The sequence below is a fragment of the Triturus cristatus genome, chromosome 3_1 (assembly GCF_964204655.1).
Source record: "Triturus cristatus chromosome 3_1, aTriCri1.1, whole genome shotgun sequence".
Classification (NCBI taxonomy): domain Eukaryota; kingdom Metazoa; phylum Chordata; class Amphibia; order Caudata; family Salamandridae; genus Triturus; species Triturus cristatus.
In genome coordinates this window covers 1,136,579,060-1,136,651,148 of record NC_140583.1, presented here as the reverse complement: position 1 = coordinate 1,136,651,148, position 72,089 = coordinate 1,136,579,060, and the positions used below count along the sequence as shown (strand labels likewise).

Sequence of the window (72,089 nt, the reverse complement as noted above, 5' to 3'; positions counted from 1 at the left end):
TGGTTTTTTCAGTGAATATATATATACACACACACACACACACATACATACATATGGCATCACTGATGATATCTCAAATGACATCACTGATGACACCATCCAGAGAACCAATAATACACCCACTCATACCCCATAGAACCTCTCACACAGCCACTCCAACACAACCCCTCACATACCTATTCAAAGACCCATACCAGTACTCACACAACCAATCACTCATGCATAGAGCTACTCACATATACACTCACTCATACTGCCATTCACACACCCACTAATTTACCTATACAGCCACTCAAGCACCCGTTCACTCACTAATACAGCCATGCGCATATCCAGTCATACAGTCATGTACATACCCACTCATACACCCTTACAACCACTCACACATCCACTCAATCACCCATATAGAAACTCACACAGCCACACACTCACCAACATAGACATTCACACTATCACTCACTCACCAATACAGCTACTCACACAACCACTCACTTACCCACATAGCCACTGAAACAGCCAATACCTATATTCTGAGGGAATCACCTAGGCACTAGCTATGTACCGATCCAATCATCCTGGGAGTATTGTTGCACTCAATGACAAACACATGTATTTACAAATTTTAGTGAGGAATATGTACTCTTTTAGAACCATCTGGTGAATTATATATGCAATCTGTCACACACTGTCTGCATGTCCTCGGAAGAATTAGAGAGCTAGCATGCTGTGATATAGATTAATGTGCAGATTCTGATGTGCAGTGTTTCTCAAAATTTAAATCGGACATCTAAGTAGAAAAGTATTGTAAAAGAATGTATTGAGTAGTTAGTTAAAACCATTACAATTTTAGCATAAAATCATCAAGTGTAACAACATTCCTATTTACATAATGAATTGTGCAAAGTTGAGAGTTCATTCGATCTTCTTGAAAAGAGATGTTGAGCATAATGCATCTAAAATCAAGTCAGCACATATATGTCCAGAATGTAGAAATGTCTACTGACTACTTCACAGGGATTGTAAGGAAGTTCTAAGCGATATGTTTTTTATATCTGCCGCTAGGCTAGTACAGATGTTTCCCTTACCATTGTAAAAAAGAAAGTCCCTCCTAATAATTAGTTTCAATTCTTAGCACAAGTCCAAAAAAGTTGGCGATATGCATCTAAAACAGGACAAAAGTGAGCTATGTGCAAGTTGATACAAGATGACAGTTGTCCTCCATTACGATTTTATGTACATCTGTACAGTGCCCCTTTTAGCTGCCAAGTGATTAGAGTTTGTGTGCAAAAAAGCGAATCGAAGGAGCGAGAATATATTAAATGGTGCAATCTTGAACAGTTGGGCATAGAGTACATCTAAAACAGGAAACAAATGAGCTATGTGCAAGTTGATACCAGATGACAAATTTCCTCCATTAAAAATTTATGTGAAACTGCACTGTTCCCTTTGTAGCTGCCACGTGATTAAAGTATGTGTGTAAAAATGAGAATCGATGTAACAAACACATAATACATTGTGCAATCTTAAACAGTTGGGAATAGAGTGTGTTTCCATCTGATCCAATGGGGTTGGATCTGTGTGAGGATCATATTGAGTGGCCACTTTGCAAACGTACTGAAACACTAAATCTACCAGTGACACAGTGGTAGAGAGGCACACAATTGCTCTTATGTTGTGTTTTCGGATTTACAGTATTGAGACACTGTGTATACATTTACACTTTGGTTGATGTTTATTTTAAGAAGATTCCAAAACTAACTCTTGACATATTTAAAAAGTGAAAAAGTAAATAATAATAATTGGCAAAAGTTACCTATGTATTTGTTTGTAGAGGAATGCTTCGACTTGTCCAAATGGCACATTATATGTAAGCAGTGTTACAATAAATTAGAAGATAATAAAATGAAAACCACATAGATATTAGGTACCCATTGTGTAGGATAATAAATTGCCTAAACACTACTTACATATTACTTGTCGTTTGGCCAAGTCAAAACATTCCTCTACAAATAAATACACAGCTAACTTTTGCCAGTTATCATTATTTACATTTTCACGTTTTAAGTACAAGTCAACATTCTGTGTTTGAATCTTCTAGTGACTGCCTTGACAACATATACAAACATACTTCAGTTTTTGAAGCATCACTGTGTTAAATGTTGTAATTTCTTTTTCAAAACTATCAATTATAATATCTGTGTCCTGTTCTGCAGCTCCTCTTCTTCACAACTCTTAATTTTCCCAAGAATCCTGTTCAGGACCAAAGAAACAAAACTGCACATCATCACAAACCTTTTCTACGTCTGCCACAGTACCATGCAAAAGTATATTTTTAAGAAATGACTTTCAGGCACATGCATCATCATAGGGTTTTGCGATTCCTTAATTGAGATTATTAAGGAATCGCAATTAAGGAATAGCAAAACCCTATGCATGTAGGGATCGCTAAATAAATAGCGATTCCCACAAATTCCTTAATTGCGACTAGCAAATTGCGAGTCGCAATTAAAGAATGTCTTCCCATTCATTCCTATGGGCCTCCAGGCCCATAGGAATGAATTGGAGATTGCGGGAGCAATTTGCGAGTACCAGTAGGTACTCGCAAATTGCCCCCGCAATTTCGATGGTGCAAGGGTGTCAAAATGACACCCCATTGCACCCATGTATGTTAACTCTGCACATATGTTGCATACACACATGCTCTAAGGGCATGTGTGTGTGCAACATGAAACTTAGAAAAATGCAAATAAGTGCATTTTTCTAAGTTTTCGCAAATTACCATGAAGTCCAGCTTCATGGTAATTTGCTCACGCTAATAGCGAAATTGCTATTTTTAAAACTGTAATGCATTGCATTTAAGGAATCTCAATTAGGGATTCCTTAAATGCAATCGCTATTTAAGGAATCGCTATTTTGAGATTCCTTAAATAGCGATTTGTGCATTTGGGATGATGCATCCCAAATGCAAAAATACCGGTCGCAAAGGGGCAGATTCTGAGAATCTGCCCGTTTGCGACCGGTTTTGTGCTTGATGCATGTGCCTGTTTGTCCTCTTACCAATAGCTCTTTTTTCGTTCACCACTATTTTTGCCCTTTTTGAGTCTCAGTTCTGCATAGATACTGTAGTTGCTTCTGTTCCTTTTTCCTCCGAGTTTTTGTAGGCATTCTGTAACTATGCAGATATTGTTCTGTAAAAACAAAATAACGGGGCGTGGCCAAGATGGCGGCGGAGTAGCACCGACTCTTTGGGGCTCCGCTCGCCGAGACCGTTAAAACTAGGCATCCATCAGCAGCTTAGTGACCTGTGTGATGCTGCAAAGTGAACCTACCGTGTCGGCAGCAAAGGAGGACTGTCCAGTCCTGAGGGCGGGTGTCGTCCTTGGCGATACGCGGCAGCAAAGTCATCTGGAGGTCCGCGGCTGCTGGGACGGGGCTTCGGAGGAGGCTGCCATGTGGGGAAGGCCGTTGGAGGAGGGGCACTGTGTGGCAGTCACCTGCCCGCGCAGTTGTGGTGAGCTCCGAGTGAAGAGCGGCACCTCAGAGGGGCGCTGGGCCCGCTGAGTCCAGACTTCCCGAGGAACCTGCACCAGAGTCCAAGATCACGAGGCAGTGGAGGAACAGCGGTGAGGCCTGGTGATGGCGCTGAGGGGTGAGGCACTGCCACGAGTGCGCAGACAGCCTAGGCTCCTGAGATCGGGGGTCCCGAACACCCAGGAGTGCGACGGAGCAGAGCAGCGGTGACACTTAGCCCCCGGGGTAGAGATTGTGGCGGGCCTCGTGAACTGAGGTACAGGACCTGAAGAGGTGCGGCTTGGAGGGGGCCCAGTGAACTGGTGCGGTCAGTCTCGTGTAGAATGAACACGGGGCCACCAAAGCAGACATGGTGAGTGGCGTGAGGCAGAGGTCTTGCAGGCTCTGGAGGAACTTAGACCCCAGGCGCTCGCCTAACGCCCCCGTCGGCCTCAGCAGTGTCAAGCTCGCGCAGCAGCCAGAGAGTGTGGTACAAGGCACGGGCCTGGTGCTTCCCTGCTGCCGGCGGCTGTCCCCTGCTGCCCCTGCCCCAGCGCTTTCCTGCTGTCGCGCCTGACCAGAAGGTGAGCGGGGAGCTGCATTGGAGAGGCCCCCATTGTGGCGGTCGGCCTGGCCCTGGGGACTTGGGATCCAGCGTTGGGGAGTGCAGCTGCAAGCTTGCGGCCTTGGTCTGCCGTGGGGCTGGGTCGAGAGGGAGGAGCGCCTGTCCTGGGATTCGTGAGGTAGAACCCAAAGACGGGGCCTGGTGGCCTGCAACTAGAATTGGAGTCACGGACGCCTGGAGGCGCTTAGAGCATGGAGGTGATATCAGGCTCCCACATGTAGCAGTATCACCAGTGTGAGAAGCTACTCGCAACCAGGGTGGAGGGTGCAAATTGGGAATCCCGTGGGGACTACACCTCCTGCCCCACCAAGGTACAAAGGGACTTGGGAACCACATAATGGCGGTGTGGCTTGGTCGGTGAGCATCTGGGGCACTGTCCTTCTGGGCCGGCCTGCTGACCCAGCTCTGAGTCCCGACACCTCGGGTGCTTAGTGGCGCACTCCCTCGGAGCGAGGGTCAGCTGGTGAGACTGCGCCAGCGACAGTCTCAGTATAAAGGTGTGGCCCCAGGGTTCGCAGCGTTCTTCACTCCCTCCCAGCGAAAGATTGCTGTATCCCTAGGGACCGGATTTATTGGCAGCTGCAGGAGCTCTTGTCCCCCGTCTGCGGCTCCGTGAGGTGTGACTCTCATGGCTCCGTGCCCCACCAACCACGGCTATGGCCTCACAAAGAGCCAAGAAGGACACCATGAGCAAGGAAACTTCCATCAAGGACCTATTCCAGAAACTGGGCGGGAAGAAGGCCGGGGGCCCTGGCACCGACCCCCAAGGGTCCCTGTCCAGTGATACAGGGATCGACTCAGCTACAGGGCACGCTGACGACCCGGTCATGAAGGGGTTCATGGAACAATTATTTAGTTCCCTACGGCATGACTTTGCCGGTCTGTGCCAAAAGATGGCCTCCAATATCAAGCAGATCAGGACAGAACTCGTGAGGTGGGTGACAGAGTGGATGCCCTGGAGCGCAATGGGGACTGACGAGAGGAAGAGCTTACTGAGCAGACCCGGGAACTAATTGACCTCCGCGAATGAAATGAGGAGTTATACTTTAAACTGGAAGACCTAGAAAATCGTTCGAGGCACTCTAACATTCGCATCAAAGGCGTGCCACTCCAAGCAGATGGTGGCAAGCTGGAGGACTGGGTTTTTGGCCTTTTTTTAATGTATGGCCCCTAAGTTGAGGTACAAGTAAGTCACATTGGCTCACACCCATCACGCTGGGCGGCCCGCCTCAGGTTCCGGCCAACCACAGGATATCTTAACTTGTTTGCACTCCTATTGGCAGAAGGAGCTTATTATGGCCGCCACACATGACCAACAGTGGAATTTGAGGGCCTCCAGGTGGAGGTTTTCCAGGATCTCTCACCCCTCACCCTTCAAAGGCGCAAAGAGCTACGACCAGTCACGGCCTTCCTCCGCGAGCAGGGAATTCGCTACAGGTGGGAGCATCCGTTCCACCTGACCTTTGTCTGGAATAAAGAAACACATGGGGGGCGGAATCTACAGGAAGCAAGGACTATATTTGGTAGCACCCTGACAATGGCTGACGACTCAGAGGCAAAGGAGGGAGGGCCATCATCGGGAAGGCTGTTGAGAGCGGGCAGGAGACGTGGCCCTAGGAGGGGTGCCCAGATGAAGCCAACGGAGCAGAAATGCCAACAAGAACTGGAAGCTCTGCTGCGACACCTGCAGGTCCGGGAGGGTTCCAGCGACCAAAGTCACTGAAGAGTCCTAGTGGTCATTGCCCGTCAACCTGGAGGTAGACCGAATGGTCCAAGCCGAGCGATTTGAGACATCGATCTCGGTAGGGAGCCCCACCTTCGGAGTGGTGATGACCGACCATCAGGCACATGGACCCTTGCACGTCAGTGCGAATTGTTCCTCCTGGAAGACATCATTGATGTTTCCTTGTGTTTCTCATATCTTTTTTCTTCCCCTTCCTTTTCTCTCCTTTTCCTCTCCTTGCTCCTCTACCCACGAGAGATCAGCAGTCCTCCCACAGACAGGTAGGGTGAAACTTTGATATTGGTGTTTCGGGGCAGTGGGCAGGGGCAGAGGATATAGGCTCTTACAGGGTGGGACCATAAGGCCAAGAGGGGGGAATTGGAAGACCAAATTAAAGAGCTGGAGGGGATTCATCGTCGTACTGGGCGGTCCAAACACAGCGGTTACTCACACAGGCGAGGAAGCAGCTGAGGGTGCTTGACCTCGACTGCACTGAGTATGCTCTACTCCACACTAATCAGTGCTACTACAAGGGGGGGAATAAGACTGGGAGACTTCTGACACATGCTCTTCGGGCTGAAAGGGCGACACGTTGGGTTGCGGAAATTAAGAATGGCCAAGGGGAGATCCGGCGGGCAGACGGAGACATTGCGGCTGAATTTGAGACCTTTTGTACCGCTCTCTACTCAGCGGAATGCTTGGACCCTACAGCGGCCAAGGTGTACAAGTGGGCTGCACCGGTGTCTTCTCTACGGGAAGCTGTTGCGGCCGGGTTAATGGAGTGGTTTCCGATCGTTTTCAGATCAGACGAGGCACAAGGCAGGGATGACCCCTATCCTGTTCACGCTCTATATGGAGCTGTTTGCTGACAGGGGTCACTAGCTCCCCACAGTCACCGAGATCCGGATGGGTGATAGGGAGCACAAGATTTCATTGTATGCGGATGACGTGCTTCTTTTTTTAACACGCCCGATGCTGTCTCTCCCCCGTTTGTTGGCGGAGGTCGAGGCCTTTAGCGCGGTATCTGGATTCAAGATTAACCTGGGATAGTGTCAGGCTCTTAGCCTCACGCTGCCTGACGTGGATCAGCACCAGCTAAAAATGCACTTTCCATTCACATGGGCCACTAGCGACATCACGTACCTCGGCCTCCGGGTTTTCTCGACCACGGAGAAGATTGCCCAGATGAATTACTCGGAGATATTGGCCAAGGTTCACCAAGAACTAAACAGTTGGAAGAAGCATGCCCTTTCATGGATGGGCTAGATAGCCGCCATTGAAATGACAATTTTGCCCCATATTCTCTACATAATGCAGACACTCCCCTTGTGTCCGCTGCCCACGATACTGGCTTAACTGCAGCAATTACTTGATTGCTTCATTTGGGGGGGGAGAAGGCGCGCATGGCATGCCATCTCACATACCTGAGCCAGGAGGAGGGGTGTCTTAGGGTCCCACACCGTGGGTGCAACTATGAGGTGGCGCAACTGCTCTGGATGATAGAATGGTACCAACTAGAGTCAGAAAAACACTGGTGCTTCATTAATAGGGGTGTGGGTGGGATTCACATCTGGAGGTTCCCTGGCTCCCCAAACACTATCACCCGCAGAGCGTGTACATCTCTACGGTTTTGCGGGCAACCATGAAGGTATGGGACAAGGTGCAGGAGAAATGCCAACTCTCTATGGCCGTGTCGCCCTTGACCCCATTCATCATGAACCCAGACTTTCCCCCGGCTATTGTAGGGAACGCATACCTGAAATGGCAAGAAGCAAACTTTAAATGCCTAGGTGACCTTTTCGATCTGCAGTGAATCATAGACATTCCCCAACTGGTATCTAGTTATGGGATCCCCAAGGAGGTGTACTGGCGAACTTGCGCTGCGCCACTGGGTCACACAGCCCCAAGTCCGGTCACATGCAGGTCGGCTCCTTTTGAAATTTGAGCTTTTGTATGTCACCCGCACCTTAAATAAACACCTCCTGTCTGATATTTATGGTTTTCTCAACAGGGCTAAGAACCAAACTAAGGGCCTCATTTATGAAAAGTGACGCATCACTGCGTGAAAACAGTGATGCGTCACTTTTCACTGCGCCCTCCCTGCGACTCCAGTGATGCGTCTTTTTTACAGTATGACGCATCATGTCGCAAGGAGTCACAGATACGTCAGTATTTCTGACGTATCTGTAGGCGCAAAAGTGACGCATTGCTGGAGTGTGTTACAAAAGTGACGCAACTCCAGCAATGTGTCCTTTCACATGGGGCAAGCCCCATGTGATAGGGCCTGCGTCAGTCTTACGCCTGCTGTGAGGCAGGCGTAAGATATTGACGCATTTGCACCCTAGAAGTGGCGCAGTGAAATCTCGTAGATTTCACTGCGTCACTTCTACGATGCTTACTTACGTGGGAACGCCCACCCTGCATACATTATACCTGACGCAGGTATAATGTAGCGCAGGGGTTTGCAAAGTGACGCATCTAGGTAGATGCGTCACTTTGTAAATATGGTGCATCATGGCGCATGTTTTACGCCACTGGTGCGTCACAAAAAGTGACGCACCGGTGGCGCAAAAGTGACGCAGGGGCTCATAAATGAGCCCCTAAGTCTCCAGTGCAGCGCAGGTGGCAATCGGAGCTGGGTAGAGATGTTTCCTTAAAAGTGTGGGCGTACATCATTCACAGGGCCCGGGCCTCATCGTGCAGTACCTCAGGGAAGGAGATGCTCTTGAAAATTGCGCTTTATTGGTATTATACCCGGCGTGTATCGCCCAGTGGAAACAATGCAGAAGCGATCCCTGCTGGCTCAAGTGCGGACAGGCAGGCACACTATCCCACATTCTATGTCACTACCCTAAGATACAGGCCTATTGGGACTCCATACTGCCTTTGGTTGACCACATATCCCAAACAGAGCTCCCCAGATTCCCTAGCTACATTTTGCTAAGTCTTCCCAACCCTCTCACATACCCTCTCAGGTCTTGCAGGAGAAGGGAGCTCAACCTAGCTCTGGGGGCGGCTAAGCAGGCCCTCCTGGAAAAATGGGGAACGGGGGACGGGGGACGTCCCGTCTAAAGAAGACTGGTTACACAGCTTATGGGAAATGGTGGGGATGGAAAGGATCACCGCGTAGATTAATCGCACGTTGCCTAAATTTGATAAGACCTGGGGGTTCACTGTGGCATACCTATCCTCCGAGTTCGTCGAGCTTACCTGCCCTCGGTACTTAAGGGGTCCTGCTATTTCCCACTGCTCCTTCTCCAGACGCGCAGCCCCCCTCGGAGGGGATTCAGTCCTAGATCCCTATCAAGTCGTACTTTGGGCTGTGGGTGGAGTCCTGTTTCTTTTTTCCCTAGCTCTTCTCAATTACTTCTTTGCTCTCTTTCACCCTCCCTTGACTCTCACTTCCATTTAAAACATTAATGTTGCCTATATGGTTCCCCACCAGCCGGTGGTTGTTGGTGGAAGTAATGTTATCACTTGCAACAAATTAAATTCAATAAAAACGATTTAAACCATAAAAAAGAAATAACTATATTAACTATATTTAAATTTCTTTCTAGCCAATGTACCAACTGCTTTACTACTGCCTTACACACAACAAAAACAGTTTTTGTGGCAATGTTGCAGTTTAAAATATACAAATGACCCTGACTATATAACTACAATCACTTACTGCAATAAACCAAACCCAAGCCAAAGCACAAAACGTAATTTATTAGTTACCTTTTAATATTATAGCATTCTCTCCTACAACACACCTGCACCATATCTCAGTTCTCACTTATACATGATAAAAGACCACTTTATCCCTTAAATACTAAATTTTTAAAATAAACATAAGATTTAAATTTTGAGAAACACTGCATAGAAAAAACTGCACATCAATCTGTATCACAGCATATAGCTCACTAATTCTTCTGAGTACATGCAAACAGTGTGTGACAGGATACATATATAATTTACCTGATGGTTCTAAAAGAGTACATATTCCTCACTAAAACTTGTAAATACATGTCTTTCTGGTTGAGTACAACAATACTCCCTGGATGATTGGATGAGTTCATAAATAGTGCCTAGGTGATTCTCTCTGAATATCGGTAGTGCCTTCATGACTCCCTGAGTATGTGAGAACTAAATTGATTGTTCCATATCTGTATACTTGGTGTCTGTGTATTCACATGACTTTATTGCTAGTATCTGGATAATTGGATGAATACATGGGTGTTGCCTATGTAGTTTAATGAGTATATAATGAATGCCTGCTTGATTGGAAGAGTACATGTAGGGTGCCTGGGTGATTGTATAATTCTAGATATCACACTGGATGTATAATTGCACACATTGCTCACTAAGAGCATACATTGCTCTGTTACTCAGTGTGCACATGTATCAATAAGTTTCCAAAACTGAAAACAACAATTTCACTTTCTAAAAGCACAAACCCTTTTCTTAATGGCATACCTACATCATTTCGGAAGTATTTCTTGTGTTTTTACAACATATATTCAGCATTTCTCAAAGAAAAGTTAAACACAAAGTGAAGCTAGCACTTGAACTCTCAAAAGCATTCTGCACTATTAACCCTTCTCAATTGTAAACATGGCGGGGCAGATTTATGAGCCCCTTGCGCCACTTTTGCGTCACTTTTCCCATGTTAAAAGTGACGCAAAAGTGGCGCAAGGGGCTCATAAATCTGCCCCGGCATGTTTAAAGGAATACAACACCCTCACCATATACATGAACTTTTCAACAACCTTAAAGAAGATAGATCACCATATAAAAATATATGTGATTTCGTAATAGATGTACACCTTCAGGCCATCTTTCCAAAAATATATCGTTCTCTGCATCTTTAATTAAAGAGTTTCACCTTACAGATAGTTATCTGCAACCAGAAAAACACAAATCTAAACATATGCAAACCGGTCATATAAGTTAAAAACCACATTGACTAACACTTCCCATTATATAACTAACAAGTATTACTATTTTATAATTAATATACAGGCACAGCACATTTTCTTATGTTTTATTCATGGTTACACTACTCCTATTTAATAATGTGACTACAAGTGCAACAGTTCCCAGAATACAAATGCCATGGATCTGTCTGTTCGGCATATGATGCCTAGACATATAAAACATTGTCATTTTTAAAGGCATTAATCATGTTACCTTTCACCAGTACTAACATCTTAAACACATACCCTCTGCCAGATACAGTTCATCTAATATATTTTTTTCACTTCACTGTGAAACTCCTTTTAATCAAACTCCTGTATACCCCTTCATTTCTAATGTACATTTTTTAAATGATTAAAAAGTTATATACTTGCCAATGAATTGAGATCGTAGATAGTATTGTTGTTTTAGCTCTTTCTGGGCAGCGATGACACTGTAAAAATCTTTCAAAACTAAGCACAAGAATGGTACACCACTCTCATAGAAAGCAACTATAAAATGGCAACCTCTTCAACTTTCCACCCCATGATCATGAGAAACGTGGTTAATGAAATCATGTCTTTCATTTTAGACTACTTTATCTCCACTTGTGAATGGTTAGCATCTGTTAACCCTTTCCCTCCGTTTCAAAACTAAGTTCCTGTTTTTGCATATTCTCAATGTTTTCGTGATGATTGTCAAATAATCGGAAAAAAACGGTAGTACAAACTGATATTTAGCTTACATTTTTTTTTAATTTACATAATGCACAACAGTTTATTACATAGTCCTAGGATGGAAATTAAAGTTTGCCATTACTTAAATTGCTGTCTCTTTAACAACCTCTCCCCCCCAATTCACTCTTAGCTCAGTGTACCTAGCAACCCAGTGGAACCAGTAGGTCACAAGTTCACAGCACGTTCTAGAAGGAACATGCTACTTCCAAATGAGATACAGCAGGTGTGGTTTACTCCACAGATTCAAAAGCAAATCCATATCTGTATTACATTTCTTTTTTTAAACAACAGTCAATGATAGAACTTCTTGCAAATGCATCCAACACACTACCTAATTTTATTCACTAATTTTGTTCACTTTCATGCTGAAGGCATCCAATTAAATATATCTTTAAAAAAACACCTCCATCTTAACTGCTTTTTAATTGGAAAACTACCTCATTTAGCTCCAGCCTTCTCTTGACTGCTATTGCTCCTTCACTTCAAAATGCTTATCGTGTGGATAGTGGGCCACCGCTATGTCTATTGGGCTACAGAGGCTAGAAAAAAAGAGAGGTATTGACAGGGACTTGAGTTTGCCAAATGCCGAGATTACTTGATTTGGCCAGAGAGGGATAAAGGTTCACCATTTGCTGGATGTGGTTAAGTCCATTGTGGTTTCTGGAGCTCCTCACCTCATGATTGTGCACTGTGGTGGCAATGACCTAGGCTCATTGACTGGGGTAGGGATGGAAATCCTAATGAAAGAAAACTATGCAGAACCAATGACACTTTTCCCACACACTGTCTTGGTGTACTCTAATTAATATATGCCAAAGACAAAAACGATAGTGGTCAAATCAATTCTGTCCACAGATTAACAAAGCTGGGAAACATGTTAATAAAAGTGTTTCAGCATTCCTCAGTGACCATTGCATGGGCTGTATCTATAACAACAATCTGCGTTTTGACATGCATGGCATTTATAGGAATGATGAAGTACACTTTACAAATGAAGGCAACAGGGCGTTTCTAAGTAACCTGAAACCCTGCATCCAGTCTTATGTGTAGCTCCCATATACACACAATCAACATAAAGAATCTTGTAAGAGCCACCCTAGTAATCGAAATATTGTTAATTTTCTTTAAAAATATCCCCTTTTTTAGTTTTTGGGAATCTTCATGATGACGTAGCGATGGTCGCAGAGATGTTACAAGAATGGAAAATAAAAGCAGACATTCAGATCAGATCAGAAAAACATTATTCGATCATTATCAAATAAGAGCATAAAAGTACAAAGAAATTACAGATAAAATCTAAAAATTACACCGGTAGCCAGGGTACTATGACATTACAGAGGTTCCAGGAATACCAAAGAATTATTAAAAGAATAATAAAATCATTATGGAATTCAATGTGTACATTCACAGATGCCAGGTTAAAATACAAGTTAAAATGGATTATAGTAAAACAGTAGAAATAATCCTAGAACGGTAAACACCAAGGCCTATTATGGTCTCAGGCACTCTCTTGTTGTCAAACAGGCCCATAAAAAAGACGCTACTGTAAAACAAACCAGTGGGTGGAGAAGTGATTTTAAAAAATACAATGCCAACCTGCATTGTTTAAAATTTTGGGGCTTTAAAATTGGTAAGATGTATTTTTTCCTTTCTCTTTGGTAAAATCCACAGAACAATATTAAACGGAGGTCAGATTGGGGTGAATTCCTGTCACAGGGACAGAGGGACAGCTCTGAATGCTTAAACTTTTTTGCTGGGAACCCAAGCAGCAGAGATATCATATGTAGGCAAAATCACAATAATATGAATTTATGTTGTAGTTTGGGAACATCCTCTAAGTAGAAGTAACCTCCCTCTAAGATGGAAGGAACTAGCTGGTAGGCGAGGACTGACTTTTTACTGTAGTTCTTCTCCCTACGGTTATATTTAGCCTTTAATATGAATGTGTCCACTACCCTTTCTATAGAAATCAGTCTACAAACTGCTGGGTCCTTGAACAGGTCTGTCATCCCCATCGCGTTCAGTTCTACTTCAACGCAGTTTAACCATTTAATCCTTTCATAGTTTTCTAATCAAAGGCAGTCCCTTATTAAATTTTGGGTTAAGGATACTGTGTCCCTGCGCCAGATGGAATGTCACAGCAAGATAGGGGCTAGTCTAATTGCATCTATGATACAGGATAAACCCAACTCCATATGTAATATATAATCTGTACAGGATTGTGGAAGAGACACCATTGACTTAAAAAAACTGTTTTCGATAGATTGAAGACAGTCCACATAGGCCATACCCAAAACACCAGCCTCATAAGTGGCCGTGGACTTGGTTTTAGGGTAGTAAATCTGAGAAATAGCGGATAATGCTTTTGTACCCATCCTGGATATGAATGCTTTTATTGCCGCTAGGCTCCTTTTCATTCCCAGGGCCCTACCCTTAATTAGCCAAGACCATGTTTGTTTATTATCAAATAATACCCCTTGGTAACGGAAGGAGTCAAACACCCTTTATTTTCCCTGATTCCGTGTAAAGATAAGGCAATTTATCGTGAGCCCCCCAGCTATAATTGCAAATGCCTCTGTTTGGTTGACCTTTAAGTCCATGGTACTCATGAAGGTCACATAGGCAGTGATAAGGTGTTGGAGCCCTATTCCTGTCCTGGCGATCAAAACCGCATCGTCAGCATAAGCGAGAATTGGCAGCTGCGAGGAGCTGGATACGGGGAGGTTTGGGGTTGCACCAAGCAGGGTCCTCTCCACACCATTTGTGTAAATGGAAAAAAGGAACGGTGCGAGGACACAGCTCTTTCTGACCCACCTCAAGATTTTAAATGGTCGGGTGCATTCACCATTTTTCCCATATCTGACCGATGCAGTGGCATCGGTGTATAGCTGGCGGATGAAGTCGATTATGGGCTGATCAATCCCCAGCCCTTCCATGGTATGCCACAGCTTAGGATGGGAAACGCAGTCAAAAGCTGCTGAAAGATCCATAAACGCAAGATACATTTTCCCACCCTTAGCCATGCCATACTTGTCCATAATCCGTGACAGGTTAAGACACTGATCCACAGTACCTTTTTCCTCGCCGGATCCCATATTGGGGTTGCATAAGTATTTCCTTATTCAGTGCCCATGCCTCAAGCCTTGATAAGAGGAGCCGGCCCATAAGTTTAGCTGTTGTGTCTAAAAGAGATATGGGTCTACCTTGATCTCCTTTTTTATGAATAGGAACGATTACGCTAGTTTTCCATGAAGGGGGGGGTCCTACTACAGCTATATTATTAAAAGCATTGGTCAGTAGGGGGATGAACAGATCATCATAATTGCCCTGGAAAAAGTCTATTGTGACCCCATCAGGTACAGCGGCCTTTCCTGCACTGCATGAGAGTTTTTCACTTCAATAAGTGAAACTGATAAGGAATCCTGGATTCTTGGGGGAGCTAAAACAGGTGGTTGGACAGTAGCGGTAACGGGCGAAAAAATATTAACAAAGTGTTCCACCCATTCCTCTTCAGCTACGTTTGTATCTAGTGTGGGGTCCTTCTGAGTTTTAAAAAATGGTGAATTAATTATACTCCAGAATTCTCGACTATTGTTTGAGGAAGTTGCGTGACCAAGCTTTTCCTAGATCTCCTCCCTCAAAGTCTTCTCCTTGTCCTTTCTCGACAATTTGTATTGAGTACGGAGTAACGCTATCTGGGTTTGATTTCTTAGTTGGGATTTAATGGCAGTGTTAAGGGCCTTCCTGGTCCTTGAACAGTTGGAGTCAAACTAACCTTTGCCTTTTGTGTATTTATCTGTTCTCTTTCGAGTCAGTGCCATCCTAATGTGTTCCAATAAATCCATAAAGGAAGAAACCTGGGCAATTGAGTTGGTTCCTACATCTAGACAAGTACTACGGCTAATCTGTGCAGATTTTATTACTTCCGGGACCACCTTGTGTTTATCTGTTTGAGCCCATTTAAGTTGGTAGCCATTTTTCCTAGCCAGTATTGGAAGGTCTACAATCTGGTGTCTGCTCTTTACCCTACTGGTCAGGGTAAGTTCACAAGTTAAATTGCATGGTCACTAAAACGCGTGAATTTAGCATCTGTGATTCTAAAATTGTCATAAAAAGGCTTAGAAACCATTATGAAGTCAATTGTTGATTCCTGGGCTTCTTGGTGAAAAGTTTTCTTAGGGAGGTCCTCCAAATTGTTTCAGATGTTGACTATGGCCATATTCCTGCTGGACAAAGTCTTGTTAAGACTATTTCCATAATTACTGTGATGGAAATGGAGGACAGTGTTTCCCATCAGGCCAGCCAATCGACAGACGGTATGATGGTTATGTTTACATGGGTGTATGTTAAAATCAACCACCCATTTTATTGTTGGTACCTCAGTTTCATATTAAGAGCTAATGCCTCATCAATCCCCATATTCACCTCATCTATAACGCTATGCATATTTGGGCCAAAATTATTATTATAGAAATGTAATAAGACCCAAGTACCTTCATTTGGAAACTAAAAAGTAAGGAGGTGAAAGAAGGGGCTACTATCATCAAACATCCTGACTTTTAGTTTCAGTGTGTTTGGGATTAACAATAAGAGACTGCCCTTTGATCACCTTGCAGCTGACGGGATTGCCTTAGTCTGGAAGGACCTGAAACCATTGATGAAGATAGGTTCCACAGCCCATGTCTCCTGGAAACAGGAGATGTAATTTTCCTGCCAGAGTTTTCGCCATTGATCATTATCCAGTTTGGTGGTTATGCCTGCCACATTCCAGGATATTATTTTAAATAGGCTGGTTTTCCCTTCTGCAGTTCTGTTAAATTTAGTGATAACTGGGGTGACAAGGGATACAGGTTTTCTGTGGCAATCTTTTCAGTTAGCCGAGAGGATAGTCAGTCGCATGGGTCCAGGTCAGAGAGTGGTGCAACTCTATTCTTAGTAGAAACCCCCACCCCCACAGCTTCTAGCCCACCCTCCAGTATGGCCCTCGATGTGCCACCTGTTGCATTCTCTCGTGGTACCGGTGGCAAGGTCTTTGGTGGTCTATAAAGATAATCAAGGGGTAGCCCTACAATCTTTGTGCCTTTTGGGGGGTTTCTATACAGATGGACAAGGACGGTTCGTAAAACTAGGTGTTTATTAAAGTTTATCACTATGCATTCACCATCCATTGTTTTCCTCGATAGGCCCTACCCAGCCTACCCTTCTGGACATAATGATTTGACCCGCCAGCGAGGGATCCCCTATAGCCATGATGGATGTGTGGCATGACAACCAATGTAATAATTTGTCCATCAGTTGGGGAATAGACTTGCGCTAGCCCACCCTAAGAGACGGAACATGACCCAAAACCAAGACAAGGGGGGAAGATGCCGGAGGGAGAAGTAACGTCTGATTACAGGAAGAATCTTGCAAACCCATGTTTGACCCCTCATTCGATCATTGGTTTCTTTGTGGGTTAGGTGTTCTCCTGACCCCTAAAGGGTTTGATTCTGCATTATTTATGCATCTTGGAGGAATATTTCTATATTCTGACGGCAACTATGTTTCTTCCCTCTGGCTGGCAAAATTGGTGGAGTTAGTGGAATTACTATGATGATTATTAGTTAGTGAGGAAGGGGCCTGTTGTGGGTTAAAATTGGGGGCAAATACGTCATTACATAAATGGTTACCCATATGGGTTGGACCCTCCCTAGTTCCCAACCTAGCCTCTAACCTTGCCCCTTTTTCCTCAGGTGTAACATTTTCCTGCTTGGCCCCTTAAGGAGAGTTAGATGTATTAAGGTCGTCAATATTCTTTAATCTCTCCTCAATGCATGATAGTTTAATAATAGGGGGTTCAGGAGGACAGACACCAAAGTCTCAAGTCTTTTCCATGTATTGTCGTCAGTCACCCTTGACACCAATGATCATGTTAGATCAGTGGATGAGGTTGAGGTGGAGCCTTGTCCCAGCCCAGCTTCTCTGTTTCCTCCTAGTTTACAGGGATGAGCATTTTTCAGAGGTTTTTGTGGACCACGCGCTCTTCTGCTTTTGACTGGTGGCTCGCTGTTGTTGTCACCCTGGGCTTTTGCTGTCTGGCCCCAGGTAATTATCTTAGGGGGTGTCACTTCCCGGACAAAAAAGGGAGAAGAGGGGGACAAATCATATGCGGGGGCCAGAGGGGCAGTAGGTGGTGTTTCCACAGGTTGCGGTGTATTTGGTGTAATGCCATACATGCCATCCATGGGATTGCCACCCACGGAAGATAGCTTCTGTGAAATCAAAGACCCCAGGGAGAGCTGTTGTTCCATTAACTGTATCTCATGAGTGAGTATAGTCTCAGCCCCCGCTAGGAAAGCATCCATGGTCCCTGCTATGCCACCCCTGATTGTTTACTGGGGCCTTTACATTTACCCATTGTTGATATCGTGTCAGGGTAATGGGTTAATAAAACAGAATTTTGGTAGGTACACAGGACCTTATTTCCTTAAGGTGAAGAAAGGAGCCTCCTCCGGGCTCTGATGGCCATGGACGGGCCCGCCCTTGGCCCGGGCTTTGCACGGACGCGGCCTGGGTGCGTCCCCGCCTGCATCCCACACCACAAGCTGGTGCTGGTGTAATATGCGCAGCCATGCGCAGGGAGAGCTGGTAAGTGTAGTGCCTCTCGGGGACACTCCAGTACGTTCTCCCGTGTCCGCGGAAAGTAAAAGCATGAATTCAAGAGGCACCACCACATTCAAAATGTATAACTAGATAATAAATTCTTACCACCACACTAGATAACTCACTATCTAAAAAACTCTACAAAAACATTGATCAGAATCTCAATGTCTCTATAACAGTGCGTATTATTAATTCACAGATTTTGTTTTATATTTCCAACAATATTCCCAATGACGTCATGGTTGCCAATGCTCCCCTAACGGTACATGGGGGGTCACACTGCCAGTGGCGGCATTGTTTTGAACACATAACCTGTGTCACTAACACAGCCATTTCTCAAACATGAGGTCAGAGTGTCTTCACACTGACCACTTATGTTAACTGAGTATTTGCAAAGTGCGAACTAATCACCTCTAAGGGTCATAAGGCACTGGGGGTCGTCTGGAACATTAAGCAAGCAAATGCCCAGACTTACATGTCGCTTGGCTGAGCTGCTGCTGGGGGTCGAACCGTGAGCCCCGTGCTCTGGAGCCAGCTGCACTGGCCTCTGTGCCACACCTCTCCCTTAGCTTTCACACAAATTTACAGACCCGGGAACTGTTTCTGGATGATAAAATGGTGGCCACAACTTTCAGCTCAGGTTGCATTCAGCCAATCAGAGCATTCCCGTTGGTGTGTGCATTCGCGATTCATCCTGAATCCTTTGCAAAATATCGGCAGCCACAGATATATCTATAATTTTCAGCCTAAGTTTGTCAAAAACTGCTGAACGGATTTACACCAAATAACAAAAAGCACAATCTGCGTAGCAACATCTACCATTCTGCCAAATTTGGTGTAATTCCATCTAGCGGTTCGGGCTGTAGGTTTGACAATGCATTCCTGTGTGAATTATCATTACAAACGCACCCTTTTTTTGGACCCCTATTTCTCGGTCCCCCTATTTCTTGGTCACCACTGCATGGATCACTCCCAAACTTTCCATGACACACAGAATGTACTTTGAAACTTTTGGGGGAAAATTTCATGAAGAATGGTCAAACTACGCCAAAGTGATAGGCAAGTAAAAAAGGCTTTTCCTATCGAAACTAGGTCCTAACTGTTACTACCTACTGGCAATATATAAAATCAATCATCTTTGTCCAAAAATTGCCAATATTTCAACAAATGTATATTTTAGTAATTCACGCAATGAAATGTTTAATAATAGTAATTATTATAAAAATATTTATAAAAGTTTTAATTAAAAAAACATAAAATCAACATGTCTGTTAACATACTTTTTATGATTGCATTTTGTGGGATTAAAAATGTTAGAAAAAAGAGTTAGAATTTTTTTTAAACATGTCTGTGTCATAAAAAGATGAGGGCACTGTACTCCTAATAAAAATCATATAGTTCCTGCTAGGATTGATTTTTAAAATAACATGGTAAGTTCTCCTCTGGTATGGGATATAATGACCCAGGAGACTTACTGGTTTTTTTTAATGTTGCCCTGAGGCTTCTGCACTCTTTGCAGTCCCAACAGGATTTAAAAAGCTAAGTGTTGCCCCTGCAACTTCTATAGATATCACCATGCTAAAATAAAAATGTGAATATCTCTTGCAGCGCATTATGTGGGAATCTTCCAAGGAGCAGTGAATAATAAATGAGTGTCTTCTATTGTTCATTTATTATTCACTTTTTTATCATTTTTGTAGATGTCCTAGTGCCCACCAGGGACACCCACAAGTTTAATTTTATTTAGGGGCTTCCGGGGGGGGCACCAGGCCTCCACGGACCCAGCCAGCTCCCCAGCCTGCACATATCATGTGTACCTGTTGGAGCCAGCATATTTTTTGTTAGGTGGTTGCCCTGGTACTATCCTTGGGCACCCAAAGCTCCATTTTTATTTGGGGGCTGCGGAAGAACCCCAGGGTCCATGTGGCCCCACCCGGCTCCACTTGCTGGAGCCTGACACTTTTTTTGTAGGTTAGTAACCTGGTGCCCATCAGGTCCATCCAAAATGGAGAGGCTGTTGGAGCCTGTGGGTGGAGCCCCAGGGCCCAAAGGACCCCAGCTGACTCCCGTTGCGGAAGCCAGACACTTAGTTTTGTAGGTGGGTTTGCTGCTGCTCAACTGGGGCACCCACACTGCTGGGTTCATTGGGGGTTTTGGGGAAAGTCCCAAGGCCCCTGCAACCTCAGTTGGCTTACTAGCAATCACTATACTGGATGTTGGTTGAAGCCAACACTTTATTTTTGATCTTTTGCATTTTGAACTGCTCTCACCGGGTGGGAGCAAATTTGAGTTATCTGTCTGGGTGTGCCCGTACTCTCCCAGGCATGGAACCGCAATGTCTAGAGAGTGGGTTCCCTGTGACACTGTTCAGTATCATGCCATGGAGGTTGATGTTCCCTAATCCATGAGTGGCTCAGCAGGGGGGCTGTGAACCTCCTCCACTTTTTTCAAATCAGGCTGGGGAATAGGGTCCCTAGGACCAAAGAGTGGCTCAGGTCGGGAATAGCGTGCCCCCTCTCCTTTGTTTCCTATGTGGACCTGGAGAAAGGGGGACCTGAGGACTGAGCAGGCTCAAGAAGGGAGTTCACATGTCCCCTTCCTTTTCTTTACAATTCAGCCCTGGGGGTTAGGGTCCTAAGGATTCAGAAAGGCTTGAGCCATGCACCATAAAAATTGTTTCTTGTGAGAAAATTTGAGGAAGGCACTTATCGCAAAATAAACCAGCAGAGAATTCAACATTTGTAAGTACATCAAGGCTTGTCAATACTTTTTAAATCCTGTGCCCCTTACGAATGGCAATAAAAATGTCATAATTGGTGTCTATACAATTTACAAAAGAATGAAAAATAGAGCAAACTATGTGGAGACACCTCTTCACAGGGGCATGAATGGATGGAGGCAGGGTTATATTGTCCCAGTTGGAAACATATCTAAGATCTAATAGTTCCCAGTCTAAATCTGATCAATAACATTTTTTCCCAAATGTTCAAGACTAATCCCAGATATGGGTCCAAGTAAGCTGTTCTCTGGATCAAAACATACTGTTGGACTTGGGTTTAATTAACTCCATCTCCTCCCTTTCGCTCTGTTAAAGATCCAAAAAATACTTACCAGCCTAAGACTCATCCAGTTTGGTTAGATTGGATCTAATAAAGAACATGAACGGTCTGCCTAAAATCTTACACATATTTTTAATATAGCATAGCACTGTCACAAGAAAGAAAGTCATCAATGATATCTCTATTTAAAGATGTAAGAGGATTGGTCCAAACTATACACTACAACAAAAGGGCCAAGTTAATCATGTTCACCACATAGTCCAGACCTTGCTTTTGACACAGGGTAAGTAGAATGATTAGTTGGGAGACCAAGCATACGCCTATAAAGTCTGGTTTCATGATCCAAATTCACAGCTACTGTCTGCTGTGATCTCCAGCAAGTGTATTGAGAGCAATTAATAATGGGTTGTGATCACTGAAAATGCTAGGTTTATAAAAATATATTTATTAAAAAAAAAGTTAAAGGAATGTCATAGTTTGGTGACAATGTCAGTTAACACATACCATTTTAAGCCTACTCCCAGGGAGATGTTTCACATCCACACCAATTACGCTGAAAACTTGGTAGATAAGGGTGTTTTCAGTATAAAAATTTTTTAATTATGTCTACTACAACACTCATGTTTTCCTGTAGAAATTAAAAAATGCATTAGAGTGTACTTTTTCACATCTCTATCAATATGCACCCGAAGATCCTCACATTTCTTGCCATTGGAATCAACACTAAGCAAAAATCCTGCAAATGGTTGCCATATTAATAAAAATAGCATTCATGGCCTCTAGAACTGAGAACCACTGGCTAAGTGACACAGTTGGTATGAATTTTTTTTCAAAATTAGAAATATTTTGTTTTAGTTCCAGTGCATAATGAAATAGTGCACCAGAATGGACAGAAAGACAATGGCATTCTTCATTAACTCTGAAGATTGTAAATATGCTTTCAGCATACCCTATAGCAAGTGACAAGGATCTCTTACAGGAAAGTATTTCAACACAGTTATCAATTTTGACAGGTCATCACACAACTTTTTTTATACATTGCTGAATCACTGAAAATACAAATAATATAACTCCAATATATGTTGAATTTGGCAAGAACTTTTTCAGCAGCATTCTAAATGACACTGTGGGCCATGTTTTTCAAATGTTTGGTGCCATGTTTTTACCACTATGCTAGATGCTTGGTGACAGCACTCTTTTCATGTTTACCTGTCACTGCACCTTGTATTGAATGTTTTAAACCAAGTGTGTTTGGCACTTCACCTGCTATCAATACTGAGTTACTAGAAAAGGGGGCTGATGTATCAAAGGGTTTTAGCCATTCTGTGTTTTTGGGTAAATGTGACGGCACATATTTTAAATATTCTTATGAAACCACCCATTTTACGAATCAGTGAAAAGATTAAATGTAGGCAAAATATAAAAAATGATTTTGATATTTCCTGATTTTCTACAGTATATACAATAATCAAATATGACCTAAAACTTGCTTGTAACCCCTGCAACTGTAGACCAAAGATCACAGAACTGACAAAAGCAAATATGACCTCCCTAAAAAGAAAAACTCAAGCAGAATAATGTTAGCCTAGTCTTTCTTGCTGCTACCTTGTATAACAAAGATACATTGTATTTGCCCCTTCAGGAAGAAATAAAAATTACTTGTTTACTCTCCTTTTACATTCTTTGAATTGTGCAGTTTGTGTTTCTGAAGGTGTTTTTCAGTGTTTATATGTTTACACTGGTGAGCGCCATTTCCCTTTCAGTGGGATTTTATCAGTTATTATAGGTTTAAACCTAAAACAAGATAGCCTAGTTATAGGTACCTCAAGTAACTATAACTCCTGCACTAAAGTAAGTGTAACTCGCGTCCACACCATGCACAGTGTTGTCATCAATGATTTAATTTGCAGTCATGTTATCAATGATGCCAGTGAAGGTCATGAGTGATTCAAATGTAATTAGCAGTACACATTAAGGGTGCAAGGTTTAGTTACTTTAGGGCCAAAATGCAAGCATTTCTGTCAATTTGGGCAGCCGTTAAAGCTGTTCAACACTTCATAACATTATTGTTTTAAATTGTATTGCTAACAAATCTCTACAGCATAAAGAAATTATATGACTGCTTTATCAATTATTCAACAGCCCTTGATAGAGTCAACAGATATACCATTTGGGAGAAATTACTTACCTGGAGAATCAACCCAACTCTTCTTCTGCCTATAGTGGAACTACTGTTAGACCTGACACACTTAGATGGTAGTCCCACAATAATTTTGCTGGAAGTGAAAAACTCCTAAAGTCATTTTTCACTGTGGTAAGTTTCATTTCTCCCATTGACTTACCTATTTAATTTAATAAGTGCTAACTTTAGACTGGGAGTAGATAGGTATAAGCTGTTTAAACTCAAATTAATTGTAATGTAAAATACTCTTTAAAGGTAAAGTCGGATATTAAGTTGCAATTCTGATAGTGCCATTTTCTTTACCTAATCATCATGTGCCTTCTGCCAGTATCCAGGGTCATATATAAGTCATGCAGTCAAGAAACTTTATTCGTCAATTTGACCATCAAAGTGCAAAAGATACATGGGTCATATGATTGTGAAGGGCTCAGCCGTTGGTTTTGCATATTTCTCCCAGACAGTGAAACAAAGTGGACTAGGTGTGGGCAGAACTAATCATCCTACCAGGATGGCTGGTGCAGAGCTGTACCCTGCCCCACTTACACTTTCAAGTGTTTGCCTCAGCACAGACAAAGGAACCTGACACCAGCCTTTTGTCACCCCAGACAGTTTGCAGCCTTGATAGAGGAAGGGAAGTAGGACATGATGCCCCCCACAAAGGCTTGTAACAGGTACAAATACAGGCCCACTAGAACCACTCTTCAGTACGCTCCTGGACCTGTATAAGATTTAGAAGAAGGACTGAGCTGCTGTCCTGCTGTCACAAGCACTGCTCTGAAGCCCTGCTACTGCAAAGACTGTCTTGATGTCCTGCTGTCTGAAGAAGTACAGGACCTGCTCCTTGAAAACAGGATCATCAGAGGGATTCCAGGGGCTAGTTTGCTGGTATCCTGAATAACATAATTAGCTCCTGAGACCTCCAATACTTCTTCTGGCCTTTGGTGGAGTGAGTCCTAAGACCCCTTTTGGTGCACCCCCAGGTCCTTGATACTTAGTGTGATGCTGGAGATGCCTCCCCTATGAGAATCCAAAACTGTTTTCAAGAACCAACAGAAATGTGGGACCTACCTGCCATCCGATTCCCCTAAGACGCAACTCCAGTTGGACAGACTTTGTGGTAACTCCCACTACGTTCTTCTCTGCAGCAGCAAATCCTCCTCAGCTGGAACACCCAGCAATGGTAAACAGTCTCATGGAGTCCTCTTCGGCTAAGACTGCAGCCTTGTCCTGTTAGGTGAATCCGAGCTCCAGAAAATGTTCTAAGTCTGAAAGGTAAATACTACCTCCGGCTTGATAAATACCGGCACCACATTAAAAACTACGCCTCCTCAGCCTTGGAATCAGTCTCCTCCCATTCTGACCATTACCAAGACCTTCTCCAGAGGCTCCCCATCATCAGTGATGCATCCTTGACCTACTGAGACTTTATGTTCTCAGAATGTTTTGTAGCATTTCTTCTGTATGAAGGTAAGCTTAGACAGAGCCAAATCGACCCCTTGTATCCAACCCATAGCCCATCGCAGTTGGCCATAACTTTTGACTTTGCTCCAGTCTTTTGTGACCAGATACCAGTGGGTGGCAGTTTGAACTTTTAGGTGCTATTTTTACCTAAAAATTGTAATAATTAAAAACTGGTTTTAGTGATTAGATTTTTGTCATTTTTGTATCAATGTATTCAATAAATTTTCTCTATTGATCTAAATTAGTTTGGGATTTTTCTTGTGCTATGTCTTTCACTTTATTATTGTTTGTGTGCTGCAAAAATGCTTTACACATTGCCTCCAATTTGCTTTTGTGCCACGCTACAAAAGGGTTAAGCACACATTAATTTAGTGACTTTTTGTTATTCACCCTAATGAGGACTGTGCTTGTCAGCTGAGTGGGACTTCTACCCCTCTCAACAAGTAACATAATTTCTTAGAACTACACGCCGATTCTTGAGGTACAAATTAATCTTTGTCATGGATGGGGTTTAACTTCCAGAATTAAACCGAACAATGACTAAGGCACTTATATGTTGCAGATCTCTTTGAAGTCCTAGAACAAAAATACATTGATGTGCCAAAGGTCAGCTCTCTTTCTGTACACCATTTACTCTAGTTGATGCCCTGCTCTTTCTATCACATTCCAATGGAGTTTAACATCAGTTAACTCGATTTAAAAACTATATTAAGCATATCAAATTACCAATCAACTTTGAAAAAACAAAACTTGTATGTTTCAGGAATTGTACAACAAACTACATCTGGTGATTAGATCATAAAAGACTTGAGAGTGTAATCAACTATCCATATCTTGGATTAGAAATACATCAGCGGTTCAACTGGTCCAAAAATGTAATCAATCTTACCAACAAAAGCTATGCCATTGTCAAAGCAGAAAATTGCTTTCCTGCGAAAAAGGGCGTTATAGCCATTGGTCCAACCATCCCTAGATAAACTACTTATAAACTGCATCCACACAGTTTTTGATCATAACCACATTACAGATAAAGGCTAGGGCCAAATTCCCTCTTGATCAATACAAACACCATCAACCTTCTGAACTACTTTGGGGGCGTGGCTAAGCAGGCTAACATGGTGGTCGCAGCCGGCTAGAGCTCCGCGATCGGGCCGAACGAGTGGCAGTTTCCAGACGTTGTTTCTGCCAGCAGTTACAGCTCCAGACACCGGAGCGGGGCTGGACTTCACCGCTGCCAGGATCCGGCACCTAACACGGGAGCAGAGCTGCCGCGGCGATAGAAGCACCGGGCCGGGGCTCGCAGCCGCAAGATGGCGGCGACAGGTTCCGAGGCTCCGCGCTAGGGGAAGCGGACAGGAGCACGGACACTGGCATCATCAGCGATCTGCCGCAAGAAGTGCACTGCAAGCGCTAGCACCATCGGCGCGGACCCTTGCGGGGGCAGTACCTGGCACAATTCCGGAACGCGAGTCCCTCACCACACAGGGATCGGCACGCAGACGACAGGTAGCCATCTTGGATGCGGTGCGGACCTAGCGCTGGAACAGGCTCCGCGATTGAGAAAGCGCTGCAGCGCTGAGGGGAGATGACGCCTTCCCAGGGTGACATATGACAACCACGGCATCGGTGGTGAGTGTGAGACCGGTGGAGGACCCTGGTGACTCCCGGTGTCTGGTCGGGGTGCCTGACCTCAAGATGGCACCCGACTCGAGTTTACAACACACGGAGTAAGAGCCTGGGGGAGAACTGCGAGTACTCGAGTGGAATGAGTTGGGCTCCCCTGTCCCCGGACCTGTGAGGAATAATTCAGCGGAAGGACACAGGACTGGGCAGCGCTCTGCAACACAGCTGGTGGTAGGACCCCTGCAGTTACGGACGACAGCCTCCCCGTGGGGTGGGGGAGAGAGGAGTGCAGCAGGGAGCCTAGAGGAGTGGGGGTGCTCGCATGAAGTGGAGGACGTCGGTCACTGGGGGCGACAGGACCGTCGACGGAGTGGCCCCCCATCTCCGAGAGAGGACGTTACCCCGGATAATCGGTGGACAAGCCCGGCTCACCGCGTTACCCCGACAGCAGCTATGGGGAAGCCTAGAGGGACCCAGCAATCGGCGGTCCCCGAGACGGCTCCTGAGACGATGCCTAAATCCCGGATGTGGGTGAACGCAGCGGAACCACCGTCTGATCCCTCAATCTCCACCAAGTTGGACCAGGTACTCGCCGCCATTGAACTCTCCAGAGTGTCTATGGAAGAGCGGCTCGGGACACTAGCAATAGACATTAGTCTTCTCCGGGATGACCACCGGAAACTGGTGGATAGAGTGAAGGAAGGAGAGAAGAAGATGGCGGACATGCAGCCGACGATCGGAACGCACCAGAAGACGATGCAGGCGATTGTACAAAGACTCACCACCCTGAAGGAGCACACAGACGACTTGGAAGGACGCTCGAGACGCTGTAACATACGCGTACTGGGTTTACCCGAAGGAATTGAAGGTACGGACCCTCTGCAATACCTGGAAACATGGGTGAAATCCTTCACCCCAGAAAAGGACCGCTCAAAATTCTTTTCCATGGAACGGGTCCACAGGGTTCCGGCCCGCAGACCACCGCCGGGGGCGCCCCCAAGGCCGATGTTGGCGAAGTTTCCGCACTTCAGGGACAGAGACGCTGTGCTGCGTGCGGCACGAATAGCTGGCACCCTACAGGTCGACAATCAGCGGATCATGGTGTTCCAGGACTATGCAAGAGCGGTACAACAACAATGGTCCTCATTCCTGACCGTGAAACGTCGACTCCGTGAGAACAACATCCAATATTCGCTGCTCTTTCCGGCTCGCCTCAGGGTCATCTATGCTGGTTCCACTGTGTTCTTCACTAGTGCCTCGGAGGCGCAGGATTGGGCGGACCGGCACTGCACACGACAGTCCAGGACAGAAGCCGCAAGAGACCTGAACCCTAAGTTGTCACAGCCCAGGAGGCGCTCTCAGAGGCGCCCAAGCAGAGGTGCGAGTGGCGGGTCCCGTTCACGTACCCAGGACTCCCCTGACTTGGAGCAGATCGTGAAAGAACGGAGGGAGGCCCTACAAGCAGTGATCGATCTGCGAGCGCCTCCTCAGATAGACGACATCGACCGGCCTCCACATGTCTTTACCTCCGAGGGGGAGAATGACAGCGATGGAACAGGGTCAGGGGAAGAGTCTGTGACACCCCCCCTGGTCACTCCTCAGACGGCAGACCTCATCCTTGATGAACAATCCAGATCTCATGTGAAATGAGAAGGGACACTCGGGACTAACATTGAGATAAGTATGCTCCAGCCCCTCGCATTAGCTATAGCCATTCCGATTAACATCTGACACAGTACGAGCAACGTCCATTGATCCTCCTACTGGCCCGACTCGCGTCTGGCCCGGCCTGCACACGCCACCGCCCCATCATACATTGTTACACCCCCCGTACGAGGGTAAGCAGGTTTGGATGCATCGTTGTTTGACGATGGGTCCTTGGCATTGGGAATGTTTCCCGTACCTGATTGTTCAGTTGAGTTTCCCAGTTCCGCAATATCCCGACTCCCTGCATGGAATACCCGAGACCCAACCACACACTACACATAGCCGAACAGCGTCGTGGGGTGTGGGCACCTTCATTCTGCTAGACCGACTGAGTTTAAAGCACCCCAACAAGCACAATCCCCACTTCTTGCGCGCAGATGCCGAGACATGGCACCGAATACGCCACACACAGATGTTACCATCCTCACCCTAAATGTTAGGGGGCTTCACACACCACGCAAGCGATATGCAGTGTACTCATATGCGAAACGTCACAATGCCCCGATTGCTTTCCTACAGGAGACGCATCTCATTGCAAAAGAGGTGGGGATACTAGAGGCAAAGTGGCGGGGTGTCATATGCGCCACAAATTACTCTGCGTTCGCCCGGGGGGGGGGAAATCTGGGTGCGACCGGGAATCCCATTCCAGGAACTCCGGAGGGTAGTGGATAGAGACGGCAGATATGCACTAATGGAGGGCCTCTTAGACGGGCAGGCGGTACTTCTTGGTAGCATTTACGCCCCCAATGTAGAACAAGACAAATTTTGGGATCACCTCACCGGGATTCTTGCCCCATTTGCCTCAATCCCCTGGATCCTGGGAGGAGACTATAATTGCACGCTTGATCTACACCTGGACCGCTCGCACCCTCCCACGGCGTACTCACCGGCACACAGGCAGACGGCTCGATTTCGGGCGTGGATTGCACATTGGTCCCTGACCGACGCGTGGCGACTACGCCACCCCCAGACCAGACTGTACTCCTTCCATTCCATCCCACATAATTTACGTGTACTTCTTGACCGATTATTATGCTCCGCAGCCATACTGCCCAAAATTGCCCACACAGACTATATGGGCAGTGTCATTGCCTAAACAACTCCACTGCAATACCTATTCTAACAGGCTCAAGAATTACAACAGATCTCATTCCATGTTAAATCAATTAACCCTGGGCGTAGGACTACGCTACGCTCGTGTAGTTTGCGCAACTACACGGTACGCAAATTGCACGTAGCACAGTGCAAAAATGCGTAGCGTAGCGGGCATTGTTTGCTTGCTCGCGGTCCTCAACGTCAAGTTGGAAACCGCGAGCGAGCAAAATGACATCCCGATGAGACTTTTTCCTTGATTGCGATCAGCAACATCAAGTTGCCGCTCGCGAGCATGGAAAATAAACCTCCCGGCGAGATTCTCAATGTGGGGAGGTCAGGTTTCTCATTGCGAGTGGTTGCGTATGCTCGCGACCACTCGCGTCCGCTCGCGTCCGCTCGTGATGAGAAATTACCAGTCCGCGTTGAGAAAACTGCCGCTCGAGTACAAATCTAGTCGAGCGGCAGAAAACAACCGTCAATTGCTTGCACTGTGCAAGATGCGGTTTGCAATGATTGCACAGTGCGGACAAGCATCTGGCACTGGGCTATCAATGTGAACAGCATTTTCCCTACCGCACTACGCAGCTTGCGTAGCTACGCGTAGCTTGCGTAGTTCGAAGTGCACTTCGCGTAGCGTAGTGCTACTACGCAAACTATGCCTAGGGTTACAATCAATCAGAATTTTTAAATTGTGGATAATCACCCAAGAGAGTATCCAGGTGCTTGCAGGTCCCAGAGGCGCATTCGAACTGCCAGTCCCTGCGAGCCCTTTGGAATTTTGTAAGTGAGGTGATGGTTCAGAGTTGCTTTTGGTGGCTGTTTCAGGTCTTTGCTGCAATGTGGGAGAAAGGAACGCCCTCCACTTCTGCTTCGAGTAGAGTATGGCACAGCAAATGGAAGAAGGAGTATAGTCTACTCGCCAGTTGGTGGAAGTTGGGGGAGTGGTTATGGTAGGCAGGTCCTTTGCTGCGCAGAGATTTGTTTGCATGGGTCAGCAGCTTGATTTGGCATCTTTTCTGTATGTGCAGCCAGTGGAGCTGCCTAAGGAGGAGTGTGATGTGTGTTTGTTGTGAGAGGTTGAAAAGAGACTGGCAGCAGCCATCTGTATGGTTTGAAGTCTCTGTAGGAGATGTGCTATGTACAGAGCATTGCCACAGTCCAGTTGGCTGGTGACGAGGGCTTGTGGCACGGTGCATCTTGTGTGCAGTGGGAGCCACTTGACGATCTTACATAGCACATGAAGAGTGAGGAATCAGCCAGAGGAGATGGCGTTGATCTGTGATTTCATGGCTAGCTTGTTGTCATTGATGATTTTGAGGTTCCTGGTATGGTCGGAGTGTGTGGGTGGGGGCCCTAAGTCTGATGGCCATCAGGAGTCATTCCATGTTGGTGAAGATTCGTACTTCTGTCATTTCTGTGTTCAGCTACAGGCAGTTGTTCTTCAACCAGTCAGTGACGCTTGTTATACAACTGTGGAAATTGGGCCTGGTGGTGGTGGGTCATCAGTGAGTGTGAAGATGAGTTGGGTGTTGTTTGCATTTGCAGACAGGATGATCTGATGATGTTGGCCAGCGAGGTCATGTATGCATTGAAGAGTGTGGGATGAAGCATGAGCTCTGGGGGATGCTGCAGGTGATATTCTTGGGTTTGCAGGTGAAGGGTGAGAGGTGGATCCTCTGTGTGGTGGGATATGGTGTCGAAGGCTACTGAGAGGATGAGGAGAATCAGAACTGCCGTCTCTCCTAGGTCGAGAAGGGTTAGGAGGATGTCGGTGGCTGTGATCAGGTTGGTCTTGGTGCTGTGATTGCTGTGGAAGCTGGATTGCGCGGCGCCGAGTAGCTGGTTCTGCTCCAGGTGTGTCATGAGTTGATGTTTGAAATTAAACATCTTGCAGCATGGCAGCATGAATGTTCTCAAATGTTAGACCTGTCAGTTCCAAAGAGTCGGTCCATATAGCTGCCAGGCAGAGAAATGTTTAAAAAATAACACTGACATTTTTGTCCAAGTTTTGCTATAAACATTGTGGTGATAATAGGCAAAATAATACATGACTGGTGATAGAATATTGGCCATAGGTATAGAGTGTTGAATAAACTCAAAACCACAACCGCCACCTTCCCCATATGTTGCTGCCAAAATGACTCAATGAGATCATCAGTGATGTCATCAATATTGGCAAGAATAAGGTTTTTAACTGCTGATAAAGGCTTTTAAAATCATCAAAAAAGGTCCTTGTTTGAATCACGTTTCTTGGTTAAAAAATACAGAAAATATATGTTGTTTGTGTCTTAATGGTAAACTGAGTTAGTATATTTTAATAAGCAAATGTAATATTCTTTGGGACAATCTTATACAACATACACACATAAAAATTTACTTACACTTTGCAGAGCTTCCACCTGTGCGGAGCAGTGAGGTTGGCTGCCATTGTCTATCCATGACTGCGCAAGGCCTTCAGCCGTGCGCAGTGAGAGGATTGGCTGTACAGCCTGCATTCAACCCTGCAGTGGCTGTTAAACTCCAGTTAAAACCCAGTTGCCCATCCCCCATTGCACACGGTGTTCAACCATGCACAGCAGAAGGTTGACTACTACGGTCTGTGCCCAGCCCCACTGTAGTCATCACACCCCAAGTTGTCCATGGCCTTTGGCCATGAACAATGAGGGTTTGGCTGTAGGGCCTATGAACAACCACACCTCCTGCTCTGCACAGTCAAATGCCATTCACAGTGAGAATTGGCAACAGAGACTGTATTTGTGGGCACCCAACCCCCTATTGTGCATGGCCAGACCCTGATCCCAACCCAATTTTAGCCATGCACAGCATGCAGTGGCTGCCATGCCTAGCTTCTGGCCTGGCCCAGTGCTCCACCGTCAGCAGGCGCTTAAACAGTGGGGGTTGTCCTCAGGGCCTGGCTTCTATTCTCCTACTGCAATCAACTGAAAGCTGTGGACAGCAGGGGAGTGCCCAAAGGGCCTGTCCTTCAGTTGGACCCTGTGCCCAACCCTCTTGCATGTCCAACTACCTGCTGTGCATGGCCTCCAGTCAAAATCCTGCACCCAACCCCTGTGAGTCCCGATACCTGTTATGAATGGCAAGACCTAGCGCTCATCCCTGATATGTGCGCCTAACCTCTGCACAGTTCACATGTCTTGCCAAGTCCTGCACCCAGTCCTCCCTGAGCAACTAACCTATATTCTGTATTCTCTTATGATAAAATTGTTCCTTGTATGATGTTACACCAATGGTACCCTCCATGAATACTTCAACCCAAGTACTGCATGTCTGTGCATGTTCAGGGAAGCTTGTACCGTACTGTATTGCAATACCATTTGAGTGTGTGTGTTGGGTTTATGGCAAAAGTGATACTCTGAGTCCCCCTTTTGTTTTTTTTGTGCGGCCTATGACTCTTCTTAATACACTCATCATGAAGCCTACTTTCCTTCTGTCCATCTCCTCGACTCTAAAATATAGTTTCTATTTTACAATTCGCAGGCCTTCTTCTAGTCTTCTTCATGAATGAAAGGTGAAAGATAGCTGAGCTCAACAACACTCCTGCTTACCTACTAGACCAGTTTGGACAGGCAGCAAATAGTGGACATTCCCAAGGAAAATGCAGAAGCACCACCCAATTTTGCAATACAGTATCATTTGTCTATTAACAATCATATTAAGTAAGAGAAGTGGGTAATTGGGTTAACTCCCTAACTTAGAAGACAGAACATTTAGATATATGATAAATTAGGTCTCAGGTGCAGAAGGACTGTTTGCAATACATGCATCTGTAATCTGTCATACCCATTCCTTTGCTTCCTTCTAACAACAGATTGATGGCGAATGATGTGCTGCTGCTGATTGCCCAAATGAATGTTGGCCTTGTATTGTAGTGTTTGTCCTTGTCAAACCTTTCCCAAAATCCCATTACCGATCCAATCATCTAACCCCTTATCCCCCTCACCGGAGCTGTGTGATTTATTGAGGTGTGGCTTGAATTGCACCATCAATGGATCATACACTTGGTGGGGCGGATGTAGTGAAAACAACACCAATTTCCTGTAGAATTTTCAAAGCAGTAGCCCACACCAGCCCCGTACCAACCCTCGCATTAAAAATCATCCATATTTTTTTAGATATAGAAAGAAGAACATCAGTTGTCAGCATCCTCATCATTCAGGCCTTATGGTGCCTAACCGTAAATGCCTAACCTAAGCTTGCCAACCCCAGACTTTGAGTCCATTTTTCTATGACTTGAGGATTTCACAAATAATACTGGTAGCTCCACATTAGCCAAAACACATTAGTTTTCCTAATTTTTCTATTTTAGCACAATCAGGCATTCTAATTGTGGCATCACTTATTACTCAGGTGGTGTCAATTCTTTGTAAATCCTTGATAAATATATAATCCACTTACTCAGTCTTTCTACTTCCATTTAGTTGTCTATGATGGATAATCAGTCAATCAATCCTACAATTGGAGCTCACCTGGGTGGAACTGGAAGTGGGACCTCGCTTGGGAAGTTGTGATAGCTCCCCTGTTATTGCTGCATGTATATTCAGGTGAGACAGCTAGTATGGATGTAATTTAACTTAGTAGTAAGAAATAAATTAACTGCTACTGTTTTTTATCGAGATAGTTCAGAACTTCGACACAATATAGGTCACCATGGCAGCATTCCACACAATGGTCAAGATAGTTAGAGGAGTATAAGCCTAGACTCTATAACTAAGTGATACACTCTCTCTTAAATTACAAGCACATAAACAGGCTGCACATAGCTACCTGAAGGCAGCACTTCAAAGTAAAAGTAAACTAAACTATTTTAGGCATAAATTTCCATTAGAAAAAATTGTTTCCCCCTTTATTAATTCAGTCAGTCAGTCAGTCAGAAAACTTTATTTCGGCTATCAGCCATAAAAGTTCATAAAACACAATAAAACATCAACAATAAATATGAAGAAAAGATACAAAAAAGTAAAAATAAGAACCTTAAAAATAAGCACATAACAAGGAGCACTATATTAAGGGTGGATAGTGCTACAAGATTTATCTTAATGTAATAGCAATCGTCTTCTGATTAGCCACATTGAAAATAAAAATTTGGCAATCACCGTGACAAATAAGGGAGAAGGATCATACTTCAACAACCTAAACAGGTCTCTATAGTTCCTAGCCCCCAAGTTTTTTGCGAGCTGGATAATCCATTTTCGACGGGGGGGTTTATAGGCTGCACAAAAGAAAATAACATGAACCTCTGATTCTTCAGAGACACCACACCCAGGACAGGGTTGTCTAATAAAACCAGCCCACTTATTCATTCTCGAGAAGAGAGGAAGAGAACCATGCCTAAATTGTAAAAATAGTTTCTTGGCAATAACCGGGTGGATCAAATCTAATGCAGGCTCAAAACTATACCCATTTTTTACCTCGAGAAATACCGAGGTCAGGTTAGGGCTATTCACTGATCGAAAAACCTGGGTCAGATTATATTCCTCCAGGGTTTTCGCCAGAGATTTTTTTGAAAGAAGAGGGAATGACTCCTCAGGTGTGAGCCAAAGATCTTCTCTCCCAATTGCCTTCAGCGATATTTTTACGAATGCTAACCAGGGAATGGCACCTGCCTTTGGAATCAACAAGATAGATTTCAATTCCTCCCGAAAATTAGCAAGTTCGGGAGTACTCCATAGTCGGCGCCAATACATTACCGGTCTTGAGGAGACCAGATCCGCAATGGGTTGCATGCCCAGGTCCATCCTGAGCGGCTGCATAGGAGTGCTCATAGGAAGTGCCAGTAATTGTCTAATAAATTGGTTTTCTGACTTAGTTATTAATTACAAAGCAATCAACCCTCCCTACCCCAAAAAAATGCCCACCCCTCTCCCAAACAAAACTGACGCAAGCCTCGGAACTCAACATTTCCAAGAAAGTCTCTCCAGTCCTAAATCCCTTCCCACCCAGCCCCAACAAACAACAAATCCCTCACACCAAAACAATTTTTTTTAAAGGGCTAAAAGAGGGCATTATGAATGTCGTTCCAGAGATGGTCTATCCTCTGCTCCTTTGAGGTGAGCCGGCCCTCAATGGTGTCTAGCTGCTTCAGGATACGGCGCAGAAATGGCCTGTTGCCATTCTGCTGGTGGTGGCAGCAGTTGGCTGGCGGCGGCTCCAGCAATGGGAGGACCGGCTGCAGTGGGGTCCGTCTGTTGTGCTTTTATTTCTTCCTCCTCCTCTTCCAGGACCACCAGCTGCTGGTATTCCTGCTGGATATGCTGCAGCCTCTGTTGCCGTAAACAGTCCACTCTCTCTTGCCTGTCGGGTGGTCAGGCTGGACCAGCAGGAGTAGCTATATTGAGAAAAACTAAAAAGACAAATTGTAAATAATTCTCTGTGCAAACAATTAGTTTCAATAACTGAGTGGCACAGTAGTATTACATTGCTGGTCCCCTAGAGACTTTGTACTTTATTTGATGTGCTTATGATTAGGAGAGTCATAAGGCCAATTTTATGTTTTACCCATACATTTTGCCAAACGTAAAAAAGCACTGACTGTGTGGCAGAAAAGTAAGAGGTGGAAAATAACATCACAGGATTTAAAAAACTGTGATTTTTTTTTTCTAAAAGCTTTTCAAGTAACTATTAACAGAGTCAAGCACTTTGAGTTGAAAAATAGATGACTTCTCATTGATGAGTACGGCATTATGCACTACATGAAGTACAAGTTGTGTGTGGTTCTAAAACAATGAAGTGATGCTCATTGCTAGCCAGTGCCTCTGCTAGTTTGTTACGTCTGCAACTGGAGTTGACAATTATCTATTTTTAATTTCAATGGCCCTGCTCTTCGCCAAATGCATTTCTCTTTCTACCCTGTCTCCAAAGAGGCAGATGAATAATAAATAAGAAACTATGTTAGTCACACACCTCATGTATGAAATGCGGATATTAATATAGTATCATGTCTGTTGTAAGTAGACGTTGAGAAAATGAATCTAATGGACTGCACTACAGGTAAAGGACCGGATTATATAGATTTACTTTGGCACATTCGTCACTGTGTAACCCATATGCCAAACTTGATATAAAATCATGCACTCACTCCCACTGTACTCTGTGGCTTCGCCTTCCACCTTGTATTTCCAACAAATGCATTTGCTGGGCAGTAACCAAGGAAAGAAAACTTGATTTTCTCTACTGCGGGGGGTAGGGTAGAGAGGGATTAGACAAGTAGGGTAGAGCTTTTTTTATATATAATAGAGTGGCCACTACACTGATCATCGATTCATCATCTTTTGCTTATTCAGTCACGGTTCAATACAAAAGGGAAAAATCTGAACAAGTGTAAATAAATTATGTTCTGGGAACCATTATATGTATTTTTGGAATCCCTTCACATGTATAATGTGCAGTTAAATGTGTCACTTGCCAAGAATGGATTTTCCAGTTTGGTAGGCTAGGAAGGAACACTTAGGGAGAAATAAAGGAGTGAAGCACTGAGAGGTGACTGAGTGGGCGAAGGGACAACACTAAGGGTGGGCGTAGTGGGCGTTGTGGGGCTACGTGAAGCAGCACGTAGTGTGCCCAAATCTACGCACACTACGTGCTTCGCGTAGCCCCACTACGCGCCACCCGCCTCCCGCCCGCCCTCCTTTTAAATCAAACCCCCGCATTTACAATAAATACTAAATTAAAGAAACTTACCTGAAACGCGGCGTCTCCGGGGCTCCCTCTTCCATTTCAAACTTCTTCTGACAAATGCGCATGCGCGGAAGCCCGTGCATGCGCATTTCTTGCGAGAAATGCGCATGCGCGGGCGTCTGCGCATGCGCATTAGTCAGAAGAAGTTCGAAATGGAAGAGGGAGCCCCGGAGACGCCGCGTTTCAGGTAAGTTTCTTTAATTTAGTATTTATTGTAAATCCGGGGGTTTGATTTAAAAGGAGGGCGGGCGGGAGGCGGGTGGCAGCGGCAGGCAGCTACGCTTCGCCCTGGGTGTGCGTAGCGCTAGCCTGCTTCGCCTAATTCGAAAACTGCGAAGCAGGCAGCGCTACGTACACTACATGGGCGAAGCGTAGTGTCTGGCCCAGGATTAGACAACACACCTTGTGTGTTCGGTTTCCAATGCATTGAAAACATTATAAATGCTGCATTAACTGAAGCAGACGCATAATACGCAGCCAACACTGCAGTCATAAATTGGTTGCCCCATACTACACTATGGTCATAGTTGGCAAAAATGCCATGGGAGGGGAGGGGGGACAAGGAATGAGAGGCAGGATAGATCTGGCTTACTTAACAAATACAGCAAGTCAAGAAAGTAGAAAAAGAATAAAAATAAATAAGAAAACCCACTTAGAAGAACCATAGCTTTGAATGATAGTGATAACCCTACATAAACCAAGTAAACGGAGTAGGTGAGCAACAGCACGCTACTAATGAGAACTGAAGATGAGCCAAACAGTCCAAATATTTATTCATCCTTTCACTCTAATTCACCCATAGCCACCATGATTAAGCTTTACTTTCTCCCATCCAGTCTTTCTCTAAAATTACCACTACATTATCTACCCATTCAATACATAGTAACCCTTTCTTCAAACTATCCTTTCACCCATCCACCACTCACCCTTTCACCCACCCACCCTTTTCCTCAGATATCATTTCCTTTCTTTTGAGTTACCTTCCGTTCTTTCATGTCTCCCTCAAACCATCAAAGCTCATTATGTGAGATTTTGCTTCATTTCAGACAGAAGAGGCCATAATAATAATTTAACCACTGCTGTGGCTGGTAAAGCTGGGACGGGGTTCACCTCATGGTCATTTTTGATGACGATGAGCGACGCCATGGCAATAGCTAATGAGCATAGAATTGTAAGAAATGATGTGACTAACCAGTGCCCTTACCTGATGCTGCTTCTTACCCCCCAACTGACCCATCACCATCTCCTCCTGCAGTGGCACTGGAGCCAGCATCACCGATGTTCTGTGTGGCTAGAATAAAACATTACACAAAATTTAGATTCCAGATATGCAACCCAAAACACAACAGCAATGCAGCACTACAGCTCAGTTAGCACATCAGTCTCTTCCAAATATCACTCTAGGCATTTGATTGGTTCACAAAGTTAGCAAAGCCAGGAGTGGAATGATGGTCAGTGAAAGACATATGGTGTTGGATGGCAAATGCAATAGGAGTGAGACCTCATACTTTTTTTCCAGCCTTAATGCACTGTCATGGGACACTGCTGGTATAATATAACTATAAATGAATGGGTCTGCAGAACACTTCATTGAGGGGGTGGAGTGTGGTCCATGATGATCATGGCCACTGTCTTGTGAACTGAACTGTGTTAGAGCTAGGCATAAGCAGGAAAATGAAAGCTTTCAGAACAAACATACATGGTGATTTTTATTTTAAATACTAGCTTGTTTGGGCCTGCTATCTGAATCTTCATAAATCACAACAAGATAGCACCAACATTCCAATAGACCAATACCTCAAGATTCTACGGTTCTACCCTAAGAAGTCCACAACAGTCATAAAACGACTTACTGGGATCAGCAGTGACTTCAGCAGCAGCAGTCGTGATCGGCGTCGGCTCACCAGATCGTCCCAGATCCTCCGAATCTTCCCTCTTCTTGCCCTTGGGTGCTGATGAAAGAAATTAGGAAGATACATGAAAATAGATTAGTGATTCTGTTAATCATCTCCACAAAATGTGTTATGAAAAGCAAACATAGTTGCTAAAACATATCACCTATAGTACTACTAGTTTTGACTCAAGTCTCTCGACTGCTGTTAAATCCATATTACAAATCTCCTTAATAAAAATTACATTTGGAGCTAATTTATTGCAGTGAATGATTTTTGATTCTATCTATTCCCATGTCTCAGCACTCTTGATGAGCAAACTCAGTCTTCCTTTTTTGCAATGCATAGATACTTCACATCATCACTGTGAATTCAATTAAATAACCTGGAACTGTACAAGCTACAGAAACAAAGTCACAGAGAGAACACGCTACTCCATGATTCACTATAGTGACAGGAGATAAGTCTACAATGGCTTCTTAATTAATCATCCAAAGCGAGCTGCCGATGAATGCGATTAGGATGCGGCGCCTGCCTAACAGAAACTAGAAACTGGATCACACAATAATATACCAGCGTAAACTTTACTAAACATAACTTACCTCTGAGTGTGAGCAGCATGCTATTCATATTTTTTTTAGCATTGTAGAACACAAACACAACTAATAATTATACTCACCGAAGCACCAATATCTCAACGCCTAGCATGTCGAGCAGGTCCTGTTCACAGTCAAGAATGTCTGCCCGGTCGTGCCTCGGCTGCTGGGCAGTGTGCCGAACATGGCTGGTGCGCAGCATGGACTGGCGCATCATTCCCCAGCACAACCGATGCTTGCGAAGGGTGTACTCACTACGGGGCCTGCCACCTGCTGCCAGCAAAGAGGGGAGGTGGCGCTGCACATAAAAAACTAGTGATGCCACCACCTCCTCTCCAAAGATCGCCTGGGGCTGCACACCTGGGCAGTGGCACAGTCCACACAGAAGTCACCCCTCTGCCATGCCGCTGGGTGGGGAAATAATAACTAAGAAGGAAAAGGGAAAGTAAAGAAGAACGAAATAAGGAAAAAAGGGGAAAAACAAAGTAAAAAAATCACAAAAAAACGAAAAAATGTACACAAAAATATAAAATACACAAACACAAAGACACACACTATTATAAAAAATAAAAATAAGGGGTAGAAAAGTAATAAAGGAGGAGGATTACAAGTATTAAGGGCCTCATTACGATGTTGGTTGGAAAGGCACCGAATGGCATTCGGATTTTCACAATCCGAGTCAGAACCCATGCTGTTTACACGTGATTTAGAACGCGAACACACTTCAGGACCACATAGTGCTGTTCACAAGTGATTTTGAACTGCATGGATGCACTCCGCATTCCCAATGCAACCTAAACAATCGTACCTGCAAACTCCGCCCAAAAGCAGAACTCTATGTAGCGCGGTGGAGTATTTTTGCAACTCCGCAGTATTCCACATACGAGGACTCTGTGAACTCCGCCCACTCCAATTAACAACAAAACTGACCCCTTTGTATTTAGTTTGCTGCCTGACCGACAATCTTCTACTTATACTAAATTCTAAAATCCAAAATTGTGAACAAAAGCCCTAGGAAAGTAATAATTGATTTGATCTGCAAATGATAAAAACTATTACTAAATTAAATCCAGATACCCAAATCAAGGATTTATTTTCACTGTTCCCAGGCATATTGGAGAAAAATTCAGAAAACATCTTTAGCTGAAGATTATGTGTCAGACAGCAAACTTCAGTTCGAACTTAAAAAACTAAGGGTCTGATTATGATGGCATGGAGACCGCCACCGATAGGCTGTCAGTGGCGGTCTCCCCGCAATCGGAACAGGGATCTCCGTCCACCATATTATAATGGCTTCTGGACGGGTGACGGTTGGAAACTCCGACCGCCACGGTCCCGTCAGGCGGTCTGTATCTCACTGCCTGTCAGACCTCCCTGTAGTCACATAATGGAAAGTAATTCTTTCACCATAACTCAAACAATATCACTGGAAGAAATTCAAATATTCCATACTGTAGAGTAAAAAAACAGTATATAGTTTTAAAAGCAACAGAATTCAGCCACCTATCATGTGGAATGTAAATTAATATTTTTGTATTTGTGCCCACATATCTCATTTGTTAGCAAATAAAACAGTGTACTTTTTGAAATAGCAATTAAGCATCAGCCATTATTAAGATCACTGCACATCCGATGTCGCTCTGCTACTGTAGAAATGTTTAAAATATGTTACAGTTCATGCAGTTTTTTTTCCAAAAACCAAGTCTTGCTAACATGTTATTTTTTTCAGAACTTCCAGACATCTATTGGTGTTCAGTGCTTTCAACTTGATACACTCTTTACAACCGGGGGCGGGGGAGAAATATAGATCATGATGCAATGGAAAAATAAAAGTTAGCATTTTTAGGTGAAATGCAGTTTAATGAAGGTGTTTTTCAAAAATACCTTTTTTGAACAGTATCTTGGCCAGAAAGCAAATCATCCTGACGTGTGTATTATGCCAACCCGCATGGGGATCAAAGTGTTGTTAGTAGAAACAAAAAAACATACTCTCCACATTATTTAAACATATCTCCCACATCTTTTCTTGCAGTAAATGTACCTCCCAAACCTTGTAATATAAAGAAATTAAAGTTCCTTACCTGACCGTGCCTCACCTTCCACCCGTTGTAGTCTGCGACACACCACCTACTACAAAAACAATCGTCAAACCATGTGCATCTAGGAAGTTTGTGAAAATTTAAAACAGGCTATTTTATGGATTAAAGTAAATGCCAAACTGTGGAAAAAAGTATTTAAAAATGTTTTACAAATGCATCTGAGTTACAGTAAATTATTTGTTCTGCTTCTTAAATAGAAAACAACAAAACATATTTTTTGAAACATTGTGATAAATTATTTTTGCCCAATAAATAACCCTTTTCACTGAAAACTTTGTGTATTCATTTGCATTTACATTTTAAATTGTTAGTTCATTTTTACATATGTTCTAAACTGTTTTAAAAGGTTCTGCAATTTTTTAACAAATGTATTGTTCTGTTTTATATTGTAGTGTGTTTGTTAATTTTTTTTCCCCCAATAAATTAATACTCTGGTGTTTTTCGACCCCACCCAATACCCCTACATCTCAAGCATTACGCTCCTAGAGGATAGCGTAGTATTTTCTTGTTGAGTATTGTTAACGTTTGCAAAAATAATTTAATGCCACTTAAAATGTAACACTCACGGTTTAAAAAATACCTGGGTATTAAAACACTACCCCACACAATACCCAATATCCCAAACATCCTGCTCCTAAAGGTTAGCGTGAGATGTTCTTGTTCAGTATTGTTAAAGTTTGTAAAAATAATGTAATGTAACTTAAAATTCAATATTTGGGGATTTATTTCAGAAAAAATGCCTGGGTATTTAAACATTATGCCTGCCAATACCCCTACTTCCCAAACATCCCAATCCTTAAGGTTAGTGTAGCATTTTCTTGTTGAATATTGTGATTGTTTGCAATACATAATTTAATATTACTCAAGAAGTAATACTCAGGTTAAAATAAAAATACCTGAGTATTGAAACACTACCTGACCCAACACCACTATATCCCAAACATTCCACTACTAAAGATTAGCATCGTATTTTCTTGTTGAGTACTGGCAAAGTCTTCAAAAAATAATTTAATCCCACTTAATACTTAATGCTCCATTTTTTAAAACAAATACCTGGCTATTAATACACTAACCCACCCAATACTCCTATTCCCCAAACATTTTGTTCCTAAAGTTTAGCGTTCTATTTTCTTGTTGGGTTTTATTAATGTTTGCTGAAACAATTTGAAAAAACCCAGAGTACTAATACACTACCCCCACCCAGCACCCCTATATCCCTAACAACCCGATTCTACAGGTTAGGGTAGTAATGTTATTTTATACAATTTTCATAAAAATAATGGGGCAGATTTACAAGCCCCTTGCGCCACTTTTGCGTCACTTTTAACATGGGAAAAGTGACGCAAAAGTGGCGCAAGAGAATTGTAAATCTGCCCCAATATTGTTTAAAAATGAATACTCAAGTGTTTAAAAAACCTGGGTATCAATACTATACTCGACCAATACCCCTGCATTCAATCCATCCATTCCCAAAGGTAAATTTAGTATTTAAATGCCAATTAAAAATACTCATGTACTTCGTCCAAAAATATAGGACCTTATCCATATTACGTTCTCAAAATTTAATAAACTAAGCAAATGCTCAGTTATTTACACCAATTAATAATACTTATGTACCTCATCCAAAAACCAGGACCTTTACATATTACATTCTCAATAATTTAATAAACTAAATCAATACTCAGTTATTTAAATTCTGAACCCCACACACACCATGCATGCCCCCATTGTAGTTGAATCTATTATATATTACATAAATGTTTGCCTGTGCTCTTCAAATATACCATTTGAACAGTATCTCGGCCCGATGTGTTGATCAAAGCATTGTTAGTTAAAAGGAAATAAAAGTTCCTTATCTGTCCACACCTCAGCTTCCACCCGCACACTCGCCTTCCACCAACCACAGAAATAAACGTGAAAATATGTGTGACTAGGCAGAGTGTAGACATAGAAAATGGACTCCCTTTTTCGTGGTATTAACTTGCGTAGTAAAGACGTGGTACTAGCATTGTGGATTTTGCTTGTGTAGTAAACGCATACATGTTCAAAGTAATCCATTGTGATGACTCATGTTGTAAAGACACTTACGTGGTAAGTGTACCTTGGTAAACGTTATGCCTGGTATGGACAGCGTAGTAATGGATGTTTCCCCACACCTGCCACCCCAAAAGGTACAAACCCATCTTTCCTCCCACCAGGGGCAGACAGGAGTTGTGCCCCAAATTTACCCCTGGCGGGCAGAAAGCCCACTGTATTGTATGAACATATATTGTTAATAAAATAATGTAGTGGGATTAGCCTATCCTAACATCAGGGCCCACCCTCACCCATAAAGCCTCTCTGCTCCCCTGTAGACTAATGCATCCCATCGCAATGGCAAGCGAGAAGACATTTTGTTCTTTTGGGTGTTGTTCTTACATATGGGACAGGAGGGTGTGTGACTCCCAAAATGGAGAATGGCTGCACTTGTTTGGGTTGGATAGGCTGCCTTCTTGAATCTACCAGACCCACACAGTGCTGAAACCTAGACATCCGTGGGAGTCCAGGGTGGTGTGCTTCGCATGGATCCCAGACCCCTTTCTTACCCACAGCAACCTGCAAAACTCAAACTTTGACTAAAATCACACATTTTCCTCACATTTCTGTGAAAAAAAGTCTATAATCTGTGGGAAGCCACACATTTTCTACCTCACAACATTCCCACAAGGTGAACGGGAGTACCCTTGCAATGGCTCCAATCGACCATGGTTTGATCCATTCTATTGCGGGTACTAGCCCAGTCAAAAAAGTGATGCAGCATTTTTATCAGCACATGTGTGTAACACTGGGTGGTAGGAATGTTGGGGATTCCTCCAGATTCCAGACGTTTCCATCACAAAAATGTAAGGAAAATACTTGTTTTTAGAAAGAGTTTGAAGGTGCAGAGAATTGTGAGTTAAAAAACCTCAGGGGATCAATGCAAGGCATAGCACGCTGGAATTCCCTGATTTTCTAGTTTAAAACAATATCTGTAGTTTGTAGGATTGCATTGGCGGCACTACAGCAGGGCCCCAAATCCTGCAGCTTCCCCAATTGCTTAACTATCAACATAGGACTTTAGGACCTTTCCTGTCATGGTCTCTTGGAAATTTGTAGCTCCCCATGGATTCCAGATCTTTCTATCCCAGAAATGTGAGAACAAAATATGCTTTTAGTCAAAGATTGAATTTTGCAAGGCCTTCTGGGTAAAAATACCTAATGAAACTCACCAAGTCACATACCCCTGAACTGTCTAGTTTTTAAAAAAATGTGCAGGTTTGCTAGGTTTTCCTAGGAATGGCTAAGCTAGGGCCCAAAATCCACAGCTACCTACTTGGCAAAAGAAAGGTCTGTTTTGAATGGAAAAATCTAATATATCCATGTTGCGTTTTGGGCTGTTTTCTTTTGGAAACACTTGGCCTACCGACAGAAGTAAGGTACAATTTTTATCTGGAGATGTGTTGTAATGGTGTGTGGTAGGAAGTTTGTCACTTCCTGCAGATTCCAAAACTTTCCCTCACAGAAATGTGTGAAAATGTGTTTTTTTTTAAGTCAAGGTGTGAGGTTTGCAAGGAATTCTGGGGAAAAAACTGTTGACAGCCACACAAGTCAGCCCACCTAGGATTTCACCAGGTGTCTTGTTTTTAAAAATGTGCATGTTTGCTAGCTTCCCTAGGTGCTGGTTGAGGTAGGGTGCAAAATCCACAGCTACCCACTTTGAAAAAAAGGGTCAGAGTTGAAAAATGTGATGTATCTATGTAGTGCTCTGAGTCATTGCTTGAAGCAGGAACTAGGCCTAGCCACATAAGTGAAGTACCATTTTTATCCGGAGACTAGAGGAAATAATGGGTGGAAGGAGGTTTGTTGCTCCCCACAGATTCCAGAACTTCCCATCACAGAAGTGTGAGGAAAATGTGTTTTTAGACGAAAGTTGAGGTTTACAAGGGATTCCTTGTAAAAAGAAAAACTGGTGATAGGCATGCAAGTCACTCCACTCAGGATTTCCGCATAGGTCTAGGTTTGTGTAAGTTTGCTAGGTTTCCTTAGGTGCTGGCTGAGCTAGTGCACAAAATACCCAGTTGCCCACATTAGAAAAACGGTCAGTTTAAACTGGCAAAATGTGATGCATCATTGTTGCGTTTTGGGGTGTTCCCTGTTATGGGCTCTAGGCCTACCCACTCAAGTGGGGTATCATTTTAGTCAGAAGACATGTGGGAGCACAGAGCAGTAGAACATTTTTCATTTTTTATTAACAATTGAATTTCACTGCATTGGTGCCTCCCAAATGTAAGCCAGTGTTTAAGAATGAAGGCATTTGGAAAAATATCCTCTAAATCATATGCTAGTTCGGGTATCCATAAATTCTGAGATGTACAAATAATCACTGCTCCTAAACTCCATACCTTGTGCCCATTTAAGAAATACATAGGTTTTCTTGATAGCAATTTTTCACTCAATACACAATGAAAAAACATTGTACAGTGCAGCTTTTGTAAATCAGCCCTCAGAACAAAAGGTTACAAATGAAAATGTTGTCACAAATGGGCGTTTCTTACTACTCATTTGCAATATTTCATTGTTTCAACAGTTAGTTTCTTAGGGATAATCTTGAGAGATCTACCCTTATGACCCCTTACTGAATTCAAATTCTGTTTACTTTTCAGAAATGTATAGCTATCCTGGATTCCTCATGAAATTTACACTGGTTTCCACTAGGCTTGGGCGAAAATTTCGTTCCGCTCGCGGAAATTGCGATAATTTGACATTTTCGCGTTCCGCGGAGAGCGCGAAAATGTAAAAATTTCCGGTTTCCGCAGCTTGGCGATAATTTGTTTCTTGCTCGTGCTGTAAAATAATACATTCTCGCGCGCGCGCGATCGCCTTACCTGAATCCCTGCGTTCGCCGACAAGTTTTCTTTATCCGGTCGCGTTCTCCATGAGATGTTGTATTGTTTTTAGCCATTTGCGCTGTCTCGCGACAGTTCGCGCTCGCAGTGACGTCATGCGTCGCGCGATCACGTCTTTCTTCTCGCGATCATGCACCGCGAGACAACTCAAAACAAGATGGCCGCGCCCGCAAGCAACCACATGGGTAAGTTGGCGACCCACAACCATGCAGAAAATCTCGCGAACATGCGGGAAAAAAACTTCTGCATCTTCGCGATATTTCCGCTTGTTTGCGATAATTTTAAACGTTTTCGCGACAATTTGCGAAAGTTAATTTCACAAATTCCGGCCACCCCTAGTTTCCACCACAAACTGGAAGAAGGTTGAGAACAACATGAATAGAAAAAGAGGGCTATCTCTTTGAAAAATGCCAAAACAGTGGTAAAAAAGCTGTACTTTAAAGTTGGGAAGATTGTGACTTTAGCACAGCAAACCATTCTATTGATGCAATTGTTAGAAACAAAAGCACAGACACTTTTATCCAGAGCACATTTTTCCTATTTTTCTTAAAAAACTGAATACGTAGCTATATTTTACCTATTTTCTCGGTCCTCTCCAGAGGAATGCACAAACTCTGGGTAGCTTTAGGATCCACAGGATGTTGGAGAAGAAGGACACACTTTTAACATGGATACCTTATGTGGAAAAATGTTATGGAGCCCCCAAAACACACACAGCCCCAAATAGCCCCCAAAAAAGGCTCAGCACTGGGGAGGTAGGGGTGGGGGGGGGGCAGCTCAGTAATTAAGTGGTTAAAGGAGAAGCTATCTGGGTGGATTTCCCTGACAGCATGCTACCAATCTGGATATAACTCATCCATTCCATTCAATAAGTATTCACAAAGGAACACAAACAACGACTTGATCTGCTTTATAAGCTTGGCAAACAGTCGTTTTCATTTCTTTGGCCCGAAAAACAGATGGTTCACGTTTGAACGAAACAAGCAAAAAGTGCAGCTCTCGAAACTAATGAAAAATCTAAAAAAGGGTGTAGCTGACTCTCTTTCAGAAGAAGAGTTGCGCAAGCTCATAAAAGGTTATATAAGGAAATTATGGGATAAGAAAATGAAATACTTTGAAAATCAATGGTTTGTGATTCCTAAATACTAAATCCTAATATCAAAGATCAATTGCGTTTCTGGATATTCAATAATGACTTGGATTTGAAGCATTATTACAGTGAGAAAATAGAGTGTCCATTGACAACAGGTCAGCTGGCACTGCCTTTGCGACCATTGGCCTCAGAGGTAGCAAATTCTGTGCCAGGAACACAGGGGCAACTAGGGCTCCACGCTCTTTATTAACTGTTTATTTTTTATTGCACTGATAGTGAATAAACAAAATATATTATTCACTAATAGTGTAATAAAAATGGAGTACAATAAGCTGGAATGTGCCCTTCCATGGGGCTCAGGTAAGTAAAAAATGCTTAGCAATGTATGTTGTGTGTGTGCTTGAGGAAGAGAGTGTGTTTAAGGTTGGGAGAGTGCATATATTGGAATGTGTGTCCCTTCTGCTACCCCAGAAATGTTGGTGAATTGGTGTCCATGACTAGCACAATCATCAATTTCTTTGTGTGGCATCTAACTTATGACCCCTTTTCAAAAATAAGGGCGGCAGGATAGATCCTTCCAGCAACCATAAGATCACACTGCTAGATGTTAAGGGTAAGGCACATGCTAAGATTCTACTTCAGGAACTTCAAATATGGTCAAATGATCAAAACATTGCCTTTATTCAAACAGCTTTTAGGGCAAACTGCAGAACTACGGATACCATTTTAACATATGTTTTTTGGCTAGTCATGCAATTGACGTTAAAGGCCCCCCACTATTTGCTTGCTTTACCGATTACACAACAGCGCTTGATAAGGTGCATTAGCAAATCCTGTAGAAAAAGCTGGCATCATGGGGCATCTCATCCAATCTACTTCAAGCCTTTACTTAAATGTATTCAGGCACTTTGGTTTGAGTGAAAGTAGGAAAAAAGTTGACCACTTAAAAAAGAAAACTGATAGGGGCCGAAAGCATGGATGCATCCCTACCCCTCTTCTTTTTAGTTTCCTTCAAAAATCAAAATAGAACATTTACAAATCCTACAGAAGGCAGACGAAATTGGCATCAGTGACCTCACATACACACATAGGGCTGTAACAGGTCTTAAACTTCTCATTTACAATTAGGAAAATAAACTAGAACTGAGCCCATCCAAGGTAAGTGTGATGATCTTTGGTTATCATTAAAAAAAACGAAAAAGTATAGCATTCTAGCAAATACCTGGTCCTATGGCTCATGGAAAAAAGAGTTATCAATATATCAGCTAAAGAAGTTGAAGCATAAAGGAGCTACAGAAGCATATGCTCTAGTTAGGTTCAATGCAAAGCTTTATAGCCTTTCAGCAATCCCGATCCTGAGTGTAATCAGGGTGAAATGAACTCCATGAATGTCTTAAGGACATCAATGCTTTCCTGACCGTTTTTCACGTACACTTGAACTTATAGGGGCAGATTTATGATAACTGGCGCATCCCTGCATATCAGCAGGGATGCGCCAGTTATTATGCGCCACAGCTGCGCCACCATGGATGCGCCGCATTTATATTGCGGCGCACCAAGGGGCAAAAATGGCACAGATGCGTGACGCATCTGTGCCGTAAAAGTGGCGCATTGCTGGAGTTGCGTCGCAAGCGCGACGCAGCTCCAGCAATGTTCTGGGGGGCCCTATCTGTACAATGCTGCGTCAATCCTTACGCCTGCTTCAAGCAGGCGCAGGGTTTTGACGCAGCATGGGCCTAAAAGTGACTGAGTGAAATCTTGTAGATTTCACTCACCACTTTTAGGAGGCGTTCCTGCGCCGGAACGCCCCCACCTGCCCTGGAACGCCTACATGTGGCGCAGGGCTTTACAACGTGACGCATCTCCCAGATGCGTCACGTTGTAAATACCCCGCACCATGGCGCAGGATTTGCGCCGCTGCTGCGTCACAAAAGTGACGCAACGGCGGCGCAAAAGTGGTGCAAGTGCAACATAAATCTGCCCCATAGAGTGCAATACGTTTCATAAGTTCTTTCATTTCTCCCAGGGCTCCTTGAAGTCACAGATTTGACTGGGATTTGGATTAATCCATTAAGATCTTGTGTGTAAAGTATTTCTTTTTAGCAAAGTAGTTTCTTGCCAAAAAAGCAAACCTGGAATGCAAAATTCAGTGATTGAGCCTGTCCTGACATTTGATCGCCACTCCTTATATCCCTGAGCCACATACCTCACAAACTCAGTCAAGGATTTGGAGGCACATTCAAATTAGCATAGTAATCTCTCATATATAGCTCTGAAATCCTCTTTAAGGACGCAGGTTTGGCTCCTTAGCAGGACTGCAGATATTTTAGAACCGGCAAAAAGCAAATACCTGCATAATGCTATGGACTCTTCTAATACCTTGTCTGTTCAGCAATATTTATTAGAGCCCCTGTGGAAACAACTTAGGGGCAGATTTACAAGAAAGTAACGCATCTGTGAAGATGCGTCACTTTCCCTGCGCCACTTTGAGGAACCCTTGCGCCACTATGGATGCGCTGTATTTACAATACGGCGCACCATGGCGCAAGGATTGACAGGTGCGTCAGAAATTATGACGCATCTGTTGACGCAAAAGTCACGCATTGCTTGAGTCATGTCGCAAGCACGACGCAACTCCAGCAATGCAGGGGGATGCCTATCCTCATTGTGGTGCGTCACTCCTTACGCTTGCTTCAAGCAGGCGTAAGAATTTGACGCAGTGGCGTCCTAGAAGTGGTGCAGTGAAATCCTGTAGATTTCACTGCGTCACTTCTATGAGGCTTTTCTGCGTTGGAACGCCCACCCTGCATACATTATATCTGACGCAGGTATAATGTGACGCAGGGCTTTACAACGTGACGCATCTCCCTAGATGCGTCACGTTGTAAATGGGCCGCATTTTTACGCAAGGGGCTTGTAAATCTGCCCCTTAGAGTACCTACTATTCACATGCAGTTTCTACGGCTTCTAATAAAAGAACGTAGATTATCTTTGGACCACCATCAATTTTCGGGTCGAAGTTCCAGGATATGCAACTATGATCAGGATCGATCCTACATATTGTGTTTTGGTACTCAGGGCTGAGCAGCGAGAGGCATGTTTTACTCAAACAAGTGTTTCTCATGAACAATATTGGACAATGCAAGGAAGCACCGAAGATCTGCCTAAAATCTGAAAATATATTGGTCTAACATCGGACTGCTAAATTCATTTGTGAAGTTACCAGTAAACTAAATTCACAGTGATTTCAATTGCACTTATGACCATATTTCCAATGCCATTGCATTACTCGAGCCACCAAGACTTGGAAGTTGGTGTTACTTTTAGTGTCTGCGCCTATGAACTTTATAATATATTTAATATTATCATCTTGTATTTTTATACTAGCCTTAATCGGAGATTTTCACATTGTGGTCTTATCTGCAGAAGGCTGAGTCAGCATGGTCTGGAAGTCCTACATATTAATTTATCCAAGATAACTGGTTATTATTTTAACATCAGTGTCATTATGAGATGTGTATATTGTATTGTGGTATAAGATAATGTCGGTTGAATCAATTTGCACTATGACAACATTTTATGTGTATTTTATGTCAGGCTTTAATGAATCCAACATAATATATTACTTACAAGCTTTTCTCTGTGTTTTTCAAACACACACTATGTCACTAGATAAGATACATGGACTAGTCAGCACACTGCAGGTGTCTCATGAATACCCTGTTCATTAAAACATTCCACAATAATATATATTTCTTCACATGTGAAAGAAGGAAAAAGAAAATCAAGTTCAACAATTAAAATCTCAGTCTGCCTAGAAAGAACATGTTCATGTGTCACAAAAGAAGCTTGCAAACAACAATACAAATTTTGAAATTCAGGTATACATTAGCTGTAGTCCATCTAAATGTGAAATATCATAATTTCCCTCTACAAAAAGTATTAGCATGTCTATGCGTGAACTGTGGTGTTAATGCAAACATTTTTAACATATAAAACCGTTCCCCACCACTAACTTCTACTTTAATCTACCGGAAGACACTCTAGTGAATGCACTGAATGGTTTGGTTAAGCACACAAGACTAATTCCAATAACCAAAAACACTTGTAACCGTAGGTTCCAGAGCAGTGTGCTTCCAGGCGTAAACGTCTTGTCAGGAGTCGTAGGTGCTTTACAAATACAATTTAAATGCAATAAATTAAGATTAAAATTCCATCGAAGTATCAAACCATGAGAGAGCTGCCAACAAATGTATTGCACCAGGTTTGCAAATAGCTCGAGAAACGCTTGTGAAACGAGTGAAGTTGTCAACTGGCTAAATGTATTCGCTTCTTTTTCTAGTAGTTTTATATTTAAACTGCTCCTATTTCATTTAAATTATTTTGACCTCATCTGATGCACCAGCTGTGCATATTCATTTCATGTCTTTATGAATGAGTCAAGCCTTCCCACAGAGAGTAGGCAGCTGTCATTTAAAATTGAGAACAGGCGCAGTCGTATGCTTAAACAATATGACAGCCCTTGAGACATGGCTCCAAATATGGGCAGTTTAATCCATATTCGTGTCAAGATAGATGTACCATCCGTTTCTCATGTAAATTCACGATGTCTCCTTTTCTAGTCGGTCCCATGACATTTGCAGTGTCAACAGACCTTTAACGCTATCAGGGATATGGCTTTTCAATAGCTACATCTGGCGCTCTCACTGCAGGAGAGAAGTGAGCATCTCTGTTCTCGGTGGACATGTCTATTGCTTTGAGCGCTTTTCACAGTTTCACAAAGGCCAGGCATTTACTCAGCTGCCAAATGAAGGGAAAACATGCCCTTCGAATCAGCATGGTGTATTGGATTACACGTATGTAATGAAAGGGAGCGATGCCTTTCTGGCACGAAAGGTCACATCTTTCATCCTTTTTCCTGAAAGAGTTTTGGTTGTAAGCATTTCATTTTCTAATTTATTTAATTGAACGGGCTGTGCTTTGTGCTGAATTCCAAATACTGTATATGTTTCACAGAAAATTACATTTCTTAAAGAACATTTCAATAGCAGACAAAGGTAAAAAATTAAGTATTACAGAAAAATAATTACTCGCAAAATCTCTATCTACAAGGTTTCTATAGCCAAGTTATATTTTGGAGTTGTCAGATGAAATTAACTGGAAAATGCAGCTATTAGAAAAGATGATTTTGTATACAATTAACTTCTCTTTGGTGGCCGAATTTTATCAGAACAACTTGTGTATGATTTTGAACCTCAAAAAAAGCTGTAGATGTTTTTTCTTCAGAAAAGCTCAACTGGCAAATTCTGCTCATAAACGCCTTCTTTGGAGACTAACCTAGCTCCACTGGTTGTAAACCTAAATATGTTTCAAGGACTATAAACGAAAGTGGAGTGTTACCTATTTCACCTTTTTCAATGAATGATTTACCCTAAAAGGTATTCACATCCTTTACTCAGACTAGATAGCATGCTTTACCATTGGGGTCGCTGCCGCCTGGTAATTTAATATGGATAGGCATGCTTAGCACTAGCCTTGTTTATGTGTAACTACCTCATCTATTATTTCCAGCCAGTTATTACAGTTTTGCTGATAGTGTCTGCCCCATTTGAAGTCAACCCTTTCAGTTTCAATGCTTCAATATGAGGCAGATGTGTATGCCTACAGTATCTACTGTAAATTAGTCACCATGTTCTCTTTTGGATAAATGAGCCCACTGTGATCCTGTAATTTGGGAAATGATCCAATGCGGCTGTTTCCACATATGCCAGTAAAACACATGCGTTACAACGTATGCTCAATTACAACGCGTAGCATTTACTACACATTTTTACTATGCATATGCTTTTTCCACGCATGCCTTTACAACGTTAATTTCGTTGTAACGGTATACATGGTAAAGGCATATATGTAGTAGAAAAGGCATATGCGTGGAAACAGCAGTGATGGTAGGCAATCCACGACGTTAGAGGAAACAGAGAGACTCCTCTGCTTCCTCACAACAATGTGCACTGCCCGTCAGACCAGCTGCCCACCCTAGGAGAGAGGTAGGGGAACTGAGCCTGGGGTGGGGTCTATTATTTTAGGGATTTGGGTTAAAGAAGGGCTGGGGACAGAGGGGTGCACAGGGGTAGTGTTTTAGGGTTTAGGGTAGGGGAAGGGCTGGAGGCAGGATGGGAGTGCAGGGGTAGTGATTTATGGTTTATGGGAGGGGGACGGGGAAGGCTGGGCTTCAGGGGGTCATGCAGTGGTAGGGTTTTAGGGTTTAACACAGGGGAAGGGTATCTTTTTAGAAAAGTTGGGGGCCGGAGTGGGTGTGTCAGGGACCAGGATTAGGGTTTAGGGTAGGGGTCTGGGAAACATGCCATGCATATGCCTTTAACAAACATGCTGTTAGAATCCGGGGTCTCTGGTTGGCGCAGGTATGCACTTGCGCCAAGCAGGGACCCTTTCCTCTAAGTCAGGGCAAAGGATCCCCTCTTTAAAAATAACCCCTGCTCACCCTCTAGGTAACGTGGCGCGAGCAGTCAGGCTAAATTTCCAGAGGGCATATAGGTTAAGCGTTCAAGTTGTCCCACACAATAATCACCTCCCCACCACACAAAGACACAAGGCTGTATTACTGTAAAAATATAGGTCTTTATATAAAAGGTTTGCTTTTAGGCAGGTTGCACAAATACAGTTCTCTTGGTAAAGGTACGTTCCAGTTACTTTTATAGGCTTAAGGGCAATCCACAGGTCTTTAACTGCCGCAGTTCAATGTAAAATAAGGTCTTTTGGCTGGTTGTGTGCTTCGTAGCGCTTTAAATCCGCTCTTGGGGGTTATTCTGGTGCCCCGTGCCGTTACCCACGCTTCTCGCGTGAGGTACGCTTTGCCAGGCCTTAAGCCAGACGGGCCGTACTGGCTGGGACGCTCCGAACGTACGTTGGGCTTCGAATGCTGAATCTCACGCTTCACGCGTGAGCGTGGCTTATGCTCTTCAATACTGTACGGTCCGTACAGTCCCAGACACGCGCCGTACCCAGGCAGCAGCGCTTGTACGGTACGAACCCTCGCAGCGCGAACCCACGCCACACCACAAGGTCCTCAACGCAGGTACGTCTCCAGGAGGGTATGTCACGGGGGAAGTAGGTTGCAATTTTGGACACTTGGGAAGCAAGTACGGCTCAAACCAACGGGCCGGACTTCGAGGCTTTACAGCTTAGTACGGTTCGAACAGAGTTGGGCACGGGCCGTACCAGGTCACAAGCACAAAATCCTGCACCAGTAGAACCGCACGGCACCAAGGCAGGGACGCACAGTACAAAGCAGGTACCGACCGTACCTCAGCGCACTTGGGCAAAATACCTTTGATCTTTCACGGCAAGTGTTCGCGGCGGCCTGCAGAAGTCAGCCACGAGTGTCCCACGTCGCGTCTTGGTCACAGCTCCTCCGTGGACGTGGAGGCTTCGTGGGGGCACTCCTTGACTCCTCAGCACACCAGCGAGGCAGCAGCAGAAGGGGGGCAGCCTGGGGGCAAGATCTCAGGGCAGCGCGCTGTCAGCTTCGTCCGGATGGGGCGAACAGTGCCCACGTCTTCACGGGGATCTCTGCGGCCCGAGGGGGTGGCAGAGCTCGATGCTCAGACAGGGGATCTCCTCCTCACTTTGCGAGCGACGGCTCACGGGGGTAGTTGCTCACTTTGTTTAGGCCGGTGGGCCCGCACTGTGTTTGCAGTCACGTCCAGCGGCAGATGGTCGCGTTGTTTAGGGAGATTAGGGCTTAAGGTTCTCCAGAGTTAGCGGTGTAGGCTCACCCACGGCAGTCTCTTCTCCTGCAAGGGGGGGGTAGCGCCCAATGTTCCTGGGGCGCAGTTCAGGAGGCAAGTTCTCTAGCAAGCCCTTGGAGATTAGTTCAGCACAAGTTACAAACAAAGTCTTTTCTTTAAGTCCTCTTCCTCTCCTTCCAGCAGACAGGCACCCACTGCAGGCCAGTCTCTCAGGCAGAGAGATAGTACTCCTCCTTCAGCTTCTCCAGGTCCTTCTCCTTCAGGCAGAGGTTTGTCGTAGTGCAAACAGGATCTGATTTCTTAGGAGCCAGGCTCCTACTTTTATACACCAATTCTTTTGTTCTTTAGCGCCAGGGGGCCTGGGCCTGGCTCAGTCCAGTTTTTGGAGCACTTTGTTGTGGTGACTCTGTGCTTTCCTTTCAGCAGCAGGGCAGAGACATCAGCCGCTCCACAGGGGTGGCGCCGGCTTTGTGCTGGCAGAGCACAGGTCTATTCAAGAGTCAGGGTGTACTCCTCCCACCCATCCTAGTGTAATCTCCCTACCCACCACCTGGCAGCCAACCTGTCTCCTGGAATTCCCCAGCCCTGCTCCTTACTGTTGCTAGGCAGAACACACACACACAGCGCAGAGGCGGACTGAATGGCCAGATCAGTAAATACTAACTTTCTAAAAGTAGTATTTACAAACACAGGATATTAAAATAAACTTTACTAAAAGAAGTATTTTATTATTCTGAGTTCAGGCATACTAAACATGACTTTCTACCATGCTCTATGAGTCCACTGGGGTCACAGCGTGTAGTGACTCCAGCAGCCCATTCTGGCCTATGGAGAGCAGGTAGCCTTCAATAGTGAAAAACGAAAATGGCTGTAATTCACTATTAAGACATGCCATACACATCAGGGCATGTCCTACCTTATGCCTACAATGCACCCTGCCTTGGGCCTTCCAGAGGGGTGACTAATATGTAGTTAAGGGAAGGTTTAGGGACTGGCAAGTGGGGGCACGTGCGCAGTCAGCGCGACAGTACCAGACTGCGCGCAGGTTCTGCAGTGGCAGACCCTAGACATATTTTACTAGGCCACTTCTGTGGGTGGCACAACCAGTGCTGCAGGCCCACCAGCGGTATTTGTATTTACAAGCCCTGGCACTCCTGGTGCACATTACTAGGGGCTGACAGTAAACCAAATGACTCAATCATGGACACCAATCAATGTATACATTTTTAAAAGGGAGCACTTGCACTGTGGCACTGATCAGCAGTGTCACAGTGCTCTGAGCAGCTAACACCAACAAAACACAATGAGGCACATCAGCAAAAAGTGGAAGGGAAACTCACGCCAAGGTGCCAGGTCTAACACGTGTCCCCTCCAGCTGAAATGTGGGGACAACTACCCTACCCCAGGGAGTTCCTCTTCACTAAGGCGGAAAAACCTGGACAGACCGTCAGCATTGGCGTGATCTGTGCCAGGGCGATGTTCCACCATAAAGTCCATACCCTGTAGGGAGATGGACCACCTCAACATTTTTGGGTTTTCACCCCTCATTTGCATCAACCATCTGAGGGGCCTGTGGTCGGTCTGAACCCGGAAGTGAGACCCAAACAAGTAGGGTCTTAGCTTCTTCAGCGCCCAGACCACAGCAAACGCTTCCCGCTCTATCGCACTCCACCTCTGTTCCCGTGGAAGTAACCGTCTACTAATAAAGGCTACAGGTTGGTCCCAGCCCTCCTCAGTCATCTGTGAGAGAACAGCCCCTACACCATGCTCTGATGCGTCTGTCTGCACTAGGAATTCCTTGGAGAAGTCAGGAGCCAAGAGCACGGGCGCCGTGCACATGGCAGTTTTCAGGGTGTCAAAGGCCTTCTGACAGGTGTCAGTCCATATCACTTTTCTGGGCTGCTTCTTCGAAGTCAGCTCTGTCAAGGGGGCAACGATGCTGCCATACCCCTTGACAAACCTCCTGTAGTACCCAGTGAGTCCTAAAAAGGCCCTCACCTCCGTCTGGGTCTTTGGGGGCTCCCAAGCCAGGATGGTTTCTATCTTGGGTTGTAGGGGCGCCACCTGGCCGCTCCCCACCTGGTGTCCCAAGTACACCACGGACCCCTGCCCGATCTGACACTTGCTTGCCTTGATCGTGAGGCCTGCCTTGCGCAGTGCCATCAACACTTCCCAGAGATGTTGCAGATGTTCTTCCCATGTGCCGCTGAACACTGCGATGTCATCCAGGTATGCTGCGCTGAACTCGGTCAGTCCAGCCAACACCTGGTTGACCAACCTCTGGAAGGTGGCAGGGGAATTCTTCATCCCAAATGGCATGACACGGAACTGGAAATGCCCATCTGGTGTGGAGAATGCAGACCTCTCTTTGGCCCCATCAGTTAAGGCGATCTGCCAGTACCCAGACATTAGATCAAACATGCTGAGGTACCGGGCAGCCCCTAACCGATCGATGAGCTCATCAGCTCTGTGGACGGGGTGCGCGTCAGTGTTCGTGACTGAATTGAGTCCTCTGTAGTCCACACAGAACCGGAGTTCGGGTGTGGCACCCGGCGCTGCAGCCTTTGGGACCAAGACCACTGGGCTGGCCCAAGAACTGATGGAGGACTCAACCACCCCAAGAGCAAGCATCTTTGAGACCTCCTCTTTGATGCAGGCTCTGACCCTGTCAGTTACCCTGTAAGCCTTGTGCTTCACAGGTAAGCTGTCTCCTGTATCCACATCATGGACGCACCAAGCTGTGATACCCGGAACCAGGGAGAACAGGTCAGGAAACTGCCCCAGCAGCTGGCGGCAGTCATCCTGTTGCTCAGGGGTCAGGGTGGGTGAGAGGTTAACTCCATCCACTGACCCGTCCTGCTCTGAGGCTACCAAGAGGTCAGGAAGAGGTTCTGACTCCTCCTCCGTCCCATCATCGGTGGCCAAGAGCATGCCCACTTCAGACCTCTCCAAGAGGGGCTTGAGGCGATTGACATGTAGGACCCTTAAGGGGTTCCTAGGAGACTGCAAGTTCACTAAGTAGGTGACAGAACTCTTTCGCTCCACAATCTCAAAGGGTCCTGTCCACTTGTCCTGGAGTGCACAAGGCTCCACAGGGGCAAGGACCCATACCTTTTGACCAGGTTGAAGCTCAACCAGAGTGGCATTCTGGTCGTACCACCGCTTCATTTCCTCCTGGCTGGCTTCCAGATTTGCCTCAGCAAGTTGCCTGAAACGCCTAGTCTGGTTCCTGAAGGCCAGCATGTAACTAAATACATTCTGGGGAGGTTTCCTGGGAGATTGCTCCCAGCCTTCCTTGACCAGACTCAGAGGTCCACGTGCAGGGTGACCATACAGAAGCTCAAAGGGACTGAACCCCAGAGACTTCTGTGGCACTTCACGGAACGCAAAGAGAAGGCATGGTAAGAGGACGTCCCACTTACGCCTCATTGGTCCTTCAAGGCCCATGATCATGCCCTTTAGGGTTCGGTTGAATCGCTCAACCAACCCGTTTCCTTGTGGATGGTAAGGGGTGGTGAACTTGTATGTCACACCACACTCTTGCCAAAGGGATTTCATATATTTCAATATGAAATTGGTCCCCCTATCGGACACCACCTCTAGAGGGAATCCTACTCGTGAGAAAATTCCCATCAGTGCTCGTCCCACCACGGGGGCCGTCACTGTCCTCAGAGGGATGGCTTCAGGGTACCGGGTGGCATGGTCCACCAAGACCAGGATAAACCTGTTGCCCATGGCTGTCTTGGGGTCCAGTGGCCCCACAATGTCAATACCCACTCGCTGGAATGGGGTACTGACCACAGGGAAAGGTTGGAGTGGAGCTTTCAGCTTCCTTCCACTCTTGCCACTTGCCTGGCAAGTCTGGCATGTCCTGCAGTGAGTATCAGAACTCCTGCGCATTTGGGGCCAATAGAAGTGGGTGACAAGCCTTTCAAAGGTCTTGTCCTGCCCCAAATGTCCTGCTAATGGTACGTCGTGAGCCAGCCCCAGTAGGAAAGTTCTGAACTTCTGGGGTACCACCAGCGCACGGGCTGACCCAGGTTCAGCAACCTTAGGCTCTGAGTACAGGAGGTCGTTCTCCCAGTAGATCAAGTGAGTTCTGGACTGATCACCATTGGCCTGGGCTGCAGCCTGCTGCCGCATACCCTCTAGAGAGGGGCACTCTTTCTGCTCCCTGCAGAATTCCTCCCTGGAGGGGCCTCCCTCTTGCTGCCAATGGGTCAGCTCAGGCAGGTCCCCCAGTTCGGCTATCTGTTCCCCGGTAGGCTCCAGGGCATCCCCCTCAAGGTCTGCTTCCTCCTGGGCCGTGGGAACTTCAGGAGCCGGTTTCCCGTGCCTCCCTTGCCCTCTCTCTAAGGCCGGTTCCTGGGCCTCTCCCTCAGGCTCCAGGGTCCCTTCAACACCCCTACTGGCTGCCATTGACCGTGTGGTCACGCGCGCCCAATCAGGTAAGCCCACCATCCGCAGATGGGCTGTCTTCTCCACCTTTTCCCAAGGGGAGCTCTCCAAGTCATTCCCTAGGAGACAGTCTACAGGCATGGCAGTTCTCACAGCGACTTGCAGAGTACCAGAGACCCCCCCCCACTCAAAGGGAACTTGAGCCATTGGACAATGACTCTCCGTGTTGTCAGCATTGACAACCCGACAATAGGCATGGGGTACGACCTGCTCTTGAGATACCAGGTGCTGCCGCACTGCAGTCACGCTGGCTCCTGTGTCTCTAAGATCCTCTACCTTCTTCCCATTGACGGTCACCACTTGCCCATATTTCTTAGTGTTAGAGGGCAAGTTGGCTTGGGGGACCATCTCACTGTCTCCTAGTGAGACTAAGGTCATCTGGACGGGGTCCCACCCACCATGGACTTCTACCTCCTCCCCAAAGGCTACTGTAGCCACTTGCCTGGGTGGAGCACCAGTGGGTGCGGGTTTCACATATTGGCGACACTTGGGATCACTGGCAAAGTGACCTAGTTTACCACATTTATAACATTGAGGGGGCCCCTTGGGAACAGGTTTACCTGTCGGGGCCCCTGTCTGCTTCGGGGGTGGGGGAGGCTGAGAACCTTTCTGCTGGTTCCCTTGGGTATTACTTTGGGGGCCTTTTTGGAACCCTTTCTGTTTTCCCCTGTCCCCCCCACTCTTCTGCTGGGGACCCTGCCCACCTTTGGCGGAGTCTCCCACGTGACCCTTGTGGACCCTGGTGCTGAGCCAGCGGTCCGCCTCCTCAGCAAGCTTCCTAGGGTTAGTCAGCTTGCTATCTATCAGGTGTTGGCGTAGCTCAGGAAAACAATTAAGCGACAAGTGCTCCCATGCAATTAAATCAAAGAGACCTTGGTAATCATTAACTTTGCTACCCTTCACCCAGCCATCCAGTGCTCTGCAGAAAAAGGTTACATACTCCACATACGTACCCCCCGCAATCTTGGTACACCCCCTGAACCTCTGTCTATACATTTCAGGAGTTAGCCCATATCTGGTCATTAAAGCTTCTTTCATGTGGGGGTAAGAATTCTGCATGTCTAAGGGCAAATCTAAAAGTGTGTCCCGCCCCTCACTGAGGAACCGTCCCCACAACCCCGCTCCCCAGTCTTTCTCAGGGACCCGGTGGGAGGACATGGCTACCTCATAGGCCCGGAACCATTGCCCTATGTCATCATTCCTGAAGAACTCTTTAACTACATCTTTTGGGATGTACACCCTTGACTCTACCTGCACCGGCGTTGCGCTGCCACCAGAGGGAGTGTTCTCCAAACTTTTCTCTTTTATCGCCACTTCCCTCATTCTGGCGTCGTGCTCCATCAGAGCCTTTCTCTCTTCCAGAGCTATTTTCTTTTCTTCCAGAGCCATTTTTAGTTTCGCCAAAGTGACTTCTTGTTCTCTTGCAGCCTGTCTGTCTGCCAGCTTTCCTGGCGACAGGTCTCTGCCAAAGCTGTGGATGCTCTCTGCTGGCTCCACTGGCACAATCTCTGGTACACCATCACCAGCTGCACCCCTTCATTCCATCCAGGCTCTCAGCGCCTTGTAGAGGTCTGGTTTGTTTTTGCATCCTGCATGTGGAACCTTGAACTTCATGCAGAAGTACTTGAGTTGCTTTTTTGTGTAGTCGTCCAGTTTTGATGCATCCCATTCCAATTCCATCCCAAAGGCTTCAGATGCTGTGCTGGTTGAGCCCGGCATGGCTTCAACGCAAGGGATCTTTTCTTGGCAGGCAAAATTAAATTGCAAAGTTCTGTGGTTCAAGCTACTGGACTGTCTACTGTGCAATGGTCAGTAATCACTGCGCAGACACCAAGAACGCAAATCCGTAAATCCGCACCGCTGCCACCAATGTTAGAATCCGGGGTCTCTGGTTGGCGCAGGTATGCACTTGCGCCAAGCAGGGACCCTTTCCTCTAAGTCAGGGCAAAGGATCACCTCTTTAAAAATAACCCCTGCTCACCCTCTAGGTAACGTGGCGCGAGCAGTCAGGCTAAATTTCCAGAGGGCATATAGGTTAAGCGTTCAAGTTGTCCCACACAATAATCACCTCCCCACCACACAAAGACACAAGGCTGTATTACTGTAAAAATATAGGTCTTTATATAAAAGGTTTGCTTTTAGGCAGGTTGCACAAATACAGTTCTCTTGGTAAAGGTACGTTCCAGTTACTTTTATAGGCTTAAGGGCAATCCACAGGTCTTTAACTGCCGCAGTTCAATGTAAAATAAGGTCTTTTGGCTGGTTGTGCGCTTCGTAGCGCTTTAAATCCGCTCTTGGGGGTTATTCTGGTGCCCCGTGCCGTTACCCACGCTTCTCGCGTGAGGTACGCTTTGCCAGGCCTTAAGCCAGACGGGCCGTACTGGCTGGGACGCTCCGAACGTACGTTGGGCTTCGAATGCTGAATCTCACGCTTCACGCGTGAGCGCGGCTTATGCTCTTCAATACTGTACGGTCCGTACAGTCCCAGACACGCGCCGTACCCAGGCAGCAGCGCTTGTACGGTACGAACCCTCGCAGCGCGAACCCACGCCACACCACAAGGTCCTCACCGCAGGTACGTCTCCAGGAGGGTATGTCACGGGGGAAGTAGGTTGCAATTTTGGACACTTGGGAAGCAAGTACGGCTCAAACCAACGGGCCGGACTTCGAGGCTTCACAGCTTAGTACGGTTCGAACAGAGTTGGGCACGGGCCGTACCAGGTCACAAGCACAAAATCCTGCACCAGTAGAACCACACTGCACCAAGGCAGGGACGCACAGTACAAAGCAGGTACGGACCGTACCTCAGCGCACTTGGGCAAAATACCTTTGATCTTTCACGGCAAGTGTTCGCGGCGGCCTGCAGAAGTCAGCCACTAGTGTCCCACGTCGCGTCTTGGTCACGGCTCCTCCGTGGAAGTGGAGGCTTCGTGGGGGCACTCCTTGACTCCTCAGCACACCAGCGAGGCAGCAGCAGAAGGGGGGCTGCCTGGGGGCAAGATCTCAGCGCAGTGCGCTGTCGGCTTCGTCCGGATGGGGCGAACAGTGCCCACGTCTTCACGGGGATCTCTGCGGCCCGAGGGGGTGGCAGAGCTCGATGCTCAGACAGAGGATCTCCTCCTCACTTTGCGAGCGACGGCTCACGGGGGTAGTTGATCACTTTGTTTAGGCCGGTGGGCCCGCACTGTGTTTGCAGTCACGTCCAGCGGCAGATGGTCGCGTTGTTTAGGGAGATTAGGGCTTAAGGTTCTCCAGAGTTAGCGGTGTAGGCTCACCCACGGCAGTCTCTTCTCCTGCAAGGGGGGGGTAGCGCCCAATGTTCCTGGGGCGCAGTTCAGGAGGCAAGTTCTCTAGCAAGCCCTTGGAGATTAGTTCAGCACAAGTTACAAACAAAGTCTTTTCTTTAAGTCCTCTTCCTCTCCTTCCAGCAGACAGGCACCCACTGCAGGCTAGTCTCTCAGGCAGAGAGACAGTACTCCTCCTTCAGCTTCTCCAGGTCCTTCTCCTTCAGGCAGAGGTTCGTCGTAGTGCAAACAGGATCTGATTTCTTATGAGCCAGACTCCTACTTTCATACACCAATTCTTTTGTTCTTTAGCGCCAGGGGGCCTGGGCCTGGCTCAGTCCAGTTTTTGGAGCACTTTGTTGTGGTGACTCTGCGCTTTCCTTTCAGCAGCAGGGCAGAGACATCAGCCGCTCCACAGGGGGCGGCACCGGCTTTGTGCTGGCAGAGCACAGGTCTATTCAAGAGTCAGGGTGTACTCCTCCCACCCATCCTAGTGTAATCTCCCTACCCACCACCTGGCAGCCAACCTGTCTCCTGGAATTCCCCAGCCCTGCTCCTTACTGTTGCTAGGCAGAACACACACACACAGCGCAGAGGCGGACTGAATGGCCAGATCAGTAAATACTAACTTTCTAAAAGTAGTATTTACAAACACAGGATATTAACCCCTTGTGTGCCCATGACGAGCTGGACTCGTCATGGGCCGCGGTTGCGCTATGCCTATGACGAGTCCAGCTCGTCATGAACCCCGCCCGCTAATGCAACGGCCGGCACAGGGCGGGAAAGGGCGTGGCACACAAGGGGTTAAAATAAACTTTACTAAAAGAAGTATTTTATTATTCTGAGTTCAGGCATACTAAACATGACTTTCTACCATGCTCTATGAGTCCACTGGGGTCACAGCGTGTAGTGACTCCAGCAGCCCATTCTGGCCTATGGAGAGCAGGTAGCCTTCAATAGTGAAAAACGAAAATGGCTGTAATTCACTATTAAGACATGCCACACACATCAGGGCATGTCCTACCTTATGCCTACAATGCACCCTGCCCTTGGGCCTACCAGAGGGGTGACTAATATGTAGTTAAGGGAAGGTTTAGGGACTGGCAAGTGGGGGCACTTGCGCAGTCAGCGCGACAGTACCAGACTACGCGCAGGTTATGCAGTGGCAGACCCTAGACATATTTTGCTAGGCCGCTTCTGTGGGTGGCACAACCAGTGCTGCAGGCCCACCAGCGGTATTTGTATTTACAAGCCCTGGCACTCCTGGTGCACTTTACTAGGGGCTGACAGTAAACCAAATGACTCAATCATGGACACCAATCAATGTATACATTTTTAAAAGGGAGCACTTGCACTGTGGCACTGATCAGCAGTGTCACAGTGCTCTGAGAAGCTAACACCAACAAAACACAATGAGGCACATCAGCAAAAAGTGGAAGGGAAACTCACGCCAAGGTGCCAGGTCTAACACATGCTTTTTCAACACCAATTATTGTAAATGCATGCTTGGTAAAGACATATTCGTTGGAATAACATGGGTGGGAAAGGTTAGCGTTGTACTGGCATTCGTGTTGCGATGCATGCGTTACAAGGGGATGCGATGTAATGCCATACACCCCTCTAATCTTGTAAACTGAAATGAGCAGTTACCCTACATAGACTAGACCCCTCAAGTGTGTAACATCCTTCCAGGGCAAAGTCATCCGTACAGTCTTCTCGGGGGTCTGTTGTTTCATTTCTGTTTAGATAATATGAGCTCTATAAACTGATTTGTTCAGGATAGAGAAACTCACAAGATTTCCTCCCCCCGCCCCCCCCCCCCATTTATGCTCATTAGAATATGTGAAAATCTTTGGAACATGAATTCATATACTGTCTCATAAGGCATAAAAGGAAATATTAAGTGCCCTGGGAGAAGGCATTACGCTCACTTTGAATATCAAACCCTTTTATTCAAGGAAAGGTTGAATGTAGCTCTCTTATTGACAGGTGCTTGACAAACCTTTGTAGATCTGGGAGATTGCATGTTTGTATAGTGGAGCCGCTGTTATTCCAAGTTCCAAGAGGGATTCCCCTACCAAGTCAAGCATCTTAGCATCTTTCTTCACAAGTACAAGTCTAACAGTTCTTTTGGGTGGATTTGGAGGCAGGGACATCTTTACATCCTTCAAAACTGACGATCAAAAATGGGGAAATTATCCAATAATGACAAACATCAAGCACAGACCCATCTATACCCCTACCCTTGCCGCAAACCTCAATTGATCGAATGCTCCTGAGTGCTTTTGGGGGGGTGGCCATGGAGATTGAACTCAGAGAATGACGGATGTCGCTAACCCCAGATATTTGTTGTACTGTGACTAATTTGGCCCCGCTCATAGCCAGTAGTGTTTTGGAACGTACCCCTGTAGTGAGTGTGCAAGTACCAGTAACCGAAACAAGAACTACAACAAACCCATCCCTGAGGAAGAGGGGAGAAAGCAAGGGTCCAGCAAAGCCCAGTAATCCTAAACAAGCTACAAGGGTCGGGGTAAACCAGCAAAACATTTAAAGACAGGGCATTTGTATGTCTAGACCCACTGAATAACCAGGCCCTGGACATTGGCCAAAGCCCAGAACCGGATATGGCCTTTCCGCCCTGGGTGGCTATCTTGATGGGGTACTTACGGGCCCAGATTCGAACCATCGTGAGAGACGAGCTTGCCCCTTGGAAACACCCTTGAAAGGCCCATTCAGTCTAGAGCAAGTGGAATCAACCCCTCTTCAACTACAGACACTGATGTGGCAAAGGATTTGGGAAAAAAAATGAGCCTCAAGAAGAACATTAGACCCTGGTTCTGGCCAAAGATAGAACAGACTCTGGGACCTAAGCAGGGGGAGAGGGTGCCACTAAGCAAGGGTATTTTGAGAAATAGTATGGATATAGATGGGTTCCAGGAAACATGGAGTAGGGTAGGGATTTGTAACACGAGTAGTGGTTCGGAACGTGAAGATGACCTACCATCAATAAACCTCCCTCCAGTCTCTTCCCCTTATGTAATTGTATTAGCAGGTGTACCTGGAGCCAAAGAAGGTCAGAGGGAAACTCAGCTTGAGCTAAAACCAATATGTCCGTTCAAGAGAATCATATGCCTTTTCGTCAATGGCAGAACCACTCGCACTAAGCTATATTGTTTCACTCCAGGACTCTGTATGTGGCATAAAGCCTGATTGATCCATTGTGATTTGATTTTTGATTACTTGGTATCCATGGTTGGGAGTTACTGTTGCCAATATTTTGACAATAATTATTCGCTCTGGAGCGAAAAATATGGGCCATCCTCTCACAGTTTACTGGTTTTGTGATTAAAGTATTAGCCATCCTGATGTCACATGAAAGACTGCTATCCCTTCAAACCTTATAAAACATATGAACCAGTGCTTCCACAGTTTTACATATAGGCGCTTAAAAAAATCAGGGGGAAACCCATTGGACTCAGATGTTTTACCATTCTTTATCTGTTAAATGTCCTTTGCAATTTCTGTCACCTCTAATTTCTCAATCAAACGGTTATTCTTAATGGCGTAGTCTAGGGGCAGGGGTATTCTACACAAACCTCCTCATCTCTTTCTAAGTACACACAATTTTGGATTGGTAGAGGTGTTTTACGTATGCTGCAAAGGTTTGAGCTATCTCCGGTGCAGACATCACCAGGTTGCCTGAATTGGATGAATCATCTGGACCCATCTTTCCTTTCCTTTCTATGTCCCTGCCTTGCCAGCAACTGAATCACTAAATCGCCCACATCATATAATCTATGCTGTTTTGCTACTCAGCTCTAGCCTCGTCATTCAGGGTCTGACTATATTCTTTGCTCGTGGTCAATGCAATTCGATGTGCCAAATCGACATCAGGGCCCAAGATGTAGTCCCCTTCCCAGTGGTACAGATGGCACTCTAGCTCATTGATGATTATGGCTTTTTCCTTATGTTGTCCAGCTAAAGTGTCTTTTGGACGATTGCCCTTTCAAGCTTGTGACCCAGGTGATTGACATTCCATGATAGTAGATCAAGGCCCAACGTCTTCTATGTGGTACCTAGTATATATTTGTGATTGTATCTCAAAGACCCTCATTATAGAACCTCCCTCCTCTTTTATGTTGCTATCCAATTTAATTCATGAATGCCAAACCAAATCACAGCCCCCCACATACACTGTCTCTACTGCATCATACTGGAGGCTTTGAACTACTCACAACCTCAATGCTTGAGGTGAATTTCACCCCACCCCACACAACATCAAACAAACACAAATTGAAAGTCACTAATGGAAAACATTTCTTCTCTCACTTTTGGGAACAAAAGGTGTATGACCCACTGCCCAATATACTCCAAGGTGTGCCAGGAAGAGAAGCATCTAGTGAAGACGTATAGCTCTAAAGTTCTGCTTCACCTCCATACTAGATTTCTTCTGAGTTTGATCTTTTCAGGTAAAGTCCAGAAAGGAAGTGGTATTGTGAATTTCAAACGTCCTCTGTGCAACTTCTTAGCTGCTTTGAGGATGTTGTCTCAATTCTTGTAATTAAGTATATGGGCTTTCAAAGCCATCAGAGGGGATACCATTAGGGCTTTATGTGCCCTCTCAACTTCAAACATATTTGACAGACTGTGTGGATTTGACTTGCACTGGATCCAGTCCTCCTGGAATCTCTCTCTATTGTCACCCTCAGGCTGCTTTTGAAATCCAAGGAAACGAAGATTGTTGCACCAAAAGCTGTTTTCAGCATCCTTCATCTTGCTTTCCACAATTTTAATCACTGTTATCATTTCTACTGACAGCCGTTTCAGCCCCTTAACTTTGGACTACAAGTTGTCAATGGCACATCCACACTGTGTACCCTTTCAGCCACAGTCCATAATTATGAGGTTCACCTATATTGATATTTTTTCTATTTTTCTCTCAACACCAGTTAGAGAACCATGGATAGTCACTAGCACTCAAGGGCTCCTTCATGGGCACCTCCTGTTCTAATTTTTTTTGTGCTTCATCTTGTTTTCTCACCCATTAGGGAAGATGCATTAGCATTGTGTATTGAGTTGCAGTGTTGCCTTCCTAATCCTTTGTGGACTTATCTTTAACTATCGCACTACCATCCCTGTGGCAGCACTAAAAGGCAAATAGGAGCACAATGCAGGCAGACATGAAAGATATGTCCTGGGCAGTTCTTGGGCCCCTCCCATCCATTATTCGGCTGGCCTCAGCATCACCCTATCTAGCTACTCAGAAAGCAGTAGCCTTCCAGTGTCTTACCACCAAGAGAGGTGGGAGAGGGGGCACCGTGGCCCCAGTCCATCAGACTGTTCCTCTATTTTTGTTAACTAGGCCTCCTTGCTTAGCTTTTTAACACAGTTCCAACATAGACGGTGTTCTACTAGCTCCCCCATATGATAATTAAGTTGTCCGCAGTCACTTGTGCACTGTCTGTGATGGGGTGGGGAAATGTGGAGAATGCATACCTCTCAAAGTTTTCCAACATATAGGCAGTGCTTAATTTGTAAAATATTAAGTCCAGGTGCTCACATTTTGTAGGAGGCCACACTCATTTTCCCCAGCTCCACCCACTTCTTCACTGGCTCCCCCCACATCCTCAACTGGCACTGCTGAAAGCCAGATGTAATACCTGCTCTGATTTCTTACCTTGGTAATATAATGGTTGACCTGAAACCCATGTTGGTTTTCCAAGCTCCTTGTGAAGGACATCTTTATTAAAATCAAGGCAAAACCGCAAAAGAGACTGGATGTTATGACTTTTGGAACCAAAGGTAATGAACTTTTTCTGACCGTGAAAGGCCTGACTCTAAAATAATGCTGAAATGACTACTTCTACTTCTGTTGCAATTTGTGTCTCCCCAGCCTTGATTTTTAAATAACATTCTAAACTGCTAAATTACTTGTAAAATACAGTACCACACCTTACACACTTCTCAATTTTTTTGCTCTCAGAAATTGGGGAATCCGACCACTGATATATGTAAATTTTGTTGCCGAAGAATTTTTGACACCGTAGAGCTCAGTGGTACAAGCCCACTATGACGCCATCTATCACATCAAGAATATATTGGACTCTGCTAGATGCACAATATGCACCTCTCTGGCATCTTGCACGACCTGTAATTGATTTATGCACATCATTCAGACATGTAATACGCCCAATATGGACACCTAAAACCTCTTAATATATCCATATATCAGGTCTCCAAAATGTGCATATATCATAGGTTCATGGAAAAAGCAGTGTCACAGGTATGCCTATAGTATACAATGCAGACCCTTTGTATAAGCATGGTATGTAATACTGTGGTATCTGAAATTACACTGTTAAAATGTGCAGATGACTTAAGCTTTACAGAGAATATAATGGAGGTCTCCAAACTTCACAGACCCAAGTCACAAATGTTCACCTGTGCAGTTTTCTGTTTGGACCACTCACCCTGCACTCATACAGGCATACATCTCTCCCTGCACTCATACAGGCATGCCGCTCACCCTGCAATCATACAGGCACACCGCTCACCCTGCACTCATACAGGCCCACTGCTCACCCTGCACTCATACAGGAACACCACTCATCCTGCACTCATACAGGCACGCCAGTCACCCCACACTCATACAGGCACACTGCTCGCCCTGCACTCATACAGGAACACTGCTCACCCTGCACTCATATAGGAACACAACCCACCCTGCATTCATACAGGAACACCGCTCACCCTTCACTCATACAAGCCCACCACTCACCCTGCACTTATACAGACACACCGATCACCCTGCACTCTTACAAACACAGTGCTCACCCTGAACTCATACAGGCACAGTGCTCACCGTGCACTCAAACAGGTACAGTGTTCACCCTGCACTCAAACAGGCACACCAGTCACCCTGCACTTATACAGGCACACTACTCACCCTTTACTCATACATGCACACAGGTCACCCTGCACAGCACTTACCATGCACTCATACAGGCACAGCACTCACCCTACACTCATACAGGCACGGTTCTCACAGGCACTCAAACAGGCACACCAGTCACCCTGCACTCATACATAAAGAAAACGGAAAGACTTAAAGCATACACAGGAATCTGTAGAATAGTAGATATGCATGACCACACATTAAATCCATTTAATACCTTTAGAGGAACACTGTCTTTCTGCAAACAGAACTTTTAAGGTTAAAACTGTTAATGTGCTGAGAGTCTAAAAATGAACCCTCCATGTTCCTCTTTTCAGCAGCTGAGATTAATCTGCCCGCCCGGCCTCTCTTCATTGCAGTGGGCAATGAAGACGTGAAGCACTTCTGGACACTTCTAGGGGCCCTTGCTGCCTTTAAAGTGTCTGTAGTCTGAACAGAGTAATAATGCAGTTGAACTATTTACACTCGACACGGGAGACTGGGCATCTTTGTTAACTGCAAAATTGTGACTTTCCTTGTTGAAACATATGTAAAATGCCCAAGACGAAATTACATATCTCCTAATGTAATGCAAACTTCTCTTTAAATGTGCAGGGAGGCCAGGAGCATTGTTAGACCATCTTCGGATGCAATCTCCATACCAAACTAAAAACAAAATGGCAACAACCTGTTTACACTTTACAGCATTACTGCTGTAATGTGTTAGCTGTTATTTTCACATACCTAATGCATAGGTCCTGCTCTCCCATGAGACAGTCAATCCTGTCAATGGCGATGTGCGGGCTGGGGCTGCAGCCTCGTTCCAATCTACAAAGACACTGCAGCTCCAAAGGAGTAGAGATTTGGCAGAACTGATAGGTCTGCAATCCTGCTGCTCGAGGCATCAGTATTGGCAAAAGCAATGCACACCATGCTGAGTTGCTAACAAAATGATCTGCACCTGTTACTTCTTTCACGTGCGCCAACTGCCAAATACGCTGTGGGCCCCTCCTCCAGCCCCTGCTCTTTGAAGCAAAAGCATTCCAGGCTAGAATGGGGTGGGGGAGGGATTCACGTGTTTACTGCAAATCAACCCTGCCTCACATGTCTCTGGTGCTGTGTGCACCTTGCCCCAGGCTATAGAACTTAAGGGACCTTAGAAAGCAAATACACTGGCATTGTAAAATGCCACGCCCACCATCCTGATGATACAACACTGCCTTGTGCCTCCCGGGCAAGTAAATCTCGCCGGGTTCACACATGGGCAGCTGCATTGTGCATTCACTTTCACAGTGCTTAAAAAACATGAGTTTCAGGTTACGTATTGCCTGAAACAGCTCATGGGTTTTTCTTTTGTTTACTGTACTTAGGCCAGTCTCTTAACAGCAATCGCCCCATGTAGACCCGGCCCAGAGAAATAAGTGCTGGTACTTAGTACTGGAAAGCACCAGCACACATTAAGCACTGCAAATAGGGCAGTTGTCTCTCCACCAGCCACTCACAGAGCACCAATATCAAATAACTAATCTGACTCACTGGCCCATGTCCTTCACTACCCCCTATTGGGATAGCTCACTCTTCACGGGCTGCATTTGACCCCTATCTTGGGAGGAGAAAAGTTCTTCCTCCATGGGTCTCCTGCGGCATCTCGAAACACACTCAAATGTCCACCACAACTCGAGCAGGAAACCTTATTCGTTGGAGTTCAAGGTTGGGAGGCAGACAGTCCACCTCTTTTCAAGTCATTAATTGAAGTCTGTAACTTTTCTCGCTCAGCCCCTGGGTTGCTCACAAGCTGCTGTAAGCTACAATGCATAGTCGATCCAAAAGATATCTGGCAAGGGGTTCAGTCCCCCAGCTCAAGCGGGTCACTGCATTTCTCATTTTAAAGAGTATGATGAGGGAGCAAGCATGGGGCTCCCTCTCCAAATTGCAAGATGTCTCCAGGTACCCCCATCTCCCTGGGTGCTGGTGCATCAGGGGTTTATGGGGCGGAGGTGTCCCCAAATTATTTGAAGCCCCTGAGAGCACCTTAATTGCCG

General features: G+C 45.2%; 1 long non-coding RNA gene across 1 annotated transcript; it reads right to left on the bottom strand.

The window, feature by feature from the left end:
* Window positions 1–35,335: 35,335 nt before the first annotated feature.
* LOC146861622 (uncharacterized) lies at window positions 35,336–70,974 on the bottom strand. The gene is made up of 6 exons (XR_014979291.1): window positions 70,792–70,974; window positions 41,567–41,615; window positions 39,569–39,911; window positions 38,851–38,949; window positions 38,202–38,288; window positions 35,336–35,663 (listed from the first exon to the last, which is right to left on the bottom strand). It is a non-coding gene; the product is annotated as an uncharacterized LOC146861622 (long non-coding RNA).
* Between the last annotated feature and the right edge of the window lie 1,115 nt (window positions 70,975–72,089).